The sequence below is a fragment of the Malus domestica genome, chromosome 07 (genome assembly GCF_042453785.1).
Source record: "Malus domestica chromosome 07, GDT2T_hap1".
Taxonomy (NCBI): Eukaryota; Viridiplantae; Streptophyta; class Magnoliopsida; order Rosales; family Rosaceae; genus Malus; species Malus domestica.
The window spans coordinates 26,615,569-26,686,633 of NC_091667.1; the positions used below are offsets into that span (position 1 = coordinate 26,615,569).

Here is a 71,065-nt window from a genome sequence, read left to right on the forward strand (position 1 = left end):
CCTTGGCCCATAGAACCTACAAACACACAAAAATGGCTTAAACTACTAACATAACTAAGAACTAAGAACATAAATGCACGAAAACAAACATACTAAGTCGCATATTTATGCTCCTATCAAATTTCCCCACACTTAGCTTTTGCTTGTCCTCGAGCAAAACAAAGAAACAAAACATAAGAACAAAACAAAACCTAAACCTTCCAACATTTACCTTAGGGATTTTCAATGCAACATGACATGCAAAAGATCATCATAACCACATATTTTGGCCTTCCCTACCCTTGAGCACATACTTAATCATAGTCACCATATACTAGTTCACATATAACCAATTAAAACGATGTTTTGAATGTAGTAACATGCCTTAGAGAATTTGCTCAATTCCTTACAAGATACACTCTTATTTTCACTCTGAATTTCTGACTACACACCCTACACTAGGTGTATGTGAGAAGATTGATGTAAACATGAAAACGAACACTCACATATGTTTAAAGCAAAGAAAGCAATTTCTGGAGTTATTAAGCATGTATAGATATGATCTCATGACTGGAATGCTACTACTTAGATGCGAGAACCAGGGATACCATATGCTCGTACCAATCCCAAACTCCACATATTGAAACACATAACACTCAAGATTGAAGTTAAGGGTTGTAACGGGGTTAGGGGTGATTGGCTAACAATGAAAGGTAAGGAAACAAACGTTTTTTAAAGCAATATAAGCAAAGTAATGAAATTGATGCTTAGAATTCCTTTTGAATGCAGCAACTAACTTTAAACACAATGGGGTTATTCATTCAACTTTTTAGGGTCGATTTCAACTTTTTGGACCCTTTCTACAACAAACAACACTTGTGAGCCTTTCCTCACTTATTTCAAACTTTTTTTTTTTTTTTTTTTTTAACCCGTGCCTTATTACTTTCTTTTGGCACACTAAACACAAAAATCTCATTCCCCCACACTTGTTTTCTGCATAAGGACAATCAAAAGGAATTCATTTTAAGTCATGCTTCATTATGCTTTAAAAACAAGGGTAAGGATAGTCCTAATCTAGGCTAGGTAAGGGAAATGTGGTTTAACAAAGAAAACAGGCTAAACAAGGCTCAACGGGGTTAAACTTAAACAAATATGCACGGGATAAGCTTTTTGGCTCTAGTTCACTACACAACTTCATCTTGAATATGTGTTATGCAAATCAATGTCATGCTTTGAATGGAACGGGCATAAGTTCTAGTATTTGGAACTAAATGATGAAACGCCTTCTAAATAGCAACCAGGCAAAGAATGATGAGATCATGCAACGACTTTAGAAAACAAAAATGCACAGATTAATAACTCTCCAAAGAACGTATTAGGCTCAAGTCTCTCAAGGTTGTAGTGTTAGTTTGAGTTCCTTCCTTCAAGCATGTTACAAAAACTGATTTTTTTTTTTTCTTTGTGATTACATGTGAATTCGTAAACTATAACTATAACCAAGCATAAATCAAAAGCATATCAAACTTCCATCATGTTTATAACTTTCTTTAACAGTCATGCAATTAAAAACCAAATCCTCATTATTTGTGTTGGAAGGTACCCTAAGACACAAACAAACACACAAAAACAACTCTTTTTGGCTTTTTCAAAACAATTTTTTTTTTTTCAAATTTTTGTCAAATTTTCGGATTTTTATGTCAAAACATACTAACATGCTTAAAAACACACTAAAAACACTTAAAACAGCAAGAAACAACATTGTAAGTGATAGGTGAATAAAATCCCACGAAAATCATGCAACAGCAACTTGTTTACCCCCCCCACACTTATATCTAACATTGTCCTCAATGTTTCAAACATAAACTCACACAAAAGCAAACAAACAAACAACGAGGAAACATGATAAACATGGCCAAGTAAAAGCAACAGAGATGAGGGTTAAAGAACGCAAACACCTGGTTTTGGAGTCAGAAATTCCTAGGTCTTCTTTATTTCCATGGGTTGCCTCCATCACTAATGAGAACTCTAGGCATGCCAAACCTAGCAAAGATATTAGTTTTCACAAAATCTGCAACAACCTTTGAATCGTTAGTCCGGGTGGCTTTGGCTTCCACCCATTTGGAAACATAATCAACAGCTAGCAAGATATAAGTGAAACCAAAAGATGGAGGGAAAGGACCCATGAAATCTATACCCCACTGTCAGAAAACACTATAATGCAAATAAAAATAAAATAAATAAATAATAAGAAACAAAATAAAGCAATTGGACTGAAAACTTCCCTAGTTTGCAGTAAAACCAAGCGATGACCCCCCAAGCTAAAATTCTGCAATCAACTTCAAGGGTGGAAATAACCAAAAGGTCCTGCAAAGAAAAGAAATAATTCAGTTTAGTAACACAAGAAAATATAAAAAAAAAAAATTGCAAACGAAAAATTGAAAATCACGATAAAAGACAATGAATAGAACTAATAAGTGATCATTGATCGTGCTTGTTGACTTTCCACAGCTTTCCTCTTGAACGGGGTGACACTTAGCTTTTTACTTGCAAGTGATGATTTGATGATATTGTACGGCGAAGCTTTGCTCTTTGGTGATGTTGCAGTTCCTTATTTGTTCTCCAAGCAGATGTGGCAGCCTCTCTAGTTCTTCAGTTCGGACTCCTTCCGCTGGGATGATTGTGCAAGCTGCATTCTTCTCTGCTTGTTTCTTCTGCACAACGGGCAGGCACGAGGGAAAGGTGTTGGTCCTTATTTCTTTCTTCAATCTTTCCAAGTGCCCACCTCTTGCTTTCTTTCTCCTTGTCCCTAGCTGAATTGTCTCCACATGCTTCGAGGTATCATTTTCACTTCCCTTACTGTCCCCCAGGCAGATGTGGTAGACGAAGAGAAGGCATAAAATGATGAAGATGAGTACTCGAGAGCAAGGCTAGGTAAGCAATCAGGAAGGGGTTCCAGGCAGTTGGCTCCAGATCGGAAGATTGATACCAAATGCTGGCTGATTGCTCTCTTTCTCCTTGTCGGAAAACAAAGACAAGGAGAAGGACATGGAGAAAGCATGATATGAGATACTCTTGCTTTCAACCTTTATGATATGAAATACTTTTGCTTTGAATGGGTTGTTCGCAGGAGTATCCCAAGGAATGAGGAACACAGAGTGACTCGAGAGGATTCTTTGGGAATGCATTTTCGGATATGAAGAAGTGTTGAAAGGGTGTGATGAGAGAGTGTGCTTTTGCTGTGGAAGGCGAAGGTAGAAACTTATAGGACTTGTCTTCACAACCGGAACTGTTCTCTCACTCATTGTCGGCAGCCGGTGGATGGATGAATAGTACAAATTACGCGCTTTCAGACAAAGCTGCCCGTAATTTCCGCAAAGCTGCCAGTTGCATGTGACAAATGCTGACTAGGCAGAGAGAGACAGATGGTTGGAATCGGCACTTCGACAGACTGCCCGTGATTTTCGCAGAGCTGAGTTTGCGTGTGACGGGTGACAACACGTCTGGACGAATTGATCTTGCGAAATCCGGGGTTCGACTCGTGGTTTCTGAGCAAGCCCAACTTTTAAGAAATGAACGCCTCTTTTGAGAAAAGAATCCGGCTTTTGAGAACGGAAACTCCTCTTTTGAGAAAAGAATCCGGCTTTTGAGAAAGGAGCCCCGACTCTTCGATTTGCGAGAGGACGCCTCTTCAATTTCTGAGGAGCGCCTCTCTGATTTCTTCTTTTTATAGAGGCGCTAATTTTGTTCCACAACACACTTGAGCTCCCTCCTGTAAACACTCCCTTCTTGCACTTGTTTAATCTTGATCAGTCCGACTCTCTTCTTTCTTTACCACCTCTGAAAAATGTCTGGCCCTTCTGATCGTCGTTTTGACTTGAACATTGGTGAAGAGGCAGCTCCGCCTTCACCAGACAACATATGGCGGCCATCCTTCATATCCCCTACCGGTCCCCTTACCGTGGGGGATTCGGTGATAAAAAATGATATGACAGCTGCGGTGGTGGCCCGGAACCTTGTCACCCCAAGAGATAACAGACTGCTCGCTAGACGATCTGATGAATTGGCGGTTAAGGAGTCTCTGGCTCTTAGCGTGCAGTGTGCGGGTTCCGTATCCAACATGGCCCAACGCCTATATGCCCGAACCCGTCACGTTGAATCCTTGGTGGCTGAAATACAGAGTCTCAAGCAAGAGATTAAAGGGCTCAAGCATGAGAATAAGGAATTGCACAAGCTCGCACACAGCTATGCCACCAGCATGAAGAGGAAGATTGACCAGATGCAGGACACCGATGGTCAAATTTTACTTGATCATCGGAGGTTTGTGGGTTTGTTCCAACAACATCTGCCTTCGTCTTCTGGAGCGGCACCGCGTAGTGAAGCTCCAACTGATCAACCTCTGCCGCCTCCTCCTTCCGTGGCCCCGCCGACTGCTGAAGCCCCGCCTACTACTGAAGCACCACCCGACCAATGAAAGCTATTAGTTTACACATCATTGTAAAATATTTTTACTTTTAATGTTTTTTTTTTTTTTTTTTTTTTTTTTTTTTTTTTTAATTATATGTAAATTAATGTAGAAAGACTTTGGTTAACCTTCCCCCACACTTAAACTAAATAACACAAACTTACAGAAATTAACCAAATAACACAACTAACTAAACAAAACAAAATGAAAGCAGTAAAGATAAGGGTGTAAGAATTCAAATCTGATTTGGTTAGCGATTCCAAAGTCTCCCTTTGTTGAATGCTTGGGTTGCCTCCCAAGAAGCGCTTGATTTAACGTCTTTAGCCGGACGAATCTTTCCTTTAAACTCCCCTCGGCTCCAAAGCATGGAATTTATCTTTTAATGGGAGGTGATACTTGAAATGATTCGGCAATGGTTTAAATTCAAGAGTGGGTGCCTGAATCATCAAAATCAGAAACATGTTAGTATAAGTTAAAATTAAATTTGGAGAAGATGGCTTACTTTCTTTTTCCGACATAAACTCAATGACAAACACCACATTTGTGAACATTTCTGGGACTTTGAACTTGGCCAGGTTTACTATGATGGTTGTGGCTTGTCCCGTGTCATCAAACTCAACTGCTTTGGGCTTGATTGTCTCATGCACAGCCTCTTGGATGTATTCTTGATATGCTTCAACCACTTCATTTTCTTGAATCCCTTTTCTTGGTGTGCAAGGTTCTTTGAACGTTTCAATACCATCGGGAACTTGTTTTGGTGCACCAAGAATTAGGATATCACTTTGCACCTTTGGAAGAGCTTCCACAATGTCTTTTTCACTCTCTTTGATAATTGGAATAAAAAACCTGCAAGGACAAAGGACATTCGGTGGAATAATGTTAGAATGAAGTGAATTTAGAACTTCCTCACCTGAGTTGGATGACATAGGGATTTGAGGAGCTTGCAGCAAGAATTCTTCTAAACTGCCCAGGTCGTCCTCCTCCTCTTCTGCTTGCAGCAGCAATTCATCCATGTTTGGGCTGTGTTTGGATGGTTCTGGGACAGCTTCATCCTTCATGTCACCTTCCAAGGTGGTGGCTTCATCGATCTCACTTTCTGCCTTTGAATTTGCAATGTTTGAGTTAGAAAATTCACTTTGATCTTGAATCTGTGCCATGAATTCCACAATCTGCCCAACTTGCATTTCCAATTCGTCCACTCTTTTGACTCGGTCTTGCATCTCCTGGTTTTGATTTTCTACTCCCTGATTCAAAGAGGTGAGTAACTTATTAAGTGTATCATTATCCAAGGATGTACCTGAATTGAATTGGGTTGATTGTTGTGGTGGCTGTGACGGTTCATATGACCACTGATAGAACTCTTCCGATGGCGGCAATTGTTCTTCTTTTCGTAAACCCTGCGCCACAGAAATTAGTCCTTCAAGAATTTCATTATAATTCACGGGCATACTTTGATTTGATTGGAATTGTTGTGGGGGATGTTGTGGTGGCTGCATAGGTCTTGAATAGAACTCGTCTTGCTGCCAATATCCACCTTGTTGAAATTGTTGAGGTTCATCCCACATATAATCTGAATTACCTCTCCAATCTGAATTGTAAGCGTTGGAAAATATGTTGCCCCTTGATTGGTTATGGCCTTGATATCCCCAAACATCTTCATTTGCATAAAATTGAGGACTTTGATAACCTTGCCCATATGGCACATCAAATGTAGGGACATTTGGCATTGTGGTCCGTTCGGCATTATGAGTCAATTGAGCAGTGAGCTGTGCCAATTGAGCTTGAATGGTCGCAAGTGCCATGTCTCGCTCCATTTGTACCTAAAATCAAAGGAAGAAAAATAAATCAAATATCAAAAGTAACACAAAACAAGGAAAACAAAACTAAGTCAGAAACTAAAACAAAAACAAACTAAACAAAAAGAAAAGAACCAAGGGATTAGCAAAGTTTGCTAATCCCCGGCAACGGCGCCAAAATTTGGTGCGAAATATATAAGCACACAAATTAAACCCTATTTGTGACAATTGTAGTAATGATGTAAGTAGGGATCGTTCTAACCGGGGATTAACTAGGGGTGCTAAACACTTGACTCAAATAAATAAAACTAACTTTTAAAACACTAAGACAAACCAAAAGACTCAAAACAAGTTCAAAAGACTCCAAATACTTAAAAGCATAAAATAAGATAGATTTGAACGACTAAGACTTTAACAAAATATGGGGAGGGGGAATTGAGTTGTTTTTGACGAGATTAAATTAAATGGACAGATTATAATTAAGGGCAAAATGTAAATATGAATGCGATGAAAAATATGGATGATGGAATAGCTTAAGGGGTTCTTCTCCACACATGTCACACTTGCAATACAAGATCGATTCTCAGTTGGTCTTTCGATAAATTATGAAACTTAACACCCTAGGTTAATTAGGTCCGCTTAAATTAACCGTCAAGTTCTCCTTAAGTTAATGAATTGGATGGGTTTGCGCAACGCAATTCACAACATTCTCCAAAAGTCCTTTACGTGAAAAGCACAATAAAGATACAATCAAAGATCATTAAGCATCATGAAAACTATAAGTGTTGACGAGGCATTCGTTACTATGAAAAGCATGAAACTAGTGCCAAGAATTCATTTAACGCGATTGTTTATAAGCAACCTCCACTACTTGTGAATATAAGTTCATAACGATTAGGTGAAACTCACTTATATTCTAGCGTCATATTTATGCATGAAAATTAAGCGTGCACTCTCAATAAACATACATAAATAAGTTATCAATCAAATGGTTAAACAAATTGAATCCACAACTTATGAAATTCCAACCAAAGGTAATCAATTCATATTGCAAGCATAAACATAGTTTCGAATCACCCCCTAGCTAAAGGGTTTAGTTCCTCATACTTGCAATTAAACAAAAACAATTGATATTAAACATAGAGAAACAAAGTAGAATACACCTAGAATGCTCCAACAACTCCAATGGAATGGCTAGCACAACTCCAAGCACTCCTCCTTCTTTGCAAGCCTTGGAACTAATGGAAATGTGTATGAATTTCTGTTTTTCTTCCTTGAAGGCTGAATGGTGCTTATATAGAGGTTGGAAATGAAAAGAATTGCAAGGCAATGGACATGACAACTCACGGCAAAGAAGAAAGGATGCTGCCAGCTTTGTTTTTGCATGTGTGTGTGCTGTTTTTGTGCTCTTTCCACCTAGAAACAATCATTCCAAAGCCACCCAAAGTTATAAGTGGAAGACCAACCAGAAATCCACCTCATAGTGGTCCAATTTCTGCCATTCCTTGCTGTCCATTCACTACCAAAGTTGTAGAAATCTGCCAACTCCATTCCATTGCCGTGTGTGTGTGTTTGTGTTGTCATCATCACTTCCCACTCTTCCATGCTTTAATTTCTGATTCCTTGCTGCCCATGTGGTGTGTGTGTTGCTGTTTTCTTTCCTTCTTGCTGCCCATGTGGTGTTTATACTTGCACATGCATGTTCTTCATCCATTTAGCTAGCAATAAACACATTTTCTGCCATCACATGGCAGCTATGATGTTTGAAGTTGTAGGCCAACACTTTGCACACACACATGTAGATTTCTAGCCCATTGAATCATCAAATTCGTCCATCCTCATGTCTCCATGTTTGCACCATCCAATCTTGGCCCAAAAATGCTCCAAAGTGCTCCAAAATGCATCTTCTTGCATCCTTGGCCCATAGAACCTACAAACACACAAAAATGGCTTAAACTACTAACATAACTAAGAACTAAGAACATAAATGCACGAAAACAAACATACTAAGTCGCATATTTATGCTCCTATCACTCACTTACATCCAATGGGCTTGATGTCTAAAGTTATTTCAACTAGTGTTCAAACTAAATTCCTTTGCATAGAGTTAAGTTCTTCCTCCATGGTGGATTTCCACAATGCATGTTGATCGTTGTTCATAGCTTGATTAAATGTAATTGAATCACTCGAATAGTCAAAATCATATTTTGTCTCTTGTAAATACACTACATAATTGGAAGGAATTGCAGACTTCTTTTGTCTTTGAGATATTTTGATTGGAATCACTTCATTATGATCTACCATATCAGTTTAAGTGGGTTGCTATTCATGATTGACAATTCGGGGATCAACTGTATCATGATCAGCAGGTTATTCGTTGACTTGCATCTGTGTATTTGAAACTACTAGTGGCAAACTAATAATTTCATTGTTAGCAACAGATATATGATCACTATCATTAATCTCTTCAAAAGTGCATTGCTCAACAACATCATATTTTATGCATGCACCTTCTATAAACTTGGCATTATGTGTTTCATAGATTCTTGTGCACATATCGGGACAATAAAATTTAAAGCATTTGGATCTTTCAGCATAGCCAATAAATCGACAACTAATTGTTCTTGGATCCAACTTCTTTTCACTTGGATTATAGATTCTAGCTTTAGCCTTGCAACCCCATATTCTAAAATGATTAAAGATAGGCTTTCTACCAATCCAAATTTCAAAGGGAACTTTACTCACCGACTTACTTGGGACTCGGTTCAAAATGTAGTTGGCTATCTTCAATGCTTCTCCCCGTAGAACAATAGGAAATTTGGACCAAGAAAACATGCTTCTGATCATTTATTCAGCGTCCTATTTCTTCTATCAGCAACATCGTTCTGTTAAGGTGTGCCGAGAGTTGTGCACTGAGCTACAATTCTAGATTTCTCCATAAACAGGGCAAAGACTCCTCTTGGTTGTCCAGCTTCAGTGTATCTACCAAAATACTCACCATCCCTATGAATCGAACAATCTTAATATGTTTATCAAGCTGTTTTTCAACTTCATTTTGAAAATTTTTAAAACATTCTATCATAGCAAATTTTTCAGATATTAAATAAACATAAGAGTATCTCGAAAGTCATCAATAAAGGTGACGAAATAAGAATTTCCACATATTGTAGTCCGGAATGGACCAAATTCACTTCTTCAGACTTCTCATTTTTTTGTCTTTCCTCTTTTAGAGCACAGATAGATATCAGATCATTAATGTCCCATTTCTCCTTTTAAGTATTGTATGAGACCTTAAGCTGTCCAAACTTGGCAGGTAAAAAACTAAGTGCCATATGAACTAAAAATTAATCAGATATTAGGACCTGTAACTCTTTGAGTTTTCCAGCAATGTCCACCATCTTTTGAATGTGCTTCCTAACACTAGTAGTGCGTCATGAAGCTTTCAGTTTCAGCCATTATCTTAATGGGTATGTCGTGAGTGAGGTCAGAAAATTTTCGTGTAACACCTGTTATCTTAACAGGTCGTGTCTTGTCACATCCATTACCTTAACGGGTTCTTAACAGGTCATGTCACTTTACCCGTTAAAATTAACATGTAAAATGACCCTAATAAGAATATGTAGTTTCTTTTCAATTTGCTTATGATATTATGCATGCATGTTTTAAATCACTGTTTTAAACTATCTAATTGTCTTAGTGATTCGCAACCATTAAGATATTTAGAAAAGTAATTTGATGCAATTTTGGTCAGAAGGTTCCCTGAAATTGGCGCTGGCTTTTTGTGGTTAATAATTGTAATTTAACTTAAGATGAACATCACGTCTTAAGGGTTTCATGGTTTTTTAAAGGGTTTTCATAAAACTTAATGAGTATTTCATATTCATATCTGATCCGAACATCCAAACGGGTTACATGTTAAATATATGTTCTATGTTGGAGGTTCCAAGTAGGGTATATATTAGGAAAACATAACCTTCAAACTATGCATGGGTAATTCATAAATAATTGGAAAAACTACGTAAGATTGTTAAGGTGATGGCTGAACTCTAGTGCTTAATTTAATTTTCAAAATTGTTTTATTTTAGTTTATTTTACTTTACCAATTATTTAATTGTTTCTATTTAAAATTCGTTTTTAATATTTTAGGTCTTAAAACCTCCATTTTCTAAACTTTGTTTTAAATAATTAATTAAGTGTTGGTTTTAAAATAAAAATTATTCATTCAATCCCCATAAAAATGACTTTACTTGAGCCGTTTATACTACAACTACCTTGTTCTCTTGCAAGTATTTTTAAGTGTTTTTATCTCTACTTATGCAAGTGGTAAAAATCTTATCAATAAATTGGCTCCGTCACCGGGAATGATTTTAAATAAATTGTGTTTATCATATTTTTAGTTAATTATTTTTGTATATATCTTTTTACTTTACTTATTGATCTTTTTTTTTTTGTAGGATATGATTTGTTGATTATAAGAGCAATTCAACGGTGGAACTGCCACCGGCAGGAGAGTTGCATTTATGGGTCAGATCTGCAGAATGAGGTTTTTATGGATTTAAACCTACAATTTGTGCACTTTGCTATTTGAAGACCCATGATATTTTGCAGTACCCCGAAGGGTAATATTTTCCTGAGTTTGTCCAGAAGCATATGAATATGAGAAACAACTCAAAAAGGCATTGAAAAGATCCTTATTCAGAGTTCTACACTCCAAGTTTAAAAATGCATCTTAATTTTATGTGGGCAACTAATCAGTAGTATTTTGATCAGCCTAATGTGCCACAAGAGCTTTTGGTTGAAGACAAAATCTCAATATTGTTGGAATCATATGAGTTGTACATTGAAAGAACCAATAAAGGATTTCAGGTTCAAGCATCGAACTATAGGAACATCTTTAATGATCAGGAGGAGATCGCCGCAGGAACTAAGGAGCAATCAGCCACTTTTTCACACCCAATGGAGGAAACAACACATGCTGATATTGAAATCCTCCTATAACCTATGGCTACCCAAGTTTATATGCCACCACAACCCATTCCAGAAAGGCTATAGCAATGCAAGGAAACTGACATGTTGGAGATGGATTTTCACACATTCAAAACTTGGTACATTAAATGGTCAGCTTTTGGACACACTCAAAAATTTGGATACATGCCCAATAATTGTTGATGAGAAAATTTTGGTTGCTGAATTGTACTTTGCACCAGCAAGGCATCTCAACCATGAATAAATTCAGGGCAAGTCTTACAACGAGGCCAATATTAACTAGTGGAATACAAAAAAAATTCGTGACAACCAAATTCTTCGTCAACAAATTTTGCCAATGTAGAAGTTGTGGGTATTAAATGTTAGAATTTTAAACGGGTATTTCAAAATACAACTCTTCATTAGTAACTTTAATACTATTCAATTTTTTTAAGTCCTAATTTCAGTTTTAGTTGTAAAACCAAAACTAATGCATTAAAGGAGGTGTATAATGTTATTATTTGACTATGCAATAATGCTACTTAAATTCCCATTATTTGGCCAAACGTTTTTTTAATATGATTAGCCCTATAAATTATTATTGCATAAATCAAAAGGAGAATGGTAGTTCCAGTCAAGTCTTCTTCACTTCTCTACGTCTTCAATTTTTCTACTTCATCATTCACTTCTATACCAAAGGAAAGAATCAAGTTGTTCGCTCGATCTAAGTATTGCGAGTGTACGCTTACAAGGATCATGGTTGTTGTATCCTAGAGGGTAGGGTGTCATAACCTGCTACACCGAGACATTGTCTTAGAGGGGCAAAATCTACTCCTAAGGACAATGACTACACGCCTCAACCTAAAATCTTGTTCTAGTCCATACGAACCTACTTCTTGGGATCTCCATTCACATAGGTTGGGTTACCATCACTCTTAATCAATGTTATAGGCATACCTCTCATCCCCTCGATGTCATATTCATCATTAACATTTAGCTTAGTGGATTTGTCGGATTAGCTAAATCCATTTTTGACCTCCAAATAAACATCAAACGCAAATGCACAAGTTATTTAGCTTAATGCCCTCATAGCTATGATATCACACATAATGAACCAACTAGTCTCTTCCCCAAGTAGTGGGATAAATCAAATCAAACAAAGTGGTCTCTTCCACAAATAGTGGAAAATCTCAAACCAAACACTGGGTCACGTCCATATAAAATGGAAAATCTTAAGCCTCACTAAATATCTTTTTCCAAACGAGTGTCAACTCATGTTCCAATCCAAGGTGAACCTGCATATCTATTTAAGATGTCTCTCCCAAGCATGACTTCTCAACATAATATGGCCTTTGCACGTATAATGTTACCATAAGCTGTTTAATAAAAATAAACACTCATTTCTAATTAATATAAACTATATAGTACCTCAAAATATGCATCTGGAATGGTCGATGGAACTTTTCGATACGCCTGCCCAAATCAGAAACTTAGCATACTCCCACATTATCCAATATATCGGGCTCTCCCCCAATCCCCACAATTTTCATTGATGTCCTGAAATTTACTCAAACAAACTCCTTAAGCAAGGCTTGTGTCTTTCTTGGCTATAGCTTGAATCACAAGGGGTACAAGTGTCTTGATATTGCCACCAAAAGATGTACATTTTCAGACATGTTTTGTTTAATGAATCCAGCTTTCCTTTTCATCATATATTGCCTCACACCTACCACAAATTTACCTTCTAGCTCCGGATCCTCCATTCCTTCAACTTCAACTTTAACTTTTCATCCTTCACCTACTACTTCACCTACCACTTCACCTATCACTTCCTCAATACAACTTTCCACTTCACCTTTACCTTCTTCCTTACACTCTGCGCCTTCCATCACTCCTCTTCCAAGCCCTCATGTAGCAGTCTCAGAACCTATAACCACCAACCCTACCCAACCCATTAACACTCATTCAATGCAAACAAGGTCCAAATCTAGAATTTCAAGCCTAAAGCCCTCACTGCTACTAAACACCCCTTACCTTCTCATCTTTCAGTGGATTATCTACCTACAACCTATCTTCAAGCTTCAAAGTATCCTCATTGGCGCCAAGCAATGCAGGAAGAAGTCACTGCACTTCTCACTACTGGAACCTGGTCCCTTGATAGAAGATCAACTGGAGGTTATTGTGTTCTTCAAGCTTCAAAGGGTTCCATCAATCTTGGTTTATAGTTCTCCAAGTGTTCTACTCCTCCAACTATCACTGCATTTTATGATGTTGATTGGGCTGGTTGTGCCCTTGATAGAAGACCAACTAGAGGTTATTGTGTTTTTCTGGGCAACTCCTTAATTAGTTGGAGTGCTAAGAAGCAACCAACGGTAGCTCGCTCCTCCACTGAGGCCAAATACAGATCACTTGCAAATACTGCTTCTGAAATTACCTGGATTTGTAAATTGTTGGTTGACATTGGATATTCCTTACCTCACTCTCCTCAACTATGGTGTGATAACATTTCTGCTATATCTCTTGCTAAGAATCCAGTTTTTCATGCTTGGACAAAGCATGTGGAAATCGACTATCACTACATTCGATAAAAAGTTTTGGCCAAGCAGATTTATGTGCATTTCATCTGCACTCAAGATCAGGACGCAGACATCTGTACTAAATCTCTTTCCAAGTCCAGTTTTTTGTATCTCCGTGACAAACTTCAGCTTCGGATACCTCAGTTTCGTTTGAGTGAGGATATAAAGGATAATATTGTAACTACACTATCTAGAGATATTACTTAGTAGTTAAGTTTTCTGTTAGATAGTTACATTTTGTTTGTCTAGTGGTTACAATATATTTGTATATAAATACCCAAAGTGTAAGATTATTTTTTATGAAATGAAATCATATTTTTCCTAATAAGAAATAGGTCTTTTCTTGGTAAGTGGTTGTGGAGGTTCCTCTTGAGCAAACCTTGCAGTTCTGAATCCTTGGACGGAACCAGGCAGAGTAATAGTAGAGGGCGGACTGTGGGATTCTCAGCTTTGACAGTGATTCTCTGCGAAGTCTTTTTAAATACAGTTGGCAATGAGAATTTAGTTTTTCGTGTCCTGTTTCTTAGGTTGAGGATAGTATCTTTTGTTGACTGCTAGTCAAATTTGGTTATGGCGTTCATCTTTGATAACAAAATTATTCTGTTTCTAAAGGTCTTATATAGAATGAAATTAAATTTACAGTTTTAGCTTATCTTATTTGTACTCGACATTATGATTCTATTATGAAATCATCACCCCAGAAGGTTGTGATATTGGAAATGACTTTTTCATAAAGGCCAATTGATCAATTGGTTTAACGTTACATTTGCTTGTGTGTTTAAAACACTGCAGGCACTGGAAAAATATAAATACGAGCAAAAATATAAACACTGCAGGCACTCGAACATACAAGTCAGTTCATTGAAAAGCTTGAGAATGAACTAGAAGAGTATCAGAAGCACGTTGCTCGAGTAAGAAAGCAAATGAGGATGCAACACAAGAATCTTTGGTAAAGACATGAACAGTGAAGTATTTTACTTGCCCTCAAACCTTATTTTGACCTTGAGTTCCTGTTTGCTTGAAAGCATCAATATTTCATTAACATGTGAAATGTTTTGACACCCTTGGATTTGAGATAGACTGGAGACCAAGCTCTTAGAGCAATTGGGGCAGTAATTTGATTAGCGTTTTGAGTTTGCAAGATGGATCATTGATTAAAGATCGTGGGTTTGGGTAACTTGGTGTGTTTTTGGAAGAAGGGTCTTCCTCAAAAACCATGTAAAACTTGAATGTTGCTAAGTGTGGTAGAATGACTAATTTTGGGGTCTCGCTTTTGCAGCAAACGTTTATGAAGCTGGTGTTGGAGATGTGTCAGATTCTGCATTTCAATCTCCTTGAAAAGTGAATTTGTCTTGGCTAAAAGATGGAGGCAGCACCTTTGTGCTATGCTCTTCGTAGATTCCGAAACTGTGGTGTTTAGTATTTGAAAGTGATCAATCCTTATCTCAGTTAATTTTTCAATTCTGTGATTTCTTGGCTTCCATGGCTGATTGGGTTAATTTTTCAATTCCGTTGATTTCTGTTTCGATAATTGGTTTGCTCCTGTTTTTATATCTCATTGGAAATTTGCAGGTTTGTGCCGAATCTTTCTGTCTTCTTTCCTAATTACATGTATCATCAGCTTGTTTTTAGTTTTGATTAGAAATGATAGATAACTAATTGTTAATTAATCACGTCAAAGGCGAGCTGTGAAGTAATGAACTGACGACCTATTTGTTGTTTGGGTGGTGTGGATAGATGTGTATGCAATTTGAAAATGAAAAGTTAAGGAGCATAACCGCAAGTTGCGAGTGACACGAAAGATGAAAGAGCATGGTCGAGAAATAGAGTTGTGGTTATTTAAAAATGGCATTCCGACAAGGTTGCACAAGGATATGAAGTTGCAGGTCATGGAAAAGGTACAACAAGCACTTGAAGTGAACATGGATGTTAATTTGGATAATATTCTGCACACTCTTCCCTTGGATTTTCAAAGCCGTATGCAAAAGTGTACGCCTTTAACTAAGCTCAAACAAGCAACTTCCGTGATCCAAGCCTTGGACTTGGTTTAAACAGTAGCATTGCCATATATGACCAGACTTGGTTTAGGGGAGATGTGAAATGTTTTGAAATGGACATTTTACATTTTGGTTAGCCAGGAAACTCTATTGAAATGACTAATATTATAACTTTCGATAATGTAAAATAGAATGTAAATGTGACTTTTACATCTCAAATTTGCATCACTCCATTGAAAATGTTTTCGCAAACTTTAAGGGCTTTTTTTGGTGTTGCTTGTTTCTTTTGCTGAAGGGATATCTCCTTTGGACTCTTTGAAATATATTGTTAATTACAAATTACAATTTACGTACGTACTTCGGAAACCTATTTGTCACAGACATATATGCAATTGGACACTAATAGAATATAGGTGTATGGATACTAGGTGAAGTATTGGTTTGGTACTGAGATGCTTTTTAAAAAAAACAGGTATCAAAAAAAATTGGGAGCCTTTTTGTGTTTGGTAAACATTCAACTTTCAGCTTTTTTTCACATTTTTTTGTGAAAAAAAAACTAAAAGTTCAAAGCAGCAAAAGCTAGCTTTGAAGAACCTGTTTTTTTTGGTACTCAGTCAAAGCACCAATTTATGGTGCCAACAAAAGCCTCATCAAATGAGTTCAACCACAATTCTCAAAAACTTCACACACTCTTGATCAAGACAGTGTGAAGCAAAACCAATTTATGATGTCAACAAAAGCTTCATCAATAAAGGGCAATTACAACTCGTAGAAAGTTTCACACACTCTTGATCAAGACTATTCGAAGCAAATTCAATTTATATGGTTCATCCAAACCTTCGACTACTACAAGGTGTGGCTTGCATCATAATCTCTTGCTCAACAGTGTGGAAGCAAAATTTGTATATGCTGTCTCTCCCACATTTTCAAATTTCTAATTTTCCCAAAAAAAAAAATTGGGAAATTGGGAAATTCAACAAAGCTTCACCACAAAAGCTTCACCAACAAAAGTTTCATCAATGGATGACAACTACAAATTCTCAACTGTTTCACACTATCTTGATCAAGATAGTGTGAAGCAAAATCAATTCATAGTACCCAACAAAACTTCACCACAAAAGTTTCATCAATGGAGGACAACTACAAATTCTCAAAAGCTTCACACTATCTTGATTAAGATAGTGTGAAGCAAAATTAATTCATGGTACCCAAAAAAAGCTTCAACTCCAAAGTTTCACCTACAAAAGCTTCACTCATAAAAACTTCACCAACAAAAGCTTCACCCACAAAAGCTTCACCCATATAAGCTTCATCAACAAAAGTTTCACCTATAAAAGCTTCACCCACAAAAGCTTCACCCACAATAGCTTCACCCACCACAAAAGCTTCACCCACCACAAAAGCTTCACCTATAAAAGCTTCACCCACAATATAGCTTCACCCACAAAAGCTTCACCCACCACAAAAGCATCACCCACAAAAGCTTCACCCACCACAAAAGCATCACCCACAAAAGCTTCACCCACAACAAAAGCTTCACCTACAAAATCTTCACCCACAAAAGCTTCCCCCACCGCAAAAGCTTCCCCCACCACAAAAGCTTCATCCACTACAAAAGCTTCACCTATAAAAGCTTCACCAACAAAAGCTTCACCCACAAAAACTTCCCCCACCACAAAAGCTTCACCAACAAAAGCTTCACCAACAAAAGCTTCATCCACAAAAGCTTCACCTACAAAAGCTTCACCTACAAAGCTTCACCTACAAAAGCTTCACCTACAAAGCTTCAACACAAAAGCTTCACCTACAAAAGTTTCACACTATCTTGATCAAGATAGTGTGAAGCAAAATCAATTCATTGTACCCAACAAAACTTCAACCTCAAAGCTTCACCTACAAAACTTCACCTATAAAGCTTAATATATATATATATATATTCGGAAATTCGAAAATTCAAAATTTCAAAATTTGGAAAATTCAAAAAAAAAAAATATTGCCTAGGCCTCCTCTTCTTTAGGCCTAACAATTTTCATAACAAAAATATATGAAGGAGGAGTTTTGGGCTACCACTTAGAAAGGAAAATGGTGAAATTTTGTTACTTTGGAAACTTGGCTACTAGCAAGACACCTCCTTCGTCAACTCCCTCGACCGAAGACTTGGGGGACTCCTACCATATGATACTGCACATTGATACTCGGAAGTCTCACGACCACTCAGTGACTTGGATTTTTTCAAGTCTCCAACCGAGAAGTTTTCCTCACTCGGAAAATTAAGGGAGCACTACCTCAACCTACATGCTTCACTCACAAAGCTTCAACATACAAGTTTGAACAAAATGAAAAATTCAAAGAACTTAGTGAAGAAGGCCTTGGTGTATTTAACATAATATGTTGAAATGAAGCAAAGCTTGTTTCTTGATATCTCCGATAAGTTACAAATATGTACATATACATGAATCAAAATAAACAAATAAAAGAGAGCCTTCACAAAGGTTACTCAGGAGAAGTCTCAGCAGTCGGCAGAGCCCCAGAAAGAGGAGGCACCAGAGGGTGATTATTCGAAGCCTTAGTACTAGCAGAACTCCAGAAGAACGAGGCACCGAAGGTTAATCATTTGAAGCTTCATTACGTGGTACAGCCTTAGAAGACGAAGGCAATAAATGCCTTTGGAACAAACCCACAAACCTCTGATGATCAAGTAAAATCTGACCATCAGATTCCTGCAGCTGGTCGAGCTTCCTCTTCATGTTTGTAGCATAGTCATGTGCGAGCCTGTGCAACTGTTTATTCTCATACTTGAGCCCTCTGATCTCCTGTTTGAGACTCTTTAGCCGCCAATGATTTAACTTGGCGGGTTCGACCAAATAGGCGTTGGGCTATATTAGACACAGAACCTGCACACTGAACACTAAGAGCCAGAGAATCCTTAACAGCAACTCTTCAGACGGTTTGGAAAGTAGTCTGTTATCTTTAGGAGTGAGAAGGTTCATGGCCACCACCGCAGCGGTCATATCATTCTTCATCACATAGTCCTCAACAGTAAGAGGACCAGTAGGAGATAAGAAGGGTGGGCACCATATGTTGTCTTGAAAAGGCATGGTTGCCTCTTCACCAAAGTTCAAGTCAAAATGACAGTCGGATGAGCCAGACATTCTCAGAAATGATGAAGGAGAAATGAGGTGCAATAAATCTCTGAATTAAGGGGAAAATTCCTACAAGCAATAACTCTCTGAAAGTACTTCTTGCACACAATTGGTGCCCTTATAAAAGAAAGTGCAACAGGGCCATTGATTCAAAAATCGAAAAGGCACCACTATCCGGATTCCGAAGAGGCACCACTTTCCACACGCAACATTAGTTACTCAGGTACCATAGAAAACTTTGTCAAAGATCTCTGACAAAGTTTAGACACATAAATTTTGAAGGTCCAGCTACCCTACTAATACACACAAGGGTAAAGAAACAGCATCATTGCTTGATAACTAGAAAGTCCCTATGTGTGTCAACCTCCGTGCTCCGTGGCAAGCTAGACTGGCAAAAATGTCCAACGTTTACTCACATTCGAGAAAACACTCCCAACAAGATTGCTTGCTCAAAAATCGAAGAGGCACCGCTCTCCGAATCTCGAGAGCCAGACTCCCAACAGGATTACGTGCTCAAAAATCGAAAAGGCACCGCCCTCCAAATCTCGAGAGCCAAACTCCTAACAAGATTACTTTCTCAAAAATTGAAGAGACACTGCTCTCTGAATCTCAAGAGTCAAACTCCCAACAGGATTGTTTTCTCAAAAATCGAAAAGGCATCGCTCTCCGAATCTCGAGAGCCAGACTCCCAACAAGATTACATGCTAAAAAATCGAAGAGGCACCGCCCTCCGAATCTCGAGAGCCAAACTCCCAACAGGATTACTTTTTCAAAAATCGAAGAGACACTGCTCTCCGAATCTCAAGAGTCAGACTCCTAATAGGATTGCTTTCTCAAAAATCGAAGAGGCACCGTTCTCTGAATCTCGAGAGCCAGATCCTCGACAGGATTTCTTGTTCAAAAACCGAAGAGGCACCGCTCTCCAAACTTCGAGGGTCAGATTTCCTTGGATAAAGCTTGTCTGCAATCTTCACACACAACATCAGCTTTCCAGATACCACATACCATTTTTTCCAAGTGCTCTGACAAAGTTAAAACTCGTGAAGCTTGCAGCTTCCACTACATTGCTATGACCAATAAGGGTAAAGGAATAACATTACTATTTGTTGTTAGGGAGACTCCTATATATGTCGACCTCCATCCTCCACAGCCAGGCAGACCTGCAAATAAAAAAATGCTTAACTTTTCTTCACATCTAAGAGGGCACTCTCAGCAGAGTCTCTCAAAATACTCAGCTTCTTTTCCTCCCGATAATACCTCTGCAAACAAGCCACACCAGAGCAAAAGTATCTCATATTATCAGGGTTAAAAGAAAGGGTATCTCATATCATGCTTTTTTCCTGTTTTTTCTTTTGGCCTTGTTCTTACCTGCAAGACAAGGAGAATGACAGCAATCAGTCAGTACTTGGAATCAAGCTTCCAGTCAGAAACTGACTGCAGATAACCCCTTGCCTGATTACTTACCTGGCATTGCTCTCGAGTACTCATCTTCAACATCTTATGCTTCTAGAGAAGATACCACATCTGCCTAAGAAACAGATAGGGCAAGTAAGAATGATACAAGGAAGCATGTGGAGGCAAGCGTAACAGAACACGTGCTGATACATCCACTACTTTGTCAATAGCAAAAGTATCCCATATTATCAGGGTCGAACGTACTATAGATTTGATGGACTTGTTTTGACCCTCAAATTCTTGAGTCGGCCTTATACTCTGGAGGAAACCAAAAAACCTTCTAGCCTAGTTCAAGAACAAGCCTGTGGAAAGTTACTTCTTCAAAAGCAAAAGTATCTCATATCATCTCTTCTCCATTTGCTTATCCTTATCCTTGTTGCTGTTTAAGACACAAGGAGAAAGAGAACAATCAACCGGAAGCCGAAGTCAAACCTCTGATCCAGGTTGCTTGCTTGGAAATCTGATTGCTTACCTTGTCTGTTACCTCCTTCGGCAAATCTCCTAGCTCGGCAACTTAGGAGACTCCTACTATAGGGTTTGTATCGCACTTGACCAAGCCCGAAACTACAAGTAAGCTTCAAGTGAAATTGATACATTACCTTGTGCATCTTCATCGGTTAAAGATACCACCCTTGGATGGAGGAAAAGTACTTCCAGAAAAGATACCACATCTACATATGAGACAGATAAGGCAAGTGAAAATGATACCACACTTCGGTACTTAGAAGTTTCGTGATTACTCAATGGCTTGGATCTTGCAAGTCCCTAACCGAGGAGCTTCCTTCACTTGGGAACTTAGGAAATCACTGTTTGTACCATCCTTGACCAATCCTGAAACTACTTAGCACCGGTCAACGTTATTCCGTCAAGGACCCAGAAGAGTTTCCCTCCAACCAGGAGGCCAATCACAGTGTAACACGTGTCGACATCAGAAGTCAATCATAGCGCGACACATGTCAACATCAGAAGCCAATCACAACACGACAAGTGTCAATGTCAGAATGAAACTAAAAACTCTCTTCTATAAATAGAGATCATTCTCTCACAATATTTCCAAATGTCATTTGTATTAAATCATTCACTAGTACTCACAAAATGAGAGCTTGAACATATGTACTTATGTAAACCCTTCACAATTAATGAGAACTCCTCTACTATGTCGACGTAGTCAATCTGGGTGAACCACATACATCTTGTGTTTGCTTTCCTGTCCCTATCCATTTACATACTTATCCACACTAGTGACCGGAGCAATCTAGCGAAGGTCACAAACTTAACATTTTATGTTGTACCAAAATCCTCACTGATTTTGTGCATCAACAATTTCGATTGATGGGTATCCATAAATTATTTAATTTAATTAGATTTCAGAAATGGGTTTTTGGTGTCAATTGGTTTTGGATGATGGGTTTTGAGTGGTGGTAATGATCGGTGTAAAGAAGACGGAAGCAGCGAGGGAGGTCAAAGCAGCGGATCAGTGGCAGAAAAGTCAAAGAAGGGAAGAGAGGCCGTAGGGGACGGCGATGGGGAACAGGGATAGGGGACAACGATGGTGTAGAATGGAGATGAGAAAGAAAACATAAAAGTGTCTGGAGATGGAGAAGACGCCTCTGGTTGTTTTGTTTGGGGATGTCGCAGCAGCTGCGAGTGAGGTAAGGGTTTTGACACTGAAGGCGTCACGCTAGAGGCAGAGGTGGAAGAGTTGGGTAGGGGTTTTGCTAAGCGTCATGGCGTCGATGTGGTGTAACTGTACGGAGAGAAAGTTTGGGATTGTGGCGATGGCGGAAGAGGAGGATTGTGGGGTTGTTTGGTTAAGTTACAGATTTAAATTTGGTGAGGGTGATGAATTTGTAGGGGATAGAAATATTAAATAGAAATATTTTTTTATTTTTTATTATTATTTTTTTTAATATTTTAATTATTTTTTAATCCAGTTGGGCTAAGGAGTGGAGTCCATCTTAAGCCACGTCATCATTTAACATAAAAATGAACAGAAAATTTGACGGATGTCTGACATTGACACAAATTCGTAAGATGAGGTATAACATTGTCAATTTTAAAAGATGAGGTATGAAAGTATTGTGACACCAATAGTTAAGGTAGTTTTTTGTACTTTACCCTTTTTGTTTTTGGAAAGTCTGGCTCAGTAGTGCGGTAGTGGGAGAGACTTCCCGATGCAGATGGAGAAAATAAAGGGGGAAGACTTAAGAAAATTAAATTAATGGCACATCTAGTATTATATCTTTTTTTGTCATTTCACACCATCACAGTTGTTTTACATAAAAGTTTACCAAACATTATAATACTTCTTTTTTTTTTCCAAAAACACTTGTACAAAAAAATTTACCAAACACTTTGCTGCTTTATTTCACAGCTGTCACATCACAGCAGAAGTAGCTTTTTCTTTAAAACACAGTAATACCAAACCAGTCCAAAGATTGAAGAGAAGATGGAAGAGAAAGGTGACGAGATTGAACAGTTGTTGACAAAAAATGGCATTCCCAAAACGTTGAATAAGATATAAAGTTGCAGGTCATGAAAAAGGTACAACAAGAATTTGAAGAAGACAGAGATGTTAACGGGGACAATATCTTCTTATTATTTCCTCCCAACTTCAAACTCAAAGCCCTATCAAAAGTTTTATGCCTTTGACTAAGTTAGAGCAAGTGAGAGGCGTCTAATAACTATTTCGTTGCACTTTTTTATGAAAACTAAGAATTGAAAGTCTAAAAACTGAAATACTGAAATGTAGGTGTCATTGCTTAAGTACTTGGATGAAAAGGAGAAACAGTTGGAGTAAATTGCAACTGTCTGCTGGAAACTTGTGCGGAGAGAATATACTAGCATGGGCAATGTCGTGGAGCTCATCGCCTGTACTACCCAAAGCAACTGAAACTGTCAAGACCTTGCTGGTTTTTTCCCCTCTCATCCCATCATTCTTCTTCATCCCTCAATTTCCCCATATCCGTTCCTCTTGTCTCAATCACAGAAAGTGAAAACTAAAACTAAAAAAATGAATAATTATCAAGCAGGGCCTTTTTATCTGAGGTTGCTAAGCAAGGTCTGATGAGAATTTGAATCTAAAACCAAGGTACGTTTACCAAAATGAATGAGTAATGATTACGTTGATAGTATACACCCGCCAATATACGTACTTTTTTTTTAATTATAGAAAATTTAGAGTACAAAATGAAATTTTTAGAATGTCAGTAACAATTTCTTTATTAAAAACACATAAACTTAATGCTTCTTGAAAAAACACTTGGGCGCTTCCAGAAAAAGTAGTTGACACGTGCTGCTCTAAAAACACTTTGTAAATTTTTCTGCCAAATCCTAAACAAGCCTCAAATCCTTATGCATTGGCAGACCCAGAAATACCTTATATGCTGTTAACTATACACTAAGCGGATCGTATAATCAACTACTGGCGTCAGAACTTAAAAATTGGTGGATCCCAAACATAATTTATCTATTGCCCACAGAAATCCATAATCCGAAAAAAAAAAAAGAGTAAGTTCAAAATTCGGAGCTAGAGAACAATAAACAGAACCCACTTAAAGCAAAGAAGTTGTCGCGATACAGTTTTCATGTAAAATCCGCACGTCATTGGAGAACAGTGCATTTAAGCTGGTGATTCACTGCCTCTCGGGGAACCAGGGATGTCTTCATCATCACTCCTGCGGACAGGGCTTGGGCTGCGGCTGCGGCTGTTTTCTTCAACAGGGCTTCTATGCTTCCTATCTCCATTGCTGTCGCCTTCAACATCATTTATAGGGCTTCTGCTCTTTGCCCTGGGACTCCTACTGTCGTCAGATCTGCGATCCTGCGGGGAGAGGCTACCCCGCTCTTGTGGGCTCCTCCCTTCGGGAGTTCTATCATGCTTCCTCCCCTTGGAGAGTGGTGGTGAACCCCTGCGACGCTTAGGGCTCCGGCTGTCATGAGGACTCCTTGATCTTCTCTCCAAACTCCGTTCTCCCCTCACGGGTGAGCGGGAACGGCTGCACATTAGAAAAGAATAATTGAGTTTCAACAAAATATTTACCAAGTATAGCCACATTTCTAGATCAAAAGTGACATGAATACTTGGAAATTCACTGCTCCCCGCAAAGGAGTCACTTAAGATGAATTTCACCGATTAGGCACAGGCAAGCAATGAGAACTCAGGCAGAACTTAAGGGAAAAGATGATGACAAACCTGTAACTATGATCCCTGCTGTAGCTACGGCTTCGACTTCTACCCCGCCTTGGACTTGGTGAACGTGAGAGACTACGCCCACGTCTGCACAAGAAATAATTTGCTAAGTCAATAAGCAGAGCTGTATAATGCCAAAACACAGAGAGAGAGCGCATACTTAGTTGTTTTCTTTGGACTATTCTGACAATTTCTTTCAATGTGGCCTCGTTCCCCACAACGATAACACTTATTCTTCCAGTCTCCAGCCTTGCAATCTCGAGCCCAGTGTCCATCCAGCCCACAATTAAAACAGCGCCCTGATCCTGGAGGAGGGCCTCTCCCAAGATACTCCCGAGATCCACCAGGACCACGTGGTGCCTGAATGCAAGCCAGACATCGAGCAAAATTTTCATGACAATTGACCAATAAAATGAGAGAGCTTAAAACATGGGAAACGAGGGAGGGAGGGGGAGAGAGACAGATAGAGATACATAGATATCAGGCAAAACATAAAAAGTCTACAACAAAATGACGTAATCAAGAAACGACTATACAGGGGGTGAACCCTGCACCCTCTTTGTTAAGTGATACATCCCAAGTGATGTAATCAAGAAACAACTATAGAGGTCAACTCTGCAATCCATATGACAAGTGACAACAAAAAGTCAGACAGAACATTGTTCAGTTCTTAACAACATACTAGTAACACACATTGCTGAAATATGAGAAGGATTCTAAACAATATAACCCATAATACTTACCCCCCTGGCAAATTCCACAATTATCCGGCTCCCATCAACATCACGACCGTTCAGGCTATATCTTGCATCATCAGCATCCCGGGGGTCACTAAATTCCTGTTGTTAGTTACAGAATGAAGAACAAAGAGAAGATAAAATTTGCAAGGGAAAAAATTGACAAGACAAAAGTTAACACCATAATAATCGATGAAATAATGCGAGATCGCATGCTTGTGCTTGGGCGTGTTAGAAGGGTTAGAGTGAGAGAGAGAGAGAGAGAGCAAGGTACAGAATAACATACAACAAAGGCAAAGTCGCGCTTCATATCCACATCACGTACTCTGCGTAAACGGGTTCCATAAACAGTAAGGCCATCATGATACAAGCATCAAAGGGATGAGACTTCGCCCCTCACAGATGAACTAAACACCACTTTGAGATTGTTGCCATTTCCATAAAAAAACGCAATAAATTATAGAAAGACTCGCCAAATCCACCAATTGGACCTCTCACCAAGACCTCCAGGTTTGGCAAAAGCCAAGGAACCTTCAACAAGATCATTGAAGTTAAACCAAAAGGACACATGGAGGGGTGAAGTGTTTTCACAAACATAGAAGAAATGTACACTTTCAAGCACAAATAATGGCTTGGCAAAGGGTTCATTGTCTCCCAAAAACCTTTTAAATATGGACAGCCCCAAATGACCAGTAATCCAGAACAGAAAGTAAAAGACCATAAACCCACAGCAAAAAATTAGAACACAAATATGGGATTTGCACTAATGGGTATAATGCATGAACTAATTTTCTCAATGATTCTCCCTTGTCTAAATCATTCAGAAGTCCCAATGAGCCTTACGATTTGCACATGAAGTTAACACTGGTATGGAATTGCAAACAGGAACAGAATAATGAAACGATAGAAACACGTATGTTCTATTGAACTGTAAAAGCTCAGTCAAATAAGCAACTAGCTTGAACCAAACAGAACAATCAATAAATGCCAAATATTTTCCTATGCAATGTTTTACCTAACCACCCAAAAAGCACTTTGAATCCCAATCATTCCTCATACCTTCCATATCTGCTGAATACGTCTTCAAGTTCGCGTGATCTTGTCCGAGATGACAAGCGGCCAACATAGAGCCGTGAACCACCATGGCGGTCATCATGACGAGGCATTGTACCTGGAAGAAATATGTGAGTCATCGTTTAGCGCAACCATACCCATTATTTCGCACTTTGAAGATCATAGTATGAAAATACATCTCAAAAAAAAAACTTGTCTTGGAAAAAAAGAAAAAACCAAATCGCTAGCAATTGCAGAGATTTATTCAGATACAGATAATTAAATGAATACTGTCATTTATCATTTTCGCTAAACCGAAAGGTCAATAGAAACAGATAAATCGCAGCAAGGGGAAAAAAGTTTCAGCTCCACACACCAAATTAAGCTAAACAAACAATCCATATGCAAAATTCAAGCTTACCCAAATAAATTTTCATGCTCAATTCAAAAACTATACATACAAATATATCAGAAATTGGTTGTTATGTAGCTCAATAAGCAAAGCAATTTGAAAAACAAAAGGTTGGGATTGCTTGGAAATACAAATCCCTAAATTGTTGCACGGAATATATATACGTGTATATACATATATATATATAGAGAGAGAGAGAGAGAGAGAGAGAGAGAGAGAGAGAGAGAGAGAGAGAGGCGCACCTGGAGAAGGCGAGGGGTATAGCAGTAGTAGTATCCAACCCTAGATTTGTTTCGACAAGAGGATGGGACTTGATGTTCTCTCTTTGTATTTATAGCGCAGAATATTATAAAAAGAAGCAGCGTATATATAACAGCCCTGCATTTCGTTTTATTTACAAGTCCCGCCCTGCTGACTCACCCACCCTCGCAGTGTTGAGTGCCGATACGATAATGACTAGTGAGGATCCTCCGTCGGATGCTTTTTGTGATAATTCTAAAGATCTTCAAATCACATCCGTTTAGTATACATCGTACAGATAGAAATTATTATAATTTTTTTATTTAAAGTTAAATATAAATAGTACTTGAAGAAAACGAACCGCAAGATGTACGATGAACAGATATAATTGAAGGATTCCAAAAATCTTCACAAAGAAAATCTGACGAAGATCCTCTCTCGATAATAATACAACTTTATCCCAATCAACCAACTTTATTGAGAAAGATTACTTTTTTTAGACCAAGGGGTTGATAGCCCGCTCACAGCTGGGATTAATTTTATTTTTTTATAGGAGAATGAAAATAAAATAAAAATTAGTTTGCAAAATATCATTTTTTTTTATATAATTTTGAGAAGGGTTTTTATCACAAATGGTCTCTGAAATTGACCATTATCAGCAAGATGGTTCATGAAATTAAAAATCAATCAATGTAGTCTCTGAAAATAGGTATCACAAATCAATGTAGTCATTCCGTCACAATTCTGTTAAAAATTCTTTTAACTGCTGATGTGGCACATAAATGGGCCCCACAAGATTTACGGGTTTTTATCCTAAATGGTCATTGAAATTGATCCACATCATCAAGATGGTCCCTGAAATTGACCCATACAATCAATATGGTTCTTGAAATTGAAAATCAATCAATGTATGGCTGGTTTAGTATTGTTGTGCTTTGAAAAACAAAACTGATTATGTTGTGTTGTGAGAATAAGCTCATTTTTGCTGCTTCACGTTTTTAGCTTTTTTTTTTTCACTCAAAACTGTGAAAATAAGTTGTTTTTGAGTGTTTACCAAACACCTTTTTGAGCTCAGCTTTTTTTTATACCCACTTTCTATAAAAGCACCTTAGTACCAAATCAGTACGTAGTCATTGAAAATAGATGTCGCATATCAATACGATCCTTTTGCCACTATTTTGTAAAAATAAAATTGTTATGTGCTGATGTGGTTTTAATAATTAATTGAAAAAGTTGTCTAAATACTTTTTTGCACAATTATATTTTTTTTTCTTATAGTAGGGCCTACTCCAAATAAAGATCTCTTCCATAAATTCTCAAAGACACAAAGTTTAACCAAAGCCTAAGAGGGGTGTGGAAATATTTTTCAACCAACAATAGACGCACCTCGGTTATACCCTCATTATCTCAAGGCAGACTTCACAATTCTTTGCATCACCAGACCATCAGGGAAGTGCCAAACAAACTCTCCAAGATTAAGGTTGTGAGAATGTTGATCGGCAAAATGTTAATGGTGATATCCCAGAAGTCATTGTCAATAGGCTAAGCTGTCACCAAATGTGTTCTCGATCCAAGTTCAATTCGATGAAGGGTGTTGAAGTGTATAAAGATGCGTGTATTGGTATTTTTTAAGAGAATAAAGAGCGAAGGAGGTAGAGAAATGTGGAATGAGATCGAAGGTGATTGCAAGACTGTAATTTTGGGTTGACAATTTTTTTATTAACTATTAAATTATTAAGCCTATTTGTATTTTTTTAAATTTAATTAGACTTGTGTGACTCATTTATGTATCACATCAGCACATAATAGAATTTTTGACAGAATGACTACATTGATTTGAGACACTTACTTGCGGGGTTACATTTATCAATTTTCAATTTCAATGATCATTTGTGAGTAAAAATGACTTATAGGGCCAATTTATGTGTCACATCAGCACTTAACATTATTTAAAAAAAAATTGTAACGGAATGACCACATTGATTTGCTACACTTATTTTCAGAGACTACATTGATTGATTTTTAATTCCAGATATCATCTTGATGGTGATGGTCAATTTCAGGAATCATTTGTAATAGAAAGATTTCCAAAAGCAAAACATTTTTTTGTTTGAAAATGAAAAACAAAATGTGTAAAAGGAAACTCATTTCTTGGTGGGAAGACAATTTAATCATAGTAGTCAACCCTATGTTACAATGTTCTTGTAGATGTCGCATTACTGCATTGACGAAAAATAATAATGCCTATGCACCTTAATGCATGTTTGATCTCATCGATTATTCTCCCATAATATTTTATAATTTAACATACTAACGCTATCCTTTGTCAAAAATAAAAGTTATAGGATAATGTTAGGCAGACTAAATGTAGACAAAATTTATAAAACTAAAACACATGGAAGTTGATAATTGGTTTAAGCGTTTTTAAATGTGCTCATTCCAATTGGTGATACATCATTTAGTTAGTAAATTTGGTCTCTAAATTTAGTCTCCCTGACATTACGTTTTTTGTTTTCAATATAATAGTTCAACACAGGACCTCCTTGGACAAAATGGATATTACAATTTTTTTTATCAAGTACACAATTTCATTTGTCTAAAAACAAGAAAATACATATACATTGGGAAATATCAAAGTAAATACATATATATAAAACAAATAATAAAAAAAAAGAGATCGAACTAAATTTATATTTGATATTAATATCAAACGGTAATTATCATAAAATGTGATGATATTATGAAAATTTATTAATTTACTAATATAACACCATTCACTTGAGAAAGCGTTCACATAGAAATTCAAATCCAACCAGCACAGATGTGTTTTCTTGTTTCACTTGTACACTAAGATCCCACATGCCGGCTCCAAAAGGGTGAGAGACAGTTTGGTGGTTGTTCCTTCACTAAGATCCCACACTAATATCTCTCTGCTGCTGTTTGCTTGGGTCCCCGTGTAAACTCATTTCCTACTATTCAATTTTTAAGCAGCCCTCTATTGCACATTAAAGGGACGACCATCACTTGACCGCTTCAACAAAACAAAGGATGCCCTTATCCCCATTTTTTCACCGACAGAAGAAAGGGTTGCTTTTCTCTCCCAATTTCCAAGAGCAAGCCGACGCACTGCAGCTTATCAAAATTGAAGGGGGATGAAAATCCATATTTCTATTCCATTCTCCAGTTTGTTGGTTTTCGATGGAAGCATGAATAGGGCATTTTTTATCTTTAATTCTCATCAATTGCAATGGAGATTTGGGTACTTTCAAATTTGGTTGATATCACTTTGGAGATGAAATTTCATGTTGGAATCTAGCAGGTTAGAAAAGGACAATATGGAGGCCTCGTTGTAGCAAGTAGACCAATATGAGTGAAATTAGGCGTTCTATTCTTTCAAACTTTGATCAAGGTGTCTAAACGCACGAAGTGTTTGGCAAGGAATTAAAGGTTTCTTCCGTTTCTTTTCTTCTAGTGTTTTCAATAAATGGGCTTTTAAACCGTTGTCAGTTACGTAGAAGAAAATGAAGATAGAAGAGAAAAAGAAAAAAAAAGCAGAACTGATCAAATTTTTTTTGGAGAAGAAGGGACATACGAAAGACAACAACAATAGAGCAAAGAAATTTTTAGGGTTTTCTAAACTTAATTTTCATTTTTTTAAATTATGAATTCAATGACAATTTTATCTATGTTTCGGAACTAACTTTCCTTAGCTAGGCCCTATGATGTAGCCATAACTATGAATGCTTAGATTCTGAAGTGAATTATTTTCAAGTTTTCAATTTTCATTGAGTATCGTTTGCTGTGCCTATATGTTTGGTATTAGTCTTGATGATTAGCTACCATCTTTACTTTTACTTGGTAAATTTGATGCAAGTTGTGCATATCCCATGTTTTCAACTTGAGTGATAGTTTCTTGCAAATAGATACCATAAATTACCTAGTAGTAAATGTCATACTCTAAGATTTGTGTAGTCTTTATATAAATTTTCACTGATCGTAATGAGTTTCATTATGTTAAATTAGTCCAGATGATGGTTGCATAGTAGAATATATGTAATAGTCTAGATGCCATAGATATTACATGAGTTAGGGAAATTTGACTATCAATGAGATTGAGTACTTGTTAATAATTCATTGTAGGAAATAAGTATGGTTGGTTATGATCAGTCGGACGCTCTAGTGTTTTACTTGATTGAATTACAAATTGCTTTCTTTGTTGTCACATCAATTTGATTGATCATACTTTCTTGTTTTCGTTATTTGTTTTTACTTTTAGTTTGTTTATACCATATTTAGGGCCTCGTATTTAGATCTCGTACAAATACTCAGGGGACTTAAATGTAATTATGGGATAAAGGAAGGGGCAAATATGTAATAAGTGAGGAGTCCTTATTCTATAAAAGGACCCCTCACCCTCACAATTGGGGGAGGCCTCACTCTCACTCTCAGAGGCCATTTCTGAAGCCTCTCACCCCCTCTCAAAGCTTCCTCACACCCCCTAAGCTCTAAGCTCTCTCTCTCTCCCTCTTCAACAGAGAAATAAATACATAATCAGTGTGGACGTAGCCCAAACCTTGGGGTGAACCACGATAAAATCCTTGTGTTCTTTGTGTTCTTGAGCGTTTGTGCAGATTCACGGTCGGATTTACGTTGTTCCAAGACATCCGGTTTTGTGCATCAACATTTGGCGCCGTCTGTGGGAAACGACACGAAAAGTTATGTCGGTTCTCTCTCGATTCTTCACATCCACCGTGAATCTGCATAAACACCAAACCAAATATCTCTCTTTCCCTCTCTCTCAAGTTTGGTTTCTCAGAAAAACAAACTTGTTTGCTGGGTACAGATGATCGAGACCAAGAACCAGGCTTTATTCAAGGGGCACCTTGTTGAGCCCGAGCTCACCGACAGTTACTTTGAATGGGCTGGGCTAGTCTCTTGGTGCATGCAGCTTATGTGGGCCATTAAAAAGGCCCGGATTAGTTTCTCTCCCCCAGACCCGCTGTCATCCGCCTTGCTTCCTGCGCATATATCTATATACATGTTTTTTGGCCAGAAATCCGTCAGTATTGCTGCAGAACCACCGAAAACTCCACCGCCACTCTTTTCTCGAACCTCCGGGGTCCAATCAAGCCCATCTCTGGAATCGGGTCCTGCAACCTTGGGCTCGGCCCTGAAGGACTAGGGCGGCGTGAGTACCTCCGGGTGCCTAATATACAAGGTCCAATACAAAAAGGAGGAACAGCAAGCAAAAAGCAATGCACTGATCCGAAGCCAAAGCCTCGTCCTTGTCACGAAAAGCCAAAAGCCAAAAGTAATTTCCAATCAAAACCTTCACAAAAAAGCTCTGCAATCTACATGCCTTAGCCAAGAAGAAGAATAAAAGATAGATCAGAGATGGCACTTTCCAATTCTACCCTCTCAATTGCTCTGCCATTCCCAACAACTCCCAGTTCATCCTCTTTGTCTCAGTCCCTCAAGCAACAACTTCTACAGCCAAACCCCTCCTCCCGTCTGCACAAGCTTCATCGTCGAGCAACCCGCCGATCACCGGAGTCTCCGAAAGCATGAAATCGACATCGATCCAGCAGATCCCGTCAACCAGCCCACAACCATGTCGTCCTTCACCGCCGCCGCCAGATCCGTCCTCCCCTCCTCTGCGGCTCGAACCACCGTGGCCTCGAAGCTTGCCTCCGTCCCCAGAATTCCATGTGCCTCTCTTCTCTTCTTCATTCCCCTTGGATTGCACAAACACACATTAGCCTCTGTGCTTGTGGGTTGTGATCGCCGTTATGGAGTTGATGGATACGGTGGCGCAGCAAAGATAGAAAAGAATGATCAAGAACCGAGAATCTGTGGCCAGGTCCAGAGAGAGAAAGCAGAGGAGTTGCGATGGCGACGAGGAGAAGTTGGATTGGGAGTTTGGTCGCTGCCAAGAAGGCCTAGCCCAGGCCCAGTTCGCCGGCGCCAAGATCCACCGCGTCGTCTCCGACGCCACTGGAGCCGACAGCCCCAACTGACGCCAGAGCGAGATCTAAACAGTGCGAGTCTCAGTGCATCAATCATAAAAAGGTACTATGCTCCTGATCCAGAGCAAGATTTCAGTGAAGGTTATGATGAGAAAGATGTTGTGGTCCAAAATCTCCATCAAGCTTGCTTCTATAAAGTGGCAAATGAAAGTGGAAAGCCATGGTTTTGGTGGGACTATGTCACTGACTTTGTGATAAGTTGCCCAAGGAAAGAGAATAAGTACAACCAAGAATGTGCAAATCAAGTTATTAAATCCCTTGGTGCTCTCGCATGGTGGTTCATTGTATGGCAGGATCATTAGCTGAAAGCTGCCTTTTGACTTTCCAGAAGATGCTGTAAAGACAAGCGCACCAGAAGATGCCCCATCATTTTGTCGGCACCAAATGTCTCCACTTTCCAGTGTGGGAGAATATTATGGAGCCTTGGGGGTGGATTCGTGGACCATGCAGCAGAAAAGAGGAAACAAAAAACAAAAGAAAAGAGCAAAGCAAAAGTGAAAAGAAAAAAGGAAAAGAGAAAAGAAGAAAAACAAAAGATTTTTCTATTATTATGATTCCTTCTGTCTGCCAGGTGAAGAGACACAGAGAGTGCAACAGAAAAACACTGCAAAAGCAAGAAATAAACACCCCATCAGAATGATGTAATTTATTTTTATTATCTTTCAGAGACATATGTATAAACCCCATCAGTGGGTAATATGTATAAACCCATCATAGGGTAAAAAAAAAAAAAAAAAAAAAAAAAAAAGGAAAAGCCCAAAATAAATGGGCTGGAATGTTGTGTGGAGAGCAAAGACCCATGAGCCCAAAATAGCACCAACCAGGTGATCAAAAGTACGCCAAGTACTCCAAATTATACATGAGCATCACTCATGATAATCATACATAAACATTCATAACCATCATTCATGTCAACATTCATGAGCATCACTCATGTTAACATTCATGAGCATCACTCATGACAACATCCATGAGCATCACTCATGTCAATCAACATAAACATTCATGAGCATCACTCATGTCAATCAGCTTCATTTACAAAAGCTCTAGCTTCAAAAGATTCATGTACAGAGCTCTAGCTTCAAAGCTTCACTTGCAAAGCTTCACCTACAAAGCTTCAGTGCAGGGTATACAAATACCGCACCCGAACAACCGCCACTTCGGCCCATACATGGATTCAATTTGAAGTCTCCAGCCAACAGACTCTATTGACCGAAGACTTGGGGGACTACTTATGTACCATATATTGGGCCTCAACTGGGCCTCATAAAAAATACTTGGGAGACTCTAGCCCATCACTTATGTATTGAGGAGTGAGCCCTTATTCTATAAAAGGGAATCCCTCACTTTCATTAGAGAGCACCCATTATTCATGTACTGAGGAGTGAACCCTTATTTTATAAAAGGGACTCCCTCACCTTCATTAGAGAGAAACGCCGCCAGCTGAGCAACCGCCTCGCCGCGAGCATCAACTCTAGCCCATCATTTATGTATTGAGGAACGAGCCCTTATTCTATAAAAGGGACTCCCTCACCTTCAACACCACAAGCCGAGCCAACCAAGGCAATATAAGCCACAAGCCGGGCAACCTCGCAACATGTGACAGTTGAGCATCATTTCAGATTGAGCACCGCCTCATATCGAGCATCAGTTCAAGATAACATCTAGTTACTTCGGCCCACACATGGACTGAATTTCAAGTTTCCAGCCAAAAGACTCTCTTGACTGAAGACTTGGGGGACTACTGTTTATACCATATTTAGGGCCTCGTATTTAGATCTCGTACAAATACTCAGGGGACTTAAATGTAATTATGGGATAAAGGAAGGGGCAAATATGTAATAAGTGAGGAGTCCTTATTCTATAAAAGGACCCCTCACCCTCACAATTGGGGGAGGCCTCACTCTCACTCTCAGAGGCCATTTCTGAAGCCTCTCACCCCCTCTCAAAGCTTCCTCACACCCCCTAAGCTCTAAGCTCTCTCTCTCTCCCTCTTCAACAGAGAAATAAATACATAATCAGTGTGGACGTAGCCCAAACCTTGGGGTGAACCACGATAAAATCCTTGTGTTCTTTGTGTTCTTGAGCGTTTGTGCAGATTCACGGTCGGATTTACGTTGTTCCAAGACATCCGGTTTTGTGCATCAACATAGTTCAATTCTCAAATCCATCTTTCATCAATTTTTGTTAAAGTCTACTAATGTTATAATTGGAATTTAGTTAGTTGATAAGAATTAAATCATTTTCTCAGAGACGGTATTAAGTGCTTGTTTTCTATACTATCGAACGATTCGTACGCTTGCGAGCATAAAATTTGAAACTAAGTTGGATTGATTTCGGTTAGTTTAAATTTCGCAACAGATGCGGATTGAGCCAATCGACCATCATGTTGTGCAGCTTCCTTGGCCAGGTTATTAAGTTCTGAATATTCACAAGCAATCAAAAAACTATATGCAAATGTAAGGTAACGTGTAACACACCTTCAGGAGAAGTGCAACACAAACACAAGCAAATGCACGTAGTGAGTGCGGAAATCCTTTCCCTTTCCAGCTACCATGCCTAAGTTCTCTATGTCATTACATGATTATTGTATTCAGTAAAAGATTTTCATCACAAGATCACGTAGATAAACACGTAAACTAAACAGAACTGGAAATCAACCAAAAGAAATACCACTAGAGACGGGGGATAAAGCATGATCAGGTAGGCAAAGGAACAAAATTAGAGGAAAGGATAAGATGAAATAAAAGAGATAAGAACAGTGCATCACTACCAACTTGGTTGATGGTGAAAGAATCCCTTGAAGCGTTGAACCCATTGACATCATTACCGATTGGTCTGTGATCAACAATCATCTCATGTCTAAGTAAGATAATGGGACATTGAATTACAGGCAACAAACAGTAATTAAACTCTGAATGGAGATGATGATATTAAACTTTAAACAACACACAACACAATTTCACGCATGCACGTCCTGAAACCAAATGTGTTGTAATGACATTCAAGAAGCATATATGACCGTCATATGACGATTCTAAGTACTTGTAAGTAACTAGTCCTGAATATTATAGATTGATAAAGAAGAGATTAACCTAGCATGCCAACCCCGTAATATTGGACTAATTGAGAACTTTAACAATAAGCTTCCGGTATTGTTTACTTTAACGAAAAACCACATTTTTACACAAAAAGTCAATCATGGTACTATTCACTCTACTCTTTATTTTTTCCTTATCGTTAAAACTCAAAGTTTTTAAGTCTTTTTCATTAGTTTTCGTCTAATTGTACGAATTGATGTGGTTATGGAACATACAGCTGACAACTTTTACACCAATTACTCAAAACTATTTGAATTTAGCCAAAATAACTGAACCGACAATAACTTATTTTAACCGCCTCGCATGTTTCTCGACCATAAGAGCAACTCCACTGTAGAAGCCCTCCCCCCAGGCTATTTACTATTTAATCCACCCAATGAACAGTAATTGCCGTGGCAATTGCCTTTTGCATCTCCACCCCTACACTGAATAACCTTGACAATTGATAATAAAATATTATTATTTTATTTATTTAATAATATTATTTACTTTGTATAAATTAATATTATATTATTAATTATATTAATATTATATATTCCTCCTTCTTCCTTTTCTCTACAGATTTCCTTCTTCTTCTCTGCAGGTTCGGTTATTCTTCTTCTTCAATTATTCATCTTCTTCTTCACTTCCTTCTTTCTTATTCGTTTGTTTATCGGAAAACTTCTTCTTCAATTATGCATCTTCTGCATCTTCTCCGACAACCATCTCCGAGGAAGTCACAACGCCGGCTTCAGGAAAGCACGACGCCGACTTCGGGAAAGCCCACGATGTCGACTTGGCCTTTAAAGACGACGAAGCTTCCAAGGTCGACGGAGGTCGGGTAGCTGCAAGGTTGAGGCCCAGAAATGCAAAGGAGATGATGGCTGACGTTGCCCAGACGTCAGCCTTGCATTAGGATGCCTTCGGGCTCTCGGGCTGGCAATCACTGCCGGGCTTGTCCCTCGGGCTCGCATACGCTGGACCTCATTCCCCGACCTATTTGGTCCTGTTCCGCAGCCTGTCCCTCTAGCAGAAGCTTCTGTTGGAGTTGCTCTAACGTTCCATTGTTTCGACAAAGACCATTAACGATGAATGATTAAATTACCACATGAAGACAAGCCGTGAGATATATTTTCTTCTCTGACGACAAGACGTAGCTAATGAAATTTTTACCATAAATCATGAGTATTACTGCACACTCAAAATATACGTGTGGTGTTTGTGAAAAAAACCGAGCACAGCGGGGGTAAAAACAGATTGAGAAATATTTGCCCGATAATTCATAAATGGAAAACGATCCTTGTTGGATTATTTTTTAGGAATCTCGTGATCGTGACCATTCATCGTATATTGTGCAATTAGTTTTCATTAAGTACTATTTATATTTAATTTTAAATTATAAATTTTAATATAATTTTTAACTGCATTATGTACAATGGACGGTAACAATCATCAGATCCCTAGGATCTCAGGAAAAGGATCCGGTTCATAACTGGCACAACTTTTGAACCAAATCAAGTTTTGGGCAAAGCGGCAAATAACAAAAAAATAAGGCGCAAAAATTTTCGTTCCCAAACCAACATAAAAGTCCCGCTCGATTATGCTGCCACGTCACCAATCCGAGTGAACTCCAACTTAAAACATCAGCCATCCGATCCGTGAATCTGGACGATCTAAGCCACCGATTGTCCCCCGACCCCCGAGTAGCCTTCATCAGGCATCCTATATAAGTACCAGCTTCAGATCCTTTCCCTTCAAACCAATCTCTCTGCTTAAATCTTCTTGTTCAATCGAGCACGACTTCGTCGAACAGTTTCCGATTCAGGTTCGTGTTCGTCTTAATTTCTCAGGCGTTCCGTTTTCTTAGAGCTTTTTTTTTTGTTTCGATTTTTGAAAATTTTGGGATTTTGATATGTTTTATTGGAATCAAATTTTGGGTTTTTGATGTGATTTCTTGTTTTTTTTGTGAATTCTTTTAACAAATTTAAGTCTGATTCTCAAAATTTGGTTGTTTAATTCGATTATTTGTTAGCATTATCTATTTCAATCTGTAAATTTTGCTGCTCGAATCTGTAATTTGTGTTTGGTTGTTAAGAAAATGAGCGAACAGAAACGAAATCTCAAAATCTGGAGCTTTCTTTTGTAATCTTCAACTTACAAAACTTTCTCGTCGCTTCACCCACTCGAATTTTCCAAAACTTCTCTTAAATTCATGATTCTAAACTGTATCGCTAATTAAAATTCTGCAATTAGGGTTTCATTCATCCCAACGAGATTAATTTTCCTATTTTTTCTGCAGAAATCCAAGCTTGAAACAAAATGACTGGGCGTGGAAAGGGAGGAAAAGGTCTGGGAAAGGGAGGAGCAAAACGTCACCGTAAGGTCCTCCGCGACAACATCCAGGGGATCACAAAGCCGGCCATCCGCCGTTTGGCTCGCAGGGGCGGCGTGAAGCGTATCAGCGGTCTGATCTACGAGGAGACACGTGGAGTGCTCAAGATCTTTTTGGAGAACGTCATCAGAGACGCCGTGACCTACACCGAGCACGCTCGCCGCAAGACCGTGACGGCCATGGATGTGGTCTACGCGCTCAAAAGGCAGGGCAGGACCCTGTACGGGTTCGGTGGCTAGGGTTTTTGGGGGTCTTCAAGTCTTGCTGTCAAGAAATGGGTTAATGGGTTTGGTTTAGTGGTTAATTACGAATTAATTAGTTGTTTTTACTTTGTTTAGATGGTTAAGCAATTGTTACTGTTCTTGTTATGTGGCTTTGTAAAGTGATTACGGACTAAGTTTCCTATGTTTGTTTGGAATTGGAATGAAGTTGAATGAAACGGTGGTGTTTTGATCTGAAGTTGTTTTGTGAATTGGTGATGCTTTTGTTTTTATTGAGGGTTGTATTTAATTAGGATTTTAAGTTTTTTTAATGAATTTAAGAGTATTTAATTAAAATTTTAAGTGATGTTTTAAAACTCAAATTGTATTTAATTAAAATTTTAATATAGTTTATTAAGATATTTAGAAATTTGAGTGTAGTTAATTAAGATTTTAAAGAAATTTATAATATTTTAGGTGTATTTAATTAGAAATTAATTGTAAAGAATTTAAGAAAGTTAAGTAATTAGAGGGAATTGAAAATTTTTTGTAATGTATTCTAAGTATTCATAAATTTTATTTTATGAGATTTTAAAAGAATTGAATTAAAATTTTATATGAAATTTTTATAAATCAATTAAATTTTATAAAAATTTATGGATTTATAAATCTATTAAAGTTTTTTAAATTCTCAATTGAATACATCTTCTTAAATTTTGTCAGTATGATTTAATGTTAAATATTACCAAAATATATAATTAAACTCAAATTTAGTTCTGTTGTAAAAATAAAGTTCATCATATTTGTAGTATTAATATGTTGCTGAATATTGACGGGAGTTTTTTAGGTTTTTTTAGAGATATCAAATTTAGAGATTAAATTTACAAATTAAATGATGTGTCACTAATAAGAATAAGTACTTATTGACGTGTAAGTAATAAATATATCATCAACTTTTATGTCTTTTAGTTTTCAAAATTTTGCCTATAAATTTAATCTCTTTAACATTAATTATGCACAAGATATTTTATAAAGAAAATAAATAAAAATGGCTTAAAAATTTTAAGTTTTAATGATAAGGACAAAATAAAGGGTAAAATGAATAGTACCAGGATTGACTTTTTAGTGTAAAAATGTGGTTTTTCGTTAAAGTGAACAATACCGGGTGCTTTTCGTTAAAGTTCCCTATTTTATAATGATTGATTATAGCGTATGTGTTTGTGTTTAGACATTTTTAATGTAGAATGGATCGGTTTTTATTGTTATTCTATTGTTGTTATGGGCCAAATTTGGTAGTCAAGAATTGGTTGTTTTGGGCCTTTTGGTCAATTGGTAGTTGGAATGGTGGTGGTGCAGCTTCACCCGTACGGCCTCATTTCAAGTTTTCAGGACATGGGCCTTTTTCTATTTTTCTATTTTTTTTATTTTTTGGGAATATTTTTTATATTTTTCCCTATAGTTGTATTTTCCTTTTTTGCTATAATCAATTTTGAGAAATGTCAAGTGGACTTTATTAAAATGACTCTCTGCCACTTCATATTTTTTTGTACAATATTTTATAATGTTGACATAAAAATTAACGTTAAACTATAAGGTAGTGGAGAGTCCTCTTAGCATTTCTCATAATTTTTTATGAGGCTTTTTGGTCAAAATGGTTCCTGAAATTTGAAATTAATAAAAATTGTCCATGAAATTGTTCACCATCAATCATTTTGATCATTAGGGAAAACATTATGTTAAATAAGGATCAAAATGACAAAATTACCCTCAATATAATAAATAATAGGCCAAAATGATTTGACACAAATTGAGGGTTTTTTTATTATTTTATCCTTATTTTATGGAGATTTTTCATAGAAGTACCAAAATGATTGATTATGGACAAACTCATGGATTAATTCTATCGATTTAAAATATCAGAGACCAAAGTAAGGAGTTATATAAATTTGAGAGACCATTTTGGCTATAAAGCCTTTTTATAAACATAGTTGCAGCTGGTAATAGTGGCAATTGACTACTGATTGATGAAAAATCTCAATGAACTGTTACCTTAAATGGTTATCAACAGTCACATACAAATGTTCAATGTGTTCTATATGTAAGTTTTTGGGGTTCTTTGAGGGCAGTTGGTCACGATGCTTTCTTGCCGTTCGCCGGTAAAAGCCTTGCCGGATTTCTGCAACCTCGCCAAATTTCTGCAATCTCTCTCTCTTCTAATCTCTCTTTTCTCTCTCGTTTCTCTCTTTTGATCTCATCACTTTCCTCTCTCTCCTCAAGCAGCTCGATCAAGGAATTGGAATGGTTGGTAGGTCTTTTTTTCAATTATTAAAGATTTAAAAATAATTTTTAATTTCAAACGAAACAAGTTTTTATTTTATTTTTAATAAATGATATTATCTACATTCAGGGATAGAGGAGTGAGTTAAACCTCATAATGGGCCAACCATAATAATGCAGTTCAAATTCGCATTCTTCAATAATTGAATATAAGACTTCTCACTTACAAGTAAAGATAAATACTACTAGACCATAATCTTAAGTAGCCAAACAAGTTTTTAAATCTTATAAATAATTGTTCTCGAGACATGGTCTTAAGAAACATTTTTAAAAATAATGAAAAAACTTTAGTAGGATACCAAACGGGGGGCCGCAGGTTTATAAAGGTTGGCAATTCTTCAAATGACTTATATTTTTGTGGATTCCTAATCACAAACCTGTGATGCAGGTTTATAAGAGAATCAATTCCCGCAATATTAAGATTTACCAAACAATATTGATAAAAACTCAAAATCAATCATTTGAAGAATTAGTTAAAAAATATAGTTAATTAAGAAATAATTGATTAAGAAAATTGAGATGCTAGTAAAGTGAATCCATAAAGATCTGTGGACTACTCGAAAGAAAATAGAATTAATTAAGAAATAATTAGTTTAAAAAAACTCACTTCCAATCTTCCATGTGAAGGCACCTGTGGCTATGGGGCTTCGAATCTACCACAAATTCACAATGTTGCATGTTCTCACTCTCCCACACGCCGCTTTTCACTTGGAAGTGGCAGAGATTGTTGCAACATTTTTTGTCCTCGATGGGAAACGAAGGCCAATCCAAAGCCATTTGAGATTTTGGTTTAATTAAATTAAGGGAAGTTGCACTGAGCATTGGGAATATTTTAGGGACGAAACAGCCGACCAAACTGAGGTTGCCATGTGAATCGTTGTGGTCATCTCTTCACTTGCCTGTTTAGTTCATTGAAATGAATTAACAAACCGCGGCAATTCAACATCTCATTGTCTTGCTCAACTTGAAATAATAAAATAAACATACTGCTTCAGTCAACTGACTCGACCGATGTACATGCAAAGAGAGTAATCTAGAATCGAGATAGTGACGTATGACCAAATAGCGTAAGCAAAAATTGAATGAATTTATATTTATCGTATGCAAAATAATTAATTATTGCTTGATAAAATATGAACTACTCCATCATCTATATATCTATATCTATATTACACACACACACACACACACACACACACACACACACACACACACACTCACTCACTCACTCACTCACACACTTCAGTTTTAGAAATTTTGAGATCTCAGATTTGGTTTCCAATTTAAGGGATTTTGCAGCATCAACCATTTGCAAGAAGCAAGATTTTGTTCCTCCCGCTCTCTCTTGAAAGCATTGTTCAAAGCCCACAAAATTGGATTGGAACCAAGAAACACAATGAAACCAAATGTAGACCTTTTGTCATTTGGATCTCCAGCCCAATCTGCTTCACTATATGATTGTAGATAGATTGTTCCTGATTGAAATTGAATACCATACTCCGAAGTGCCTTTGAGATACCTAATTATTCTTTTTACTGCAGTAACATGTGATTCCATAGGATTGTGCATAAACTGACAAGCTTGATTAACTGAAAATGCTATATTAGGTCGAGTAAACGTGAGATATTGCAGTGCTCCAACAATACTTCGATACTGGTCAGGACTGTGATAAGGTCTCCCATCATCTTTTAGCAATCTGTGATAGGGAAGATAAGGAGTAGCACAAGGTTTGCAATCTTGAAGATCAACTTTGTCAATTAACTCCTTTGTATATTTTGATTGAGAGACCAATAAGCCATCAGAAGTATATTGAATCTGTAACCCTAAGAAGTAGTTCAAAACTCTCAAATCCTTCATGTCAAATTCCTTTATGAGATATGCAATAACATCAGAAACCAATTGAGGATCACTGCCTGCGAGAATCACATCATCAACATAGAGCAATAGAACAATTGTGCCATGTGATGTGTGTTTAACAAATAAAGAAGGATCTGCTTAAGACAGTTGAAATCCCAATCCTAGCAGAAAACTTGTGAACCGTTCATTCCAAGCTCGATGAGCTTGTTTCAGACCATATAGGGATTTTTGAAGCTTGCATACATAATTGGAGGGATGAATAGAACTTTGAAAGCCTTGAGGATGTTCCATATACACCTCTTCTTGGAGTAAACCATAATTGGAGGAAATTACTGCTCTACATTCTCAACAAACATGGTCTCTTGTTCCCTTCCCACCACATAAAAATCTTGTTGGTTGTAAGTGGGTGTACATAATCTAACGGAATGCAGATGGTTCGATATCCAGATATAAAGCATGGCTTGTTGCAAAGGGTTGCAGTCAAGAGGATGGCATTGATTATGGTGAAACGTTCAGTCTGGTGGTTAAACCAACAACCATTAGATTGATTCTAGCATTGGCAGCACAATTTAAATGGACTCTTAGACAACTGGATGTTAAAAATGCATTCTTGCATGGTTTACTCCAAGAAGAGGTGTATATGGAACAACCTCAAGGCTTTCAAAGTTCTAGTCATCCCTCCAATTATGTATGCAAGCTTCAAAAACCCCTATATAGTCTGAAACAAGCTCCTCGAGCTTGGAATGAGTGGTTCACAAGTTTTCTGCTAGGATTGGGATTTCAACTATCTCAAGCGGATCTTTCTTTATTTGTTAAACACACATCACAAGGCACGATTGTTCTATTGCTCTATGTTGATGATGTAATTCTCACAGGCAATGATCCTCAGTTGGTTTCTGATGTTATTGCAGATCTCACAAAGGAATTTGACATGAAGGATTTGGGAGTTTTGAACTACTTCTTAGGGCTACAAATTCAATATACTTTTGATGGCTTATTTGTCTCTCAATCAAAATATACAAAGGAGTTAATTGACAAAGTTGATCTTCAAGATTGCAAACCTTGTGCTACTCCTTGTCTTCCCTATCACAGATTGCTAAAAGATGATGGGAGACCTTATCACAGTCCTGACCAGTATCGAAGTATTGTTGGAGCGCTGCAATATCTCACGTTTACTCGACCTGATATAGCATTTTCAGTTAATCAAGCTTGTCAGTTTATGCACAATCCTATGGAATCACATGTTATTGCAGTAAAAAGAATAATTAGGTATCTCAAAGGCACTTCATAGTATGGTATTCGATTTCAATCAAGACCAATCTATCTACAATCATATAGTGATACAGATTGGGCTGGAGATCCAAATGACATAAGGTCTACATCTGGTTTCATTGTGTTTCGTGGTTCCAATCCAATTTCGTGGGCTTCGAAGAAGCAACATACTGTTTCTAGGTCCTCAACAGAAGTTGAATATAGAGCTCTTGCCATCACTGCAGCTGAGCTTGCTTGGATAAGACAATCATTTTGTGATCTTCACATTCCATTACAATTGCCTCCCATGATTCATTGTGACAATGTTTCTGCTATCGCTCTATCCACAAATCCAGTGTTTCATGCTAAGTCTAAACATATTGAAATCGATTACCATTTTGTGAGAGAACGAGTAACAAGAGGAGATCTTCAGATTCAACATGTTTCTTCATCTGATCAATCTGCTAACATATTGACTAAACGGCTATCTACACCATTGTTTCAGTTGCATTGCGGCAATCTCATGCTCAGCTCCTACAAGCATGAGGTTGAGGGGGGATGTAAGAGTAGTGAAGTGAAGAAAACCAGCATCCGAGTGACAGATAAATCTATGGCAGAAATGAATGACACTTGTCAAGAGATTACATAGTCTGTTATAAGGTAGTTAGGCAGTTAGTTCTTAGCTTAGTGAGAAAGCTTTGTAATGAGATATAACAGTTTTTGTAAACAGTGAAAATACATACTGAAAAAATACAATCACCTTTCTCTCTCTTTCTCAGCCTGATTCTCTCTCCAATTCTTTCTTCTTTCTTTTGCTTTTTGTATCTTTTCTTCAAGATTTCTGAAGTTCTAACAGTTTGAGTTATGGCAAGCTCCGAACTACCTTTAGCTGTAAGGAACTTGGGAGAGAAAACTGTAGTTATAGAAATTCCCCCTTCCCCGACGAAAGTTGCAGGATGTTTTTATCGTGTCAACAAAGTTGCAAGGTTAGTTTCTTAAATTTTTTTCTTATTTTTATTTCCTTTTCCAAACCAATTATTGGTGTCAAATTACGTATAACCTAAATACAAGATAAAACTTGTTGCCTTTGTAAAATTTTAGATTGTAGTTTATGTTGGCTCCCACATCGGGCGAGGTAAAGAAGATAGAAAGAGTTTAAATATGGTTACTCCACTCTAACTAATACCGATACTTTTTGTGATAAAACCCTACGCTTGACGGATTGGGCCGGTGGTAATTATCAAGTTGAAGACAATATTGGTGTTGTTCAAGTGAGGCCCCGGCCCGTCGACTTGAAAATTTCAACATGATATCAGAGCCAGGTTATGGGTCCGTGCAAGCCAAAGTGCTTGTCACGGAAAGTGTGGAATTGGAAACAAGCTTAAACCTAACTAAATTAACTTTCCATCCATTTTTATGCACATCTTCTTATTTGAAAAAATTGAATTGGAACTAGTTTTGCCTTACGTATCGAACTAGACTAATGGTTCTTACCAAATATAACTATAAGGCTTTCCACACTAGACCGAAAATTTGAGTTGAAAATATAGAGCGCGATTGGAAATGCATTAGCTTACTTATGACTTGTTATAGGGAGTATGATCCTTTAATTAATTGGTTCGTCGATCTAATTATAGACAATATATAATTCCCTATAACTGATGCCTTGAAATTAATACATGCCAGGGAAGGTGAAAGAAAGTTGTCACCATTGGAGTCACTGCGAAAGTTGCCAACTATAATTTTGGGGTTCTTCCTTGGAAAGTGGAAGAAGATGTTTTTTGCAGGAGTATGATATCTATACACCTCTTTTTACTTCTCACACATCCTTCTAATTTTCGGCCTTCGGATCGGATGAATTAAAGAGGATCAATGGACAGAAATTAACAAATGATGTGTGAGAAGTAAAAAGGGGTGTGTGGATGACATATCCCCTTTTGCATCTTGTCTGTTTGCTGTTTTATTGGATCCATTTTTCCTTTACGTTCCGATGATCAACGATGATATGAAATGCATACTGATGGACAGAATCTTGACAATAACAGCCCTTATTCTACGATCAGTCACTGATGTTTTTTGCATATTGGACATTGCTTATCAATTCTACAATTTTGAGAACACTAGAGATTTAATGAATGAACTTGGCAATCAAAGTACGGATATATTACGATGTTTACGGGAATATTTTTTTCCAACAATGATCAAGACGATTTTGGGGTCATATAATATTCTAATTGACATTTTAGCTATCCTTCCCCTTCCACAGGTAAGAGAAGCCCTTGTTGTTAGAGTTAAATTCCAATAACTTTATTTTTGTATACGTGACAAAATATTGTACATTATTTTTTAGAGTTTAGGGTTTAAGGTTTAATTAATTAACTCTTGATTTTATTATTGTTTTTATGTTCAGGTAGTAACTCTCATTTTCTTTTCAAAGATGGGGAAAGTAACTATGAACCTTTTGGTTTTGTTGCAATATGTGCCATGAGTTATTCGCATCTACCTATCATCTAAGGAGCTTACATTGACTGGAGAGTCTGTAGAGACTGCAGCATGGGTTAAAGGAGTACTAAATTTCTTTATGTACATCCTTGCTAGTCATATAAGTCTTAGATTTTATGGTCATTTATTTAAGCTCATGCTAAGCCAGGTACTTTTGCTCTATGATCCAAAAACAATTTAGATCAAATATAACATTTATGTTGTATTTTAAATTTTTAGAAATTTGAAAACTTATATGCTGTGACTATATTGTGAAAAGAAATCTTAATTAATTAAACTTGTTGGTCCTCTAGATACTTGAGTTCTATGGTACTATTTTTTCTATTCAACGAATGACAATTTGCTGGCAATCTACATGTCGAAAGGAAAATAGATGTGACACTAATAACTTTGGTTGTCATGATCATATTACAGTGAGAAATATCACATTTGTAATGAAGTATGCCTAATAAATTCACCAAATTCAACGATCTTTGACTTTGGTATGTATACACCTTCAATCTAGTATACAAATGTGGACAAATTACTTTCAGAAGTTCTCGAACTGTTTTTGGTGGGGCCTACGAAATTTGAGATTTGTAAATTTGAAATCTTTTTTTATCTTTAAAAAATATATAAAGAGCTATGATTTGTTAAAAAAAAAAGAATATTTTTTTACAGAAATGGCACTTGACTATTTACATTTTTTAGCATTCACTACTTAAAAAAAATTTACAGTCAACCACTAAAACCTTAAGGGTGCGTTTATTGCACCGGACTGTCTCGTACTGGACTAGCTTCAAGGATTAAGCTGGATTAACTTAGACTAGACTAAGCTGGACTGACTTAGTGAAGTGTTTGATGCAGTGTCGGATTAAGAAGCAGAATTATAATATTATATTATTTAATCTATATTTATTAATATTTTATTTTTAATTTAATATATCAATTAATATTTTTTTCATTACTATATCTTCTTCCCTATTTTCTAGAACCATCTCTGTTCATCATTTTTTCTCTCCGCCTCTCCCTCCCCTTTTCTCCCATTTTTGTTCCTCCTTTTTTTATTGCAAATCCTCTACCTCTTCACTTCATCTTCTTCGCCCCCTCTGCACTTCACCTCTTCCTCCTGCCTCTTCACTTCCTCTCACAAAATCACTTGCAAATCTTAGAATCAAAACATAGAGCAAGAAAGAGATTGAAGGAGGTGGGCTACATGTGTGATTGGCTCAAAGGTGGAGGATAAGGGTTGGATCTGGTTTGGTTTTTCTGGGTGCATGTGTGATTGAAACAACCATGATCATCCCACTGCATTGTTTTTTTGGATTTCCTGGGTTTCTGAGTTTTCTAAGTTTGAATTTTGGGATTTTCTGGGTTATCTGGGTTCGAATTTTTCTAGTCCAGTCCCCTCTAATCCGGTCAAACAAACGCCCCCCCCCCCCCCAAACGTTTTTTGGAAATATGTCACCTACCCCAATTTTTTAGGTCGCATGACTTGCACGAATTGATGAAATGGATCTCAAAAAGTTTGGTTTGTGTATCCTTGTCGCGCCATCAAATTGTATCAAATATATTGTTTCATTTCATTTTTGCCGTTCAGTAGGTTCAAACCTTGAGCCCAGCATCGACGGATGGGAAAACCTTTTTGCAGCTTTTATTTCTATAACTGGCTTGCTACTGTTTCTGTATCTCATCGGAAATTTGCAGGATGGTAACGCAAACCTTTTCAGAAAATCCCATTCTTTAAGCTTATAAGGAATTTTGTTATGTCCTTTGTGTCTAATTTGAGTAGTATATATGTATGCATATAGTTGGTTGGTTTCTCTCCCTGGGAAGGATAAATTATTAGTTGCTAATTAATTAATAACTCATTAAACTTTTTTTTATATCCTAGCCAAATACGTTCAGTCGAAAACTTAGATCAGGTAACAAGACCAGAGTTTTATGAGAAAAATGTTGTGTGGCCACTCGATTAAAAAAATAAAATTAGTTTCCTTACTACGTTCGTCATAGAATTGATACTGTGACGAGTGATTGTAACTTTGTAAGATATTTTAACGAACTCATGAAGTAACTTAGGTGTTGTGGATAGACACATATGCAGTTGGATCTTGGACGAAGAGAGAAACGTAGAAAGCAGTTGAAGAACAAAAAAGAAGATGGAGGAGAAAACTCGAGAGGTAGGATTGTGGTTGGCTAAAAAAGGTATCCCTGAAAGAGAAAATAGGGATAGAAAGTTGCATGTCATTAAAAAGGTGCAACAAGAACTTGAAGACGATGAAGCAGGTAACTTGGATGGTCTCTTCCATTCTCTTTCCTTGGATCAGCAAACTTTTATCCAAAGTTGTATACCGTTGAATACGATGAAGAAGGTAATTAAGTTCTTTCAAATCCACTTACGTAACTTTTATAACTTCCGCACACACTTTTTTTTATATATATTTTGATACGCTCCTATTATTTCTCTATCTTGGTTCTCCGTTGATTTATTATAGAATTATGACTCTTTGTATTGATGTGTGGAAATATTACAATATATATAAATTTGTATTAATCCCTCTTACACTAATTACAATTAGAAATTAATCAAGGAGAGGATTCCGAATTAATTAATTCTAGTCTCACACACTTGTTCAATTCAAATAAATAAATAAATAAGCGTGTACGAAATTATTTTTCTAGACAGACACACATACTTGGTCAAATAACGCTTTACCGTAGTGGTAAAAAGAAATTATGCCAATGTACCATGGTGCCCTTGAGTTCTCCTTCCCATAACAACTAACTATTTAATCCATTAACGCTATCGTTTGTTTAAAAAAAATGACAGACGTACGGGTCTTGAAAACTGCAAGTTACAAAAAACTTCCAAAACTATTTCAGACTTTGCATTTGTATGGGGCGACTCACGTACCTGTAAAATTTGATCACATCATAATCATTAAATATGGTCCAAATTCACCCTTTCTTTAAATTAAATGTATCTCTGAATTATTTTGCAGGTTCGAATGCTTCAAAACATGGATGAATTCGAGTTGAAAGCAATCTGTGAGCAATTTAAGCCCAGGAAGTATACTAACGGCAATATTATTATAGAAGCGGGTAAACCATTTGAAATGATGGTGTTGATCGTGGATGGACTTGTAAAGATTGAAGATTGTACTTGTGATCTACAACTAAGGGGAGGAGATTTATATGGACAAATACTGATACCTTGGCTGTCAAGGAAATACTCTCGTGGCAACCTGCTCTTGGCAACCAAATCCCTAGTTGCAGTTGGTGATGTTGAAGCCCTAGTTCTCATGGCTACCGACTTGGACAGTGTCTTACATAAATTCACGTCGCATTTCAGGATATACTACTACGAAGTCGAAGACCAATTGGAAAGCCATCAAACACATGTTAAGGCACTCCGGCTCAGTACTGATGAAAAAGGCCGCAGACAAGCACAGTGAGAATGGCAGGTGTAGTAACGAGGTGAATAATCTTTCTCGAATTAAAACATGGAAAATGGGGTGAATACATGCAACAAACCTCGACTTTAGTAATCACATCTCCTAAAAAGTGAAATCAGAGTTGTGTAAGTGACGACTTGTGAGTGTGAGGATAGAGGAATGCCAAGTACTTGTGTACAATGAAGTACGTGTAAGATACATTTTCATTTTCTTCCTGTTTGTTTGCCTTGTGTGCTGACACTGTATTTTCACTTTTCTGAATTTGAAAGAGAACTATGCCGTTGGGCTGTTTTTTCCCTGCCAACTTGGAGTAAACAATTAGTTGTTCCAAATCAGGGACATTATCATTGTTTAACCAGTTAGCTAGTAAGAACCATGTAAAGGCAAGTCCCTGTAAGTCAGAGAGAAATTTTTCATTGTATTGAAAACACGACTCAGTATAACATATGTAATAATACAATTGGTTGCAAACTTGAGAAAATAAAATTTCAACGAGTTTTATTACTACACTTGGTAACGTACGATTCATAATCCTAGCACAATAAAAAATCTCTCGTAAGTTTGAACAGTTTTGCAATCATGTTCACGATTTCAAGGAGCAAGACTTATTTGTTACTTGCACTGATATTTGTTTAAAAAAAATTGTTTATGCTCCGTCATGTTTTTTTGATATTCATATTTGAATTTTGAATAAATATTTATTATCTTATTATGTTTAATAAAGCATCTAACTTAAAAAAAGAGCAAGATGACAAAACCACAACAAATTATGAGATGTGGAAGTTTTTTTTTTTCCTTGTATGATTTATATTACGTGGAGGGCAAGTAAACCACAAATAAAAGCACAAGGACAATAGAAAATAGAATCAAGCTGAGATAGTTACGCCCCTTCTTTCATCTCTCTAATCATCCATCTCTCCCTCCTCTCTAAATATTATATACTACAACACGTTATTAACACGAAGTTTGTCTCTAAGCTTGAGGAGAGAATTCTTTACCGGTGATGAAGCTTTACTAGCTAAGTAATTCTAATTATATCTTTGTGATTTTGAATTATATATTTCGCTATGATTACAATTTATATTTATGATTCGATTGTATGGCTTTGTTGATATTATACGTGTAATAAACAAAAGAGTAATGTTATCCTTGCTTATTTTTAAGTATCATACATTGTTCTTAATTTTAACCATCAAATCAAATAAATTAAAAGAAAATCAAAGCACGTGAAAAGTAAGACATTGCCCAGCGCTTAAGAATATTTTTTGTGAGTTGGTTTTTTCGAATATTTTTTATACTTTTCCCTATAATTGTACTTTTCTTTTTGATATAATCAATATTTTATGCGCATGGTTGCAGCTGGCAACAGTGGCAAGTGACCGATGATTGTGTTGGCCACTTGCAGCTGCGATGCATTTAAAATTCGAATGCGATTTCTTCGATGAATAATCGAAGTAATGGGTCCCAGTTTTCAAATACAATTGCTGGTATTTAATTTTCTGTTGATTTAATGCTACATTTATCATTTATATGTACTATCATTTGAGTCATTTCTCTAATAAAGATGAGCTTGTTAACGCATGCGGATTCTATCCAAGTTAGAAAGATAGTACAAATGATGGTATAAGTAGATGGTAAAAATAGTATTTTTGAGATTTATATATCTCTATTGTTGGATATCGATAGTTTTTTTTTCCTGAACATACAGAATTATCTATACTAAGAAAATGAGAGAGTGGCCAATGAGTCAGTCATAATAATAATGTGATTCAAATTCGTCTTTTAGTGAAAATCATAGTACTAAATGACAGATATAGATAGTTTGGAGTGCACACTATTTTTTAGTTGTTAATTTAATCTGTGTTTTAGAGAGTGTTTATCCTTAATTGCTTTTACTAGTTGATCTCAATTAATTTAATCTTTGTTTTAAAAAGTGTTAATACCAAGAAGTTAATTTAATGTTTGCTTTAGAGAGCGTTTCTCCTTTAAAGAGGACTTCTTGGATTAAATTCGAACAATATTAAAATAAAAATGACTCCAAATAAAAGAATAAGGTCAACTTGCCCAATCTGATAGCCTCGTACCTCCAGATATTTTTAGTGTGACAAACACAAGATCACAAATAGCATTTCAAAACGAACTTTAATTTGTGCAACTAAAGATTCAATCACTTCATAATCCTCCATGAGAGGCTTTGTACATAAAATGCCAATAAAACCGGTAAAGGTACACTCTTTGAATACAACATTGTCAACTCTGAAAAATATTGCAAAATAAACAAATAGTGACTGTTACAATAGAAACTCTATGCACATTAAGTTTTTTTTCCCAAACATATTAACAACATTCATCACAAGTTTTGTGTGGCATTTTATCATCTCTAATATCATGTAGTAAATAAGAGCTTTTACAAAAATTAGAAGGTAATAAACATTAGAGAATGTGTCACTTAGTACAATGATATAGTGAAATTCATTTTTATTTGTAAGTGAAATATCTTAAGTTCGATTCTCATAAAAAATGAATTTGAACTACATTATTACTAACTCATTATGAGATTAAACCGATTATTTTCTCTTAATATAGATAACGTCATTTGTTAAAAAAAAAAATCATTAAACAATGTGAAACCAAAAAAACAAGGTCATGCTTTGGGACTTGGATTCTCTGCCCTCCCATTTCGGTGCCCTCCCCATGCCCTCCTGTTTTGTGTGGTCACGGTTAATCCATGATAATATTTTATATTGTTTTTTATAAAAATAATAAGACAAAAAAAATAGTAATATAAAATATTGACGTGGCTTAACCGTGACCACACAAACAGGAGGGCACAGAGAGGACACCGAATTGGGAGGGCAGAGAATCCAAGTCCCATGCTTTGTTGCTTTCTCTGGCGTGTAAAAAGAGTTAAAGCAAGAAAAAAAAACAGTAAAAGCCAAAATACTCAAGGAAAAAAAATTGGAAATTCATAACGAACCTTCTGGGAAAGGCCAACCTAAAGTGACAACATGGGCGACAATTTGCGGAACACGTCAGTGTAAGGTTCCATCCACACAATGTGCGTTGCCTGCGAAAGATATTCTAAACAACTTCAATTTATAAAAGGGAATCGAATTCTGAATTCGTCACACTCTCTTAATCAGCTAACCTAACTATGATATTGCCATGCCGGACATGCATCTATGTGCAACTCGAATTTACGAGCGTCGAATCAAATTCGTTGCAATTTAGCATCGCATTGTCTTACCCAAATGTTGCACAATACATGTAAAGAAAAACACGGATGAGAGGGTGGGATTAGACCAAATAGTTCGAGATGAACTCGGTACAATAAAACGAGCAGAAGTATCTTACCTAAGTAACTAATTCCGAACGTACATACAAGAGAGTAGTAGAGATAGTGACGTATGACCAAATAGCGTGTGCAAAAATTGAATGAATTTATAAATGGTAGGACCGCAATTATAGAAAAGTAGAATCACAAACCCTAGGCCGACAAACAATTTGGACAACATGGTGGGACCCACCCTTTGGATTAGATTAGATTAGATTCTCCTCTCTCTCTTTCTCTCCCTCCTTCCTTTCCCTCTCCCCCAGTCTTCCTCCTTTACTTTTCTCTCTCAATCTTCAACCGCGTCCTCCTCAATTTCCTGCAACTTTCATACCTTTTACCAAGCAAAAGCTCCTCCGGACTCTCTCCCAGCAGGTAATCCCTCCTCCTCCTCCATCCTACTTCTTCGATTCCGCTTCGGAATTCGTTTCCCTCTTTCGTCAACGCGTTTGCGATTTGATTTCAGGTATTTTCCTGGAAGTTTCTGGACTGATTTCTATTTCGAAGATTTTGATTTCGTTTCCGTCGACTTTAGTCGATCGGATTGGTTGATTCGTCGCCACCGGTTTCGTCGGCGGCTTTTGGCTTTTGTGAAAATGTTTTTTTGACTTTTTTTCGATCAAAGTGGAAGTGCTTATTTATGAAGCACAACTCTTTCTTTTTAAATGGATCGTCCGAACTTGTTTCGTTTGAATTGTAACGCTTCGAATTGAGATGCTACTGGGGAAATTCGTTTTTTGGGTTTCATTTATTACGGATTAAACAGCACGGATAAAGGGTCTCTGTTTCTGCTTATGCTTTTGGGAAAAGTGCTTTTGTTTTATGGGATCTATTAGGGATTTAATTTTGCGTTTAGATTGTTGCTTGGTTACTTAATTATTCTAGAAATGATCTTAGAGTTGGCAAATTTGGTTGAATATAGTTTTCATATTATATATATATATATATATATTTGTTAGTATTATTTTGTATGTTCACATTGCATAATTGCTTCTGCTATTTCAATTAGGAAAAGTCATGGCAAAATAAATTATAACAAAATTAAAATTCACTCACCGATCAGCCATGATGTGTTCTTTACTTGTCTTCAGATATGCATATACCATACTTTCCCAATTAGTCCATGTCGTTGGCTGAGAGTTTGGTGTTTTATTTGGGAATTAATTCACATTTGTAATCGAGTTCTCTTGCTAATGTGTAGCTTTATTTTTTGTTTTGGTTGTGTGCAGGAGATTGAATTTGGTAGAGTTTGATAGCTAGAAGATAAGAAAGTGCACCATCTTATCAGCTAACTGAATTTGGTTTTTAGAAAATAGATTGTAGTTGCATATTTGTCATAGTGGTGATCTTAAAAGTGACTTGAGAACGATTACTGCGTCCTGCTATTTGCTAGACTTTGATTTATAGACAGAGAGAGAAGGGTCAATTATAAGATTGCAAAATCTTGGAATCATGCCGGTATCGGGAAATGAAGAGGTGTTTATTTCCTTTCTAAATGACTGCTAACTGAGATTAGAGCCTCGTTTAAATTTATTGTTTTCCTGAATATTGATCAATTAAATCTTTTGTTGGCAGACTGGGGTTAAATCCGTCACCCAGAAATCTAGTGATTATAGTGCAGGTGTTCCTATCAAGAAAAGGAGGTTTTTCATGAGTCCTCCTTCACCTCCTCCTGAAGAACCATCTTTGTTTCCAGAAAAAATTGACTCAATACTGAAGGAACAATCTAGCCCAGCTCGGGGGTCGACTCCTTCATTTGTTAGTATCACCAGTTCTGGACTTTCTGATGCCAAAAAGATTCCTGAATCCGATTATAGAAGAGGAAACTCTGACATTGCAAATGTTAGTGTGGCCCAAGGAAATGATAATATGTTTAAAGTCAAACTCGAAGAACCTATCCCCGGAATTCACTCAAGTGCTTTGGATGACATCCGGAGGAAAGGGAAGCTTATCTTGTCTGATAATCCTGCACCTGAGGTGACTTTAAGGAAAAGTGAATTGACTTTAGCACCAAATGAAGCTCTTGCAGCTACTGTAGGGAAGGAGATTGTGCATAGCCAAAGTAAAGTAGAAGTGAAGTGTAAAGAAGAAATGCCTGCTGTTGCTGAGGGAACTGAATTGTCATTAGGTTTAAAGGAACATCTTGCTCCAGCTTTGACAGGACCGGTTATTGGTGGTGACTGGAGTTACCGGAATCAGGATAACTTGGAGCCTATGTCACTGAATTTGTCTTTAAGTGAAGAAAAAACCAGCAGCCAATGTGAAAGTAGTGGTAAAGGTTTGAGTTCCCTTGGTGCTGATATGAGTGAATGTCGAGCAAACTGGGATTTGAATACACCAATGGATGCATGGACAGATACTGTTATTGATTCTTCCATATCCTTTGATGAGAGTAACGCAACTGGTGGGCCGGATTGCAAAACTGGGTTGGTTGGAGCTGGTGTTAACAAAGAAAAACTGTCCATTGTTGAGAGCCAGAACAGAGCTAATGAGACCGACTCATCCACACTTGCTAACCAGTACAAGTCCAATGACTCCCTTCTTTTGCGCCTTAGTTCACCTTCCTTGCAGTCAAACCAGTGTCAAAACCCTTCTAGTTCATCCAGCAGAATGGATTTACATAGGGTGATATCTGCTATAAACTCACATAGATTGTCTGGGCCTATTAGAAATTTGAACTTGGGTAATTATAAAACTGTGAAATCAGAACCGTTTGATGAGGGTGTCAAGCTGGATGTTAACGTATCTAAACCCAGTAACACAGGACTAGTAGATTGTAGTAGAGCAGTAAAGTGTGGAGTTGTTGAGCAGGGGAATCTTGGAGCTGTTAAGTCTTCAAATACGAGCACCCAAAAATCAGTTGATCCTAGACCCATAAAATCTGAACCAACTCATGTGGATACTCGAGAAACCATCAAGTCAATTGAAGGAACATCAGTCCAACTGGATAAACATTTGATACAAGGTGTGGATAATCATTCTGGTGACATGACGTTGCCTATGACTTCAGAGATGTCTTGCCGTGATGGAAAGACAGATTTGACTATGAGCAGGGATGTGACAAAGCATTCAGGAAACGTTAATGAATATGCGCCTATGGAAGCTTGTCAATTCAAAGATCAGGTTGCTGCATCTCAGGGTCTTGATACTAAGGGAAACAATACGAGAACAGAAGATGGTAATATTGACCGTGAGAGTTGTAAATTGAAGTGTATGAATGATCAGTTACTTGATTCACGGGGAAGTGGTGAGGATTGTGCCAGTGATGAGGAAAAGATTAATATATCTGCGGATATGCTGGAAGATTCTTATGGTTCTGATTGTGAATCAGATGGTGCTCGTGCTTTAGAAACAGCTATGGATACTAAACAAGATGGTAAGGGTAATGATTATGAAGATGGCAAGGTCCAAGTGTCAGTTGAGCTTACTGCTGTAGAGGAACCAATATGTAAGGCAAGAGAAGTGGAACATGATGATAATGACGATTTAGATAATAAAGGGACGGAGTTTGTGGGACCTATTAACAATGTTCATCTTACTTCATTCTATAATGAGGCAAAAGACAACAAAGACAATCTTGCTGAAACAAGTAACAATAATTATACAGAATCTTTTGATGTAGTTCTTAATGATAAATCTGATAAGGGCTCTAATGATGATATGTGTTTGCAAGAACCATTAGCTGTTGAAAATCTAACCAGCGGAGCTGGTGTTGAAGGGTCAGCAGAACCTGATGACCAATCGGGGAAGATGGATGCCCAGAAATGTCAGGATGCAGAGTTCTCCGAGCAAGTCACTAATGGAAGCCAAGGAACTGTAGTGGATATTGGTCAGTGTATAAAGCTGAATGTAAATAACACTGACCTGGTACCAATGAGTGACTCAAATTTGTCCAAAACATCTGGTAGTGGTGATAATGCTGCTAAGGATACCAGTTATGGAGGACAACGGAGCCGGATAATAACTTTGCCTCGATCTTCAACTGTTTCTCCGAGTAAATCGAGGTCTATTTCAGGACAGCCTTTGCCATCAAGAGTTGGAAAAGAAATATTACCTGATGTAGCAACAGAGGAAGATAATATACATTCTCGAGGGAGGTGATTATTTTTCCCTTGTTTTCTATTTTCACTTTTATTTGGTTTTTAGGGTTAATAGTTGTATTCTAATCTCAATCTTCTTCCTTTTTGCCACTTTTTTTTTTTTTCTTTTCTTTTCCCCAGAGTTGAACCATATATTGACAGAAACCCCGTATTTTCAAGGGAGCGATACCAAGATCAATCACTGAGATATTATAGATTGGCTCCTAGACGTGGTAGAGGGAGGATGAATAGTCGCGGTGATTGGGGTTCTGATCGTAACTATGCTTCGGAGCTTTATAATAATCAAACAAACTATCGTGTCCCCAGGCATAAATATGCCCTCGATGTTTCTGATGCTGACCTTGAATATAATACTTACAATATGGCTTCAGATAGTGCATTTGCTGGTACAGGTCGTGGAGGAAGGAATCTTTCAAATGATGGACCACTTCCCTACCATATACCCTCAAGGAGGCGGTCTCCTGTTGGAGCACACATGCCTCGCCAAAATCCAAGAAATATTAGCCCAACCAGATGCATGGGTGAAGATGCTCCAAATTTGGTTGGAATGAGGCATAACGAGAAGTTTATGAGGGGTTTCCCTAATGATTTTGCAAACCCCATGTTCACTCGTACCCAACCTTCATATGACAGAGTAGATGGTCAATTTGGACGAGGAAATCGGAACTTTTCTTTTGTACAGAGGAGAGGGATTCCTAGAGTTCGGTCAAAATCACCAATAAGGTCCAGGACTCGCTCTCCTGGGCCATGGCCGTCTCCTAGAAGAAGATCCCCAGATGGGTTTGGTGGTCCTAGAGAACTAACTCATCGAAGGTCTCCACCAGTTTACAGGATGGGGAGGTTTAGATCCCCCGATGGCCCATGTTTTCCCGGAGAGATGGTGATTAGGAGGAATCCGTCAAATGATTTGAGGAATATGGATTCTGGAAGAGACCACGGTCCTACAAGATCTGTTATTCCTAATAGGAGTCCTTCTGGCCGGAATTTAGTCAGAAACAGGAGATTTGACGTCATAGATCCTCGAGAGAGGCCAAATAATGACGATTACTTTGGTGGCCCCATGCATTCTAGTCGTTTGCATGAGCTTGGTGGTGATGGAAATGGTGATGAGAGAAGAAGATTTGGTGAGAGACGTGGACCTGTCCGTTCATTCAGACCTTATAATGGTGCTGATGGTGAGACATTTCATCTTAACGGAGAGGATGGACCTAGGCCTTTGAGGTTCTTCCCAGATGATAGTACCGAGTTTCAAGAAAGAGGCAATTTGAGGGGAAGGGACTTTGACAGAAGGATTAAGAATCGGCCAGGAAATGCACCTAGAAGAATAAGAGGGATTGAGGACCAAGAAGCTAATTACAAACACGTTGAGCAGCCTTGGCATGATGGTGGGTTTGATGATACGTCACAAGTGAAGAGAACAAGATTTTAAATTTGCTTCTACCTTTACCTTGAATTTGGGATTAGTTGTTCATGTCTGGCGCATGACTCTATTGGCTCAAAGCACAAAGCAAGGGGCCATTCTGTTGTTTACATGTGATGTTCCTTCTCCAGTTCCAAAGCTTTGCTTACGATTCCATGGTTTCTGAACTGGATGCAGTACGACATTGCTTAATTGTCTCCTATGTAAATAGCTTGCATCTGGTATTATGGTGGTTAGTTCCTCACGATGCTCATATTACAGTAATTATGGGCTTTATATGTATTGCCTGAATTTCATTAGCAAGTTTTGTACTTGTCATAGGTCTTGGTTGCACATCATATCTCGTAAAGTCGTTCTCGTGGAGTGAGCCATTGAAATGCTTATACGAAGATTCTCCTTAGTTTATGAGTTATGTTTCTGCATGCATGGTGAGGTGACCGAGGGCAGGTATCCTACAAGGAAATGGCATCACTTTAAACTAGTATTTAGGCCACGAAGCTCCCACTTGTAACTATGTGCCCTGTTACTTTCTTCACGTCCATCTTCCTGTTGCAGAATGAGAAGACTGTCAATACAGTTTGTTCTTCGGTCCTGAAAATTTCCATCGATCCTGGTCATGCGAGCAATTGCCAGAGAAGCTGATCTTGTAGATGCTTTCAGTATAGAGCATCTTATTGTTTGGAGGTTGTGTTGAATAATGATATGCAGACATGCTGCAAACTGATGTGAAGGAGAGGCACTACTACTTGTGTGTGAAAAATGGCACGGGCTATGCCGGCAAGTTCTGGATCGGCTTACTAGCTTACTAGCACTAAAGTTGACAGGTGAATAATGCTGTGTTGGAAGATTTATATCTGTTGATGTGTTTGTTATTTTCTTGAATGGTATCATGCAACGCGTATGAGAAGTCTTTTTGCGCTTCTTGTGCGCAGTTAAATGTGTGGTGCGTTGCTGGTTTTACATTATAAATGATGAATATCCTGACCGGAATCAGCTACAAATTGGGAAATGTTGGGTACATATTCGGTTACGTGATGAAGATGTGGTGATTAGTTTTTGAGTCAAACTTTGATGACGGTGTTGGGAAGTCTTAGAACTAGTGATTGATGAAATAACCGAAATCTTGTTTTCGGTCGGGATAGTGGAGGTACTGAGGTAGAATTTCTTTATATGCGTTTCATGTGCTACTTACCTTCCTCATTTGATCACCGGCGAGGTTGAAGTTTGGATCCAGTTTCCGGCAAAACTTGCTGGTCGGAACTGCCTTTTGCATCCAAATGTAACCATAAAAATCTATATTGATGAGAGGTAAAAGTTTCAGAGATGAATAAGGTGGTAAAGTGGAGAGACGTCATGAGGGATTTAAGGAAGTGAGAGTGTGATGAGATTAAGAATAATTTAGGGTTAAAATCTTTATTAAATTGTGAAGAACAAGCATTGTTTAACACGATGAATGATTCAAGTGCAATACAAGTTGAGTGGACCTTTGACTTGACTTGATTTGATGTAAAGAATAAAATTTGTTTATTTGGTACGCACATCTTCGATTCTTAATAGTCTCTTTGGAAGTGATTTTGGGAGAGTCGTAATCAATGTTGCGAAGAATTGCATGAGAGGTGTTTCATTATAAAATCGTGTAAAGGGAGTGATTTTATGGAGAAATGCATAAATCAAGTGATTTTTCTTGTGACTTTATGGAAAAGCACTTCTCATGCGCTTTCTTTTTTAAGTGATTTTACCTTTCCAAACGGGAATTATATGAAAATCACCAACATTATTACAAAAATAAAATTAGTTAAATTAAAGACAATACCAAATTTGAAAACCTAAGCAAACACATGGGTTACATTTGGTCCTACAGCCAATGTGAGAGAGGCTATAAATCAAAGGTGGAAAGATGTTGAGCTCTTGCATGATGGCGTGGGTTCGAATTTCGTCAGTGGCTAATTTAACATCTAATATAACAAAATCTATTGTTTGACAAAAAAATAAAAAAAAATTTCCAACATTTCTTCCTTTCTTAGTACTTTTTTTCTTGCCCTCCAAAAAGAGAAAAAGACTTGAGAGAAAAATTAGAATTATTATTTGCACCAAAGAGGAAAAATCATTCACATATTATGGTCTATATTTAACTGAGGGGTGCGGCATAGAGAGAAAAAGAGTGGTGAATAGGCTTGAGGAATTATGTGTTAATTCACCAGTCCTTGTGCCTTTATTTATAGTAATAAGGATGAGAGAAACTTGCTCTCCAAGTAATACAAAGTCTATTAGGAAAAATCTTTTAGATCCCAAAAGATTCATATTCTATCTCTACTTAGGATTTACACACACATTATTGATAAGAACATTTGTCACAACACTCCCCCTTGAGTGTGTAAATACTTAAGTAGATGGTGTATCAGATCTTCAGGTAAATGTAAAAGTAGTTGATGAAATTGTCTCCTCTAGTAGGCACAAGTAGCAACCACGAGTCTCAAAACAAACGGAAGAATGCATGGGTAGTAAAACTCACAAAACCTTGTTATGGTAAAACCTAAGGTGGGAGAAAAACCCATAGACTAAGGAGAAAAGTGAGAAGTTGCATTAAGTCAAAACTATACCTCTTTGGGATGCAAGTAGAACGTACACAAGGGTATGACCAACCCATGATGGGTGCCTCGTCAAAACCTAGTTAGGTTGCAAAAATCCAGTGGGAACAAATGCTCCTAATCGTAGGGCAAAAAAAGTATATTAAGGTCAAGTGAGTATACTTCTGGATACTCCCCTTGAGTTTGAGAAAACTTCCGAATGAAACTACAAGCATCGCAAGTGAGAAAGTTAGCATACCAATTCCTTGAACAAGCTTCTGGAAGGAACACTTCGGCAGTGACGTTGTGTAGAGGTCGGCAAGATTGTCTGGGATCGGATTGCTTGACTTCAATCTTTTGATGTTCATGCTGATGTAGACATAATATGCTTGGTGTTGACTTGTTGGAGGTTGATAAGTCAATATTATACTTTATATTTTACCCTAATCTTAGTTATAGTTTATTGGTTATTTTGGTAGAATTTTGATACTTTGTTATGTATTTTCAATGTAGGACATTCGACTTCCTCTGGAGTAAAAAATATTCAAACGAATGAATTTTGGAGTGATTCCAATTGGAAGATGTTCGTGAGTCTTTCAAGATGACTGTATTAATGTTTTAGATTTTTCTACCAAGCTGTTTGACCGTGGCGATGAAATAAAGGCCCAGCGCACAGCTTTCCCAGATTGACGTTTCTAGACGTTTTGAGTATTTTGGAGGTTAAGATGGCATATTTTGAGGAAGATTCCTTCTGAGGATTTATAGGGAAACGTCTTCAGCTTTCAAAAGAGATCTTTTGGGACCAAATCAGAATTCCAGTTTAAATAGGAAACCTTTTATTTCCTAGTTATCTTATTCTATTATTTTGCCTAGTTTTTTAGAAGACCTTTTCTAGGTAGGATTTTATTTTATAGTAGTATAAATAAGGCTTTTTAGCCATTAGGGAATTGGGGGGGGGGGGGGGGGGAGAACTCAGGCATCAATTTGGAGAATTTTTGTTTTATGGTTGTTTGTAACTAATTTTCGTTTGCTAGGGCGATGCCTTGAGCCTTAGCATGAATATGTAGTCTTTATTTAATTGCTTATGATATTATGCATGAATACTTTGAATTATTAATCCCTGTGTTTAAACTGTCTCTATATCTTAATGTTTAGCTACCATTAGGATGTTTAGATAAGTAATCAGATACAATTTGGTTAAAATGCCATCGGAGGATTGAATATTGCTTTTTGTGATTGATAGTTGTAATTTCACCTAGGGCGAATGCAACTTCTTAGGGGTTGCATGGTTTTTCAAAGGGTTTTCACAAATCGTAATGAGTCATGCTTGTTTATATTTCATCTGAATGCCACAGACGGATTGCATGTTTGATATACGTTCTAGTTTGAATGCCATAAGTAGAATATGCATAAGGAAAACCTAACCTTCAAAGTTGCATGTGTAATTCATAAGTAATTGGTAAAATTACATAAGATTGTTAAGGGGACGGCAGAACCATAATGTCATTTTATCATTATTTTCTAAGATTGTTTCCTTTCAAATTGGTTTCTTTAATTGTTTTAATTTAAAATTCGTTTTTAATATATTAAGTCATAAAATCACCTTTTTCCAAACTTTGTTTTCAAATAATTAATTAAGAATTAGTTTAAATACAAATTATTCATTCAATCCCTACGGCAAACGACCTAGATTCAGTCGTTTATACTACAACTACCTTGTTCTCTTGCAAGTATTTTTAAGTGGTTTTATCTCTATTTTTGCAGGTGGTAAAAATCATATCAGATGTATCATGATCTGGTTGATACATACATTGTTGTCTTTATGGATCATTATTGGGACTTAAATGATAGATGAAAATCGTAGGGATTTTGAAAATGCTCAACAAGAGTTCTTGACTATATCTTTCACGTGGTGAGATACATTGAGTCTTGGAACGATTCAAAGGTTTCGCAACAAAGGTCTATTTAGTTGACCTCCAAGATATTATGGTGTTCCTTAATGGTAAAGACATAACCATGCAGGAATGTACCTAGTGCGGTCAGACAAATGGTCTGATTCAGCAAATCCCACAAGGTAGGCATCATTCTGAAGATTAAGGGGGTGTGATCTATTCTGAGATGCATACAGATAGATAAGCCCAAATCTGTAGTAACGGAAAAACGTCTTTAACACCAAATTTGGTGGTGGCGTGTAGGCGCAATGCTGCTTTATGCCAAAAGGTTATCAACATATAAGATGTTTGATTCTAGTGCATTGAGTTAAGTACAACAAACGCCAATGGTACTTAGATATGGTTGCCTCATGTTAAAATATGGAACATTATGCTCCACACCCTCCGTAAAGGTCTCATTCACATCTAATGTACAAACGATCATGGTATACTCAGACGTAACACTTTCTGGGTCTAGTTCGACCGGTGGACCAAAATACCATTAGAACTAGCTCAAAACTTTAGGTCAAGGTAATGTCGAGTTCTCCCAAGATCATTAATCTTAAAGTTCGACTTTAGGTGCGAGTTAGTTTTCTCAACTTTAGCAATTTCAAATTTTGTACACGTAGGGGCATATATCCCTAACTGATCAAATATTCACTTAGACGGGTATACCACATCCATCCAGATAGTTCTGCATCCGTAAAGTGAAGGCATCTTCAGAACAAGATGGTGTTCTTGTGGTCTATAACTATTTGAATCAGTACATGTAAGTCATTTGGAAACTCCATATAGTTTTCGTATCAGGATCCTAGAGATACTACAACCACGTTTGTAATACTGCAATCAATCACATGGCGTATGAGAGAAGCCTTGAGCCACAAAGTGTCATTTGAACTATTTCATTCATCTCATTCGTCATCAATTGATTCTTCTAGTTGACCAATATGTTCTATGTGCGGTTTGTTATCGTCGTTTTTCATTTATCTCGGTAGTTACCATATAAATGAAACATCATTTATGATAATCTTATTCTAATTCCATATCTCATCCAAACTAGTATACTGGACTAAGAATTTTAGGTCTCGGGAATAATCCGGATTTAATCTCATGAGATGAAAAAGATTGAGATGACGATCGAGGGGCTGATTTGTTTGTGCCATATTCCTCCACTTTTGGGGAAGTGAATCCTCGAATCGAGTGATTTTCCATGCTTCTGGCGCAAGACAAATTGATAGGCTAGCCGCCAATGTACGAGGGTCGACCACAGTAGTGGCGTTCCTACTTTCGGGACGAAGGTCCGTCGTACATTTGGTACATTCATCTTTACATGCATATTTACTAGATCAGAAGAAATGTCTGGTTATACTTTGACGGTCTAGAGTGGGATTAAAATGAGACATAGTGGGGACGTCCATGATAATTCGCGTTGTTCTTTAGGAACTTTGACTTTCTTATCTCCCTCTAACGACGGGAAGATTGTCTCATAAAAGTGACAATCTGCAAAATGAGCTATAAAGAGATCGTCTGTCAAAGGTTATAAGTAACGAATATTAGAAGGAGAATCATAATCGATATAGATTTCCATCTTTCCTTGAGATAACCCTTTTTTTTCTTTTGTACGTAAGGGCTGCGCAAAATGGCACATAGATTGCACAACTAAAGACGCGCAAATGCGATATGTCGGGTTCGTATCTGATAACCAACTAACATGCGCTTTATAAGGTTGGGTTATGACGGGCCTCAGGCAGACCAACATAGTTGCTTGCAATATTACATGGCCCCAAGCAAAGATCGGGAACTTTCGTATGACGAATCGATCGCGCAAGCATTTGAAGGCGTTTAATGAATGCTTCTGCTGGGTCGTTCTAGGTATGAACATGAGACTAGATGTTCAACTTCAAAATCTAACCGACATGCAATATCCATCGAAAGTTTTCGATGTAAATTCTCCAACTTATCTAATAAAATAGGTTTTATCAGATAATCAGGGTGGTGAGCCCTGCGCTTGTTAATCTGAGCCACCAATGTGGAGAATGCAGCTTGTGGACAACAACCACACGTGTGACCAACATGTAGAAGCATCAACCAATACTATAAAGTATCTAAATGGTCTGTAGGGTGGTTGTCCACAAATGTCTCATTTGTAATCCTTTGTAGAAAAGATGAAGGGTGTTAAGACATAATACGCGTCCAGGTATAATGTCTTTACTTTTGGTAAAATAATGCTCAAAACGGTGCATCACGGATCATCCTAGATATCCCAAATGTACATCTATAACGAAAATTCCTTTGGAATCACAGGCTTCTGGCCGACCACATAGTGGGCCTGAATAGGTGTAATCCACTCGTTAAGTGTTCCATCTTCTCTAGAATATGCTTATAGCTATATTCGTAGGAAGTGCAATATGGTAATATGCCAAAGAATTTTACTCCATTTTCTACATTGGTTTCAATATAGTAATAATGCTTTCGAATATCCTTAAAGCTCAAAAGGCGTTCTTCCGGAACGAAGTGAGTATAAGGCTTCCATTTATGGTAAAATTAGTATTATTGGACAATATAGGGCAGTGCCATGCCCTACAATCTGGCCGGATAAGCCTAAAAAGTTGTCAGGGGATGATTAGGTATGAAGTTAACATATAACCATACTGGTAACTTCCCTACAAAACATACCTAAGCATGAGTTAATTGTAGACACATGTGGTAATTTTCTTTAATTAACTCTTATTTGAGAATAATCGTGACATCCTAACACTAATCTTAAATCCAAGAACAAAATAAATTATTCACAAAGTAAATCAAATATACAAGGGGGTTCGGCCAATATGGCCTTCCATGTCAAATTTCGCTCTTCCAAATATGTTAGGTGGAGCAAAATTAGTCTCACAGATTGACTACATGAATGGTACTCCTCAACAACATTAGTAGAGACACATACAAGTGCATAACCAATGATCTATTTAGTCAAAACTGAATTATATTCTGCAGGGTTGAGGTCCATGAATATTATCGCTTATTCTTGAAGTTTTAGGTGCCAAAGATCAAGCTTTGGGCATGATACCACCTCTTGGCAGGCCTGATTTTACCATATGTTGTAAAACAAACTCGAAATGGGTTTGTGAGAGAAAGATAGACCTAGACTTGGGTTCGGTAGGCTCCACCCGAAACTGGAAAGGTTTGTTCGGTAGGCCTCTGCCAAAGTAGAGTAGTATCGTTCGGTGCACCTCTGCCGAAGTAAAGCATGACCTTCAGTGCATCTCTGCCAAAGTAGAGCATGCATGTCGGTGTATCCATGCGGAAGCAAGGCACCACCATTTGGAAAACTCCAGTTGAAATTGGGTTTATACCGTTCGGTAGCTCCCAGCCGAATTGTAGGGGTACCCTTCTCTCACAAGTGTGGTAGTAATCAGTTTTGAGAATTTAGTAAATTTCTACTCTCTATACTGTTACTTCAAGAGCAATTTAGATATAGAAAGACAAAAAAAATTTCTTCCAGTCAAAATTCGATCAGATATAAACTTCAAAATTGTTTCATGGACGTAAAGGTTTCAATCATGTTTTGCTTTAGGCAAGAATCCATCTTTGCATGATGTGAAACGGTCTATAGCAAGTCAATGAGCCATGGAGTCATCAACAGTGAGGTACGTCCATTTGATATGCTTCAGGCATAAGTCTTTGAATAAATTTTGTCACATCTCGGCCCAAGTCCACCACATCCCGGGCCCGTTCCACCACCGTAGCACGATATTGTCCTCTTTGGGCTTACCATTCCCTCATGGTTTTGTTTTTGGGAACTCACGAGCAACTTCCCAGTAGGTTACCCATCTTGGGAGTGTTCTGGTCTCCTTCTCGCTTAACTTCGGAGTTCCTACGGAACCCGAAGTCAGTGAGCTCCCAAAAAGCCTCGTGCTAGGTAGGGATGAGAAAATACATTTAAGGATCACTCCCCTGGGCGATGTGGGATGTCACAAATATCATGGTGGAGGCTTATTCAGCTTTTCCACACTATAACTGGCTATAATGGTTTTGCTACTAGTCGTAGTCAAGCGGGGTGTCACTCCTTGTATCCACATAAAGTAGTTTCTTGTTCGAAACTTCCAAATCAATGAAATCAAACTTGTTATGGTTCGACAATACGTTGAATGGCGGAAACAAGAATGTGATTGGTGTTTTGGGAAATAAAATTTCCATAAACATTCAGGTTCTAATACATGGTTTGGTTTAAACGTATTTAAGCATGGAGAACTTTGGGTCTCAACATGAGTGTTGCGCATTAAGAAACTTTAGGTTTCTATGGCACTTTTCCAAAACTTCGGGTTCGGAAGTATGAACTCTACGTTCATAATACCTGCAGACAGACACAAAATATACAAAAATATGAAACAAGAAAGTATGCAAATATGTATAGAATTTATGATATAATTATTTGGAGTTCGGCCAAAATTAAAAGTTGGGCTAAAAAATTTAAAACCCATAAAGCCTAAAAAAAATAGGCAATATAAATGATGGCCCAAGGCATTGGACCAAAGCCCTCATGCGGCTTTAAAAACAAAAAATAAATAAATAAAAAAGGCCCGAGCCTAATATTGGGCTGGGACAGATGCGGGCCGAGCAGGGGGTAAGGGTTGCAAGCCTTGTCTTACATGTGCGTGGGCTGCAGAATGCAAGCCTAATGGGAGCCCAGGGTTGGGCCCTGTGGCATCACGGGCTAAATGAAAAAATAAAAAATAAAAAACCAATATTAGTGGGCTGGCCTGCTGCAGGCAGACCTTGGGAGAAGCCCAAATGGTTGTTGCTACGGGCCGAAAGAGAACAAGCATAGTAGGGCTCAGGTCTGGACTAAAAAATATCCCAACAACTCTGGATGTGTTCACTGGGATTGGGGACCGGTATCGCCGCTTTAAGCGGCCATGTTTTGGTTAGGAAAACTCGGGGCGAGTTCGATGCATGGTGGTTCATCCAAGAACCAGTCATAACAACGAAGGAGGGTTCTCGACGTCGGGGAAGTGTGGAACCAAGGGGATTTAATTTGGGAATCTTTGATTTCATTGAATTTCAAACGGGAAATTCAAGGGACGTTGTCGGAGATGACGGTGCAAACCCAAACTAACACAATTGTAGGTCGTGATGTCCATAAAAGAATGATGGCAAAGTCGTAGTCTCGGCTTCAGTGAGGCTGGGTTTTTCTAGTTTGGGGGTGATGCTAAAACGGCTTTGTTTCCTGGTGTTCTTAGAGCATCAGACTTGTGATTTGGCCCATCGCAACTCCATGTCTTGCGTGGTGGCTCGGCTCAAACGACTTAGGTTGCTAGCCTGGCAGGCTAGCGGCTTGGCTGCTCAGGGTCAGGCGGCTTGAAGTCGCAACTAGTCTGGGTTTAAAAACCCTAATTTTTTTATTTTTTTATTTTTTCAATTCAATTGCATATAATATTTCATAGTTATATCACAATATCAATTCACATAATTCAACAAGATTATGATTATAATGCATACACAATTTATATAAAATCTAAAATTCAAAAAACATAAAGTTGGGTTATGCATTATGGTGAAGGTTCATGCAATCAAGGTTGAAAAAATATCGAGATAAAAACCGTTGTTTTAGAAGAACCTGGATTGTGTGATGAATATTGTGAACAGGTTTGTAGGAGTTCTTTCTTCAATTTCGGCTTTCATCTTCAAAGCTTGTTCAACATAAGAAAAATAAATTGAATCAATAAAAGTATATGAATTCAATAAAATCAAAATTTAATGAATTAAAAATAACTGAAACGTAAAACTCCCTTGATTGAAGACAAATAAATTCTCTTTAGCACAACGTGAAGAGCATGCTGATAACATATTCTGGCCTATATTTAACTGAGGGGTGTGGCATAGAGAGAAAGAGAGTGGAGAATAGACTCGAGGAATTGTATGTTAATTCCCTAGTCCTTGTGCCCTTATTTATAGTAATAAGGATGAAAGAAGCTTGCTCTCTAAGTAATACAAAGTCTATTAGAAAAGATCTTCTAGATCCCAAAGGATTCTTATTCTATCTCTACTTAGGATTTACACAATCACAATATTGATAAAAACATATGTCACAACATCACACATATTTTTTATATTTTTCACTGTAGAGTAGTGTACGATCACCTTACTGTAGTGCTAAGAGCACATATCGATAGAATTCTATCCCCAATTTTTATTTGGCTCGATAGCCAAAAGAGTTTTTGAAATTGGCACAACTTTTTTTTTTTTTTTATCTGTGAGATTTAAAGTCAATGGAAGTAGTCCTTGTGATTGTTATTCGTCAATCATTTTAGTTATTCCGTAAAAAATCTCCATTAAATTAAGGTGTAGTCAATCATTTTAAAGGATTTTAAAGGATTTTAAAAGTGATAGATTTTATAGGATTAAAGAGGATTAAAGATTCCTACAAAATCCATATGGATTTTTAAAGAATTTGAATGGATTATGGTGGATTGTGGTGGAATGATTTGAAATCCTAGGGGGTGAGGTTGGATTCTTTTTAGTCTTGATTATATATATTTTGTGCTCTCAAATCCCACAAAATCCACAACTCATTGAAATCCTCCAAAATCTTAATTTTTTTTAATACACTTAGATTTGGATGGATTTTAAAATTCTTTAAAATCTTTTAATTGACTACACCTAGATTTGAATGAATTCTAAAATCCTTTAAAATCTTTTAATTGACTACACCAGGATTTTAAAGTCTTTTAAAATTCTCTCAAATCCGAGTTTGACTACACCCCCCTAAGAGTATTTTGGTCAAATTAGCTTTTCTACTTGAACCGGTTATTTCTTCAATTTAACGAAGATTTTTCACAGAATGATCAAAATGATTGATAGTGAATAATCTCAGGAACCGTTTATATTAAGTTTATATCTCAGAGATCAAAGTGATGAGTTATGACAATCTCATACATCATTTTGATTGAAAAAAAAATCTTTTGTGACGACTTTTATACCCGGAGTATTAGTTAATACCTTTGGGCTATTACTTTCATTGATTCAGCCCATTGATTTGCCCATTCTGATTCTTACATCGCACTTCAAGTATAATCCAATTGACCATTGATACTGCCTTTTGCCTCTGCACTTGCAATGTGCCGGCTCAACATCTTTTTATTTTTTGGTCCAAAGAAGTGAAATAAATGGAGTGTGATTTTCTCAATTTCTCTCATATTTGAACGGTTACGATTAAGACATGTTAATATTTTATATTGACTTTGTTGATGCACAAAACTGGAGGGCTCTTGGAACAACGTAAATCCGACCGTAAATCTGCAAGAAAGTCCCTTTTATAAAATAAGGGTTCGCTCCTCAATACATGAATGATGGAGAGGATTGTGAGGAAGAGAGCCTCTGTAATGTGAGAGTGAGGCTTCTGAAGGTGGGGGTCAGGCCTAAGAATTGGCCTCCCTTAATGAGGAGAGTGATGAGTCCTTTTATAGAATAAGAGCTCCTCACTTATTACATATTTGCCCCTTCATTTATTACATAATTACATTTAAGTCCCCCGAGTATTTATACGAGATCTAAATACGGAGGCCCTAAGTATGGTACAAACAGTAGTCCCCCAAGTCTTCAGTCAAGATAGTCTTTTGGCTGGAGACTTGAA

The 71,065-nt window shown here is 37.4% G+C and overlaps 5 protein-coding genes across 9 annotated transcripts; 3 read left to right on the plus strand and 2 right to left on the minus strand.

Annotated features, from left to right (window-relative positions):
• Window positions 1-23,810: 23,810 nt before the first annotated feature.
• On the minus strand, window positions 23,811-27,120 carry LOC103434525 (serine/arginine-rich splicing factor RS2Z33-like). 3 transcript variants are annotated; one of them, XM_008372889.4, is made up of 7 exons: window positions 27,010-27,120; window positions 26,362-26,473; window positions 25,589-25,628; window positions 25,309-25,404; window positions 24,726-24,925; window positions 24,569-24,652; window positions 23,811-24,371 (listed from the first exon to the last, which is right to left on the minus strand). In XM_008372889.4, exons 2-7 carry the CDS (start codon window positions 26,466-26,468, stop codon window positions 23,996-23,998), a joined length of 903 nt encoding a protein of 300 aa, XP_008371111.1. In that variant the 5' UTR covers window positions 26,469-26,473; window positions 27,010-27,120; the 3' UTR covers window positions 23,811-23,995. The 3 variants fall into 3 exon arrangements, with proteins under 3 accessions (XP_008371111.1, XP_008371112.1, XP_028961683.1); XM_008372890.4 differs by having other exon boundaries at window positions 25,589-25,833; window positions 27,010-27,089; XM_029105850.2 differs by lacking the exon at window positions 27,010-27,120 and adding an exon at window positions 26,777-26,999.
• Window positions 27,121-37,798: 10,678 nt separating this feature from the next.
• Window positions 37,799-38,964, plus strand: LOC103408781 (histone H4-like). Its single transcript, XM_008347604.4, has 2 exons — window positions 37,799-37,938; window positions 38,413-38,964. Exon 2 carries the CDS (start codon window positions 38,433-38,435, stop codon window positions 38,742-38,744), a length of 312 nt encoding a protein of 103 aa, XP_008345826.1. The 5' UTR covers window positions 37,799-37,938; window positions 38,413-38,432; the 3' UTR covers window positions 38,745-38,964.
• A 3,326-nt stretch (window positions 38,965-42,290) lies between these two features.
• Window positions 42,291-43,190, minus strand: LOC108170311 (uncharacterized mitochondrial protein AtMg00810-like). The gene is made up of 2 exons (XM_070825765.1): window positions 43,073-43,190; window positions 42,291-42,955 (listed from the first exon to the last, which is right to left on the minus strand). The coding sequence occupies exons 1-2, from the start codon at window positions 43,188-43,190 to the stop codon at window positions 42,291-42,293; spliced, it is 783 nt and encodes a 260-aa protein (XP_070681866.1).
• Window positions 43,191-47,631: 4,441 nt separating this feature from the next.
• Window positions 47,632-50,390, plus strand: LOC103408782 (putative cyclic nucleotide-gated ion channel 8). Its single transcript, XM_008347605.4, has 2 exons — window positions 47,632-49,003; window positions 49,634-50,390. The coding sequence occupies exons 1-2, from the start codon at window positions 48,791-48,793 to the stop codon at window positions 50,084-50,086; spliced, it is 666 nt and encodes a 221-aa protein (XP_008345827.2). The 5' UTR covers window positions 47,632-48,790; the 3' UTR covers window positions 50,087-50,390.
• Window positions 50,391-53,619: 3,229 nt separating this feature from the next.
• Window positions 53,620-60,475, plus strand: LOC103419613 (uncharacterized). Of its 3 annotated transcripts, XR_003774945.2 has the most exons (5): window positions 53,620-53,792; window positions 54,647-54,893; window positions 54,993-57,514; window positions 57,638-59,169; window positions 59,259-59,946. XR_003774945.2 is itself a non-coding variant. In XM_029105851.2 (4 exons), the coding sequence occupies exons 2-4, from the start codon at window positions 54,870-54,872 to the stop codon at window positions 58,944-58,946; spliced, it is 3,855 nt and encodes a 1,284-aa protein (XP_028961684.1). In that variant the 5' UTR covers window positions 53,620-53,792; window positions 54,647-54,869; the 3' UTR covers window positions 58,947-60,475. The 3 variants fall into 3 exon arrangements, 2 of the variants coding, with proteins under 2 accessions (XP_028961684.1, XP_028961685.1); XM_029105851.2 differs by having other exon boundaries at window positions 57,638-60,475; XM_029105852.1 differs by having other exon boundaries at window positions 53,654-53,883; window positions 57,638-60,475.
• Window positions 60,476-71,065: the final 10,590 nt, after the last annotated feature.

Excerpts from the sequence above, each read along its gene's own strand:
- LOC103408782 (XM_008347605.4), top strand. The coding sequence starts at position 48,791 with ATGGAGGAGAAAACTCGAGAGGTAGGATTGTGGTTGGCTAAAAAAGGT. Across the intron at positions 49,004-49,633 it reads CGTTGAATACGATGAAGAAG|GTTCGAATGCTTCAAAACAT; the intron begins GTAATTAAGTTC and ends ATTATTTTGCAG.
- LOC103408781 (XM_008347604.4), top strand. The coding sequence starts at position 38,433 with ATGACTGGGCGTGGAAAGGGAGGAAAAGGTCTGGGAAAGGGAGGAGCA.
- LOC108170311 (XM_070825765.1), bottom strand. The coding sequence starts at position 43,190 with ATGGAACATCCTCAAGGCTTTCAAAGTTCTATTCATCCCTCCAATTAT. Across the intron at positions 42,956-43,072 it reads TTGGAATGAACGGTTCACAA|GCAGTGATCCTCAATTGGTT; the intron begins GTTTTCTGCTAG and ends TGATTCTCGCAG.
- LOC103419613 (XM_029105851.2), top strand. The coding sequence starts at position 54,870 with ATGCCGGTATCGGGAAATGAAGAG. Across the intron at positions 54,894-54,992 it reads CGGTATCGGGAAATGAAGAG|ACTGGGGTTAAATCCGTCAC; the intron begins GTGTTTATTTCC and ends TTTTGTTGGCAG. Across the intron at positions 57,515-57,637 it reads AATATACATTCTCGAGGGAG|AGTTGAACCATATATTGACA; the intron begins GTGATTATTTTT and ends TCTTTTCCCCAG.
- LOC103434525 (XM_029105850.2), bottom strand. Across the intron at positions 25,629-26,361 it reads GTATTCAGCAGATATGGAAG|AGTACGTGATGTGGATATGA; the intron begins GTATGAGGAATG and ends CCGTTTACGCAG. Across the intron at positions 24,653-24,725 it reads AGTCCAAAGAAAACAACTAA|ACGTGGGCGTAGTCTCTCAC; the intron begins GTATGCGCTCTC and ends TTTCTTGTGCAG.